General features: G+C 42.8%; 1 long non-coding RNA gene and 1 pseudogene across 1 annotated transcript; one reads left to right on the forward strand and one right to left on the reverse strand.

Moving 5' to 3' along the window:
* Window positions 1–5,522: 5,522 nt before the first annotated feature.
* LOC121489624 lies at window positions 5,523–5,994 on the forward strand (annotated as a pseudogene).
* Window positions 5,995–15,903: 9,909 nt separating this feature from the next.
* On the reverse strand, window positions 15,904–44,361 carry LOC121489625. The gene is made up of 3 exons (XR_005987373.1): window positions 44,105–44,361; window positions 34,101–34,264; window positions 15,904–16,213 (listed from the first exon to the last, which is right to left on the reverse strand). It is a non-coding gene; the product is annotated as an uncharacterized LOC121489625 (long non-coding RNA).
* Between the last annotated feature and the right edge of the window lie 27,728 nt (window positions 44,362–72,089).

Consider the following 72,089-nt stretch of genomic DNA (forward strand, 5'->3'; position numbering starts at 1 on the left):
CCGTCAAGGTTTTTGTGAGAATTGACATATATGTAAAACAGATTGCACAGTGCCAGATAAATAGAACTGCCCGGGAAATAAATGTTATCTTCCCCGAAAGGGCCCACTGGGACCTTCTCTGATCCCTGGGCTGGACCATGCCAGGTCTAGTACAGTCAATTCCTTCCGGCCTGTGTGCTTTGGCCAATTCTAAAGAGCAATGTCCTGACAACTCTCAGAACTGAGTACAGCTTGAGCCACTTGCCCCACAAGGGCGGACAGTTGATGTGTCTTCAAGAGAATGAGGGATAAGAGAGAGTCCACATGGGGGAGTCACAAAGGAGTTATGGGGATTCCATGTGAACTTCATTCATTCTCTTCTCTTGGATCTCGACAACTTCCCTCACTCCTAGTTTGATATGACTTGATCCCAATAATTTTAAGTACATACATAGTGAGAGGAGTTTTAGCCTTTCTCTACCAATTTAAGAGAGTGAGTGGGATTGGACATGGCTGAAATGTTCTTGGAACATTGTGGAAAATAAGCCACAAGGCTCAATCTACACTCAACCAAGTGGAGTATTCTCTCCTCGACTCCGTCAAGAATATCTGAATAGCTGAAAAAAGAAGGAAGGGATTGTGGACTTAAATTATAGGGGGCCAATTCTCTGCAACTTCCTTCAGTGCACTTGCAAAGGCATGATTCCATTTAATCCTTATCCCTCTCAGGGGTTTAGTCCCCAGGTCATAGATGAGGACATTGCTTGGAGCAACTGCAAGGACAGAGTCTTGCTCAGACCCCGGATCTCCTGACGCCAAGACCAGTTTTCTTCTCCCTCCTCTGTCCTGCCTCAGATATGGGTCTCAATTCCCCTCTTCTTGAGCAATGAGCACACATGACAATCATCTGATTAAATCCCCACATGTTATGCCCTGCTTGACCTTTTAAAAGGGTGACATACTACATTGTTTAAGTGCCCATTTTCCTATGATCTATGCAGAACTTGAAGCTTGACCCTGGAAGAATCTATTTGAGGCCTATGGCCTTCCTTTGCTTGAGTTATCTAATACGCAATCCCCAAATCTGGGTAAGACAACTGCTTTCCCCAAACTAGCAGGAGCAGATCTGAAGCTCATCTCTTTACCCTTTCTTTCATTTGTGGTTTCTAGGTACAAGGGTGAAAAGTCTCCAGCTCTGCAGAACTGCTAACAGATAAATATTTAATAGAAAAGAGCACTGGGCTCAAAGTCAGGGCAACATTCTGCTGGGTCAGCAGCCCTCACCTTTGTCCCTGTACCATCCTCATTGAACACCCCAAATCTGCAGGCTCAACCTCCATCTGGCCTCTGGGGCCAGTCCTGTCACAACCCAGTGAATTTAGCCCAACAATGACACTCTTTTCTGGCCCCTGCCTTGTATGTTCTTCCTTTATTCCCCAAAATGAACCCCATTGTTCACCTGATCGTTGGGTTTCTGCCCTATTTCTTAAGCTTAAATGTCCATGGTTGTCACTTGCCAACCACTTTAGTCCCTGTGGGACTGAGTTTCTGAGTTTCCCTGAGTTGCCACTAGCCCTCCCAGAGGCAAGACATCTATTCCTGAAAATGGCCCAGTGCCTGGGACCTGCTCCCTACCACCAGGGCACTGAACACCACCCGCTCCCAGCTTGTCCTTGGGTTCCAATAGCTGTTGGTTATACCACCTCTTTCTGTAGCCACAACCTTCAGAGACCTCATTGTTAGCAAGCCATACCCGCTCTTAGCGAAGATCTCCCGGTGTGTTCTTCAGGTGTCTGTCCCATTCTGCTAAGTATACTTAGTCCCCAGTTCTGATCCTTGTGGTCTGTCCCACTTGAGAAGTAACCAGGTCATGTGAGCCACATCCTAAGACAGAGGGGTGCAGAGAAATGGTTCTAGTCTTGGTTCTTCTACTAATTAGCTTGGTGGCCCCAGACAAGTCAAGTGCCCTCCCTGAGCCTCTTCTCTTAAACTCAGAATGGTGAAAACTAAAGGTGCTAAATGTGTGTAGTGGGGGGAGTGGTGTCTAGAACTTGAGGATTTTGTGACTGCCACACTTACACAATTAACTTATACAATGAATAAAGTGGAAGGCCATTGTTTTCAATACACAGACTCACACACCAGTGATGGTTAACTTTATATGTCAACTTGACTGAGCTTAGGAATGCCCAGATGGCAGGCTTCTGGGTGTTTCTATAAGTGTAACTCCAGAGGATATTAGCATTTGACTAAGTAGACTGAGTAAAGAAGATTGCCTTCAATAATGGGCATCATCTAATCTGCTGAGGGCTCTAATAGAAAAAGAAGGTGGACGAAGGAAAAATAGACTCTTTCTCTCATTGAGCTGGGACATCCATCTTTTGCCATCAGACACTGGTACTCCTGGTTCTTGGGCCTTTGGACTCAGACTAAGATTTACACAAATGACCCCCAATTCTCAGACCAACTTTTCAGTTTCCATAACCATATAGGTCAATTCCTATAACAAATTTCTCTTCTTTCTCTCTGAGAGTGCTCTATATATGCTTGCAGTTCTGGTGTGTCTAGAACAAAACAGAGAAGCTTGGTTGCCAGAGACTGCCAGCAAAGACAATCTCAAGGGAGCATGAGGCCCGAGAGAAGGGATGAAGCTATGTGGAGTGGGTATTCATTACTCTTTGCCCCCTCAGATCTTGCGTGAGACTCATTTTCAACATGACACTGCAGGCAGCCTGAAATCAGTTGATGACAAGATAAAACTTATTGCTCTCCTTCCCTGGAGCAAATCCCACTGCATATAACCATTACCCAAATATATAACTCATGAGGTTCCAAGCATGCTACAGTATTGTGGAAGAGGGGATTGGCACCAAGGGACAAGGTACCGTCGGGCAGTGACATGGGCAAAGGACAAAAGGTGCTATTGCCTTTTGTCCACTTCCTTCCCCAGGGCTTTGTGCTTGTAGGAGCTTTGAGCCTTTTCAGGCCTGACTGGCATGCCCTTCTGTTACTTGCACTTGTCTGGATGGCAAGGACAAGTCTACCCAAGTTTGTTTTAACAAAACTCTACCCTAGGCACATTTTAGGGCAAGGAGAGGCGATTTCTCATCAGTGCATCTAAATTACCTATTCTGGACATTTCTGAAATAAATTCTTTTGAATTGATTTCATTCCTTATACCTGGATAATTGTATAGATTTTATGGATTGGGAGGAGACATCATTTCCTACCTGTAAAAACTAATAAAGTATGTATTTCAGTTTCTTTAACCAGCTCTCATTTTTGTTATTTGTCCTCTAAATGCAAAAAGGTGAGTTTATTTTTTCAAAATTAACAACCAAATCCTTCCCACGCTCACCAGGGAGTGTGTGGATGGGGGCCGTGTTGGCATAGTGGGGGAGGCTTCTTGCTGGCCTGCTCACATCAAGTCCTTGAATCTGCCCTGCCTTAGGTGGCATGCACTAGAAAGAAAATATTCCTACCATTAACAACAATCTTGTAAGGTAGTTTAGACAAATGTTACTCTTATTCTGTAATATGTAAATGAGGTAATTAAGGCTCAGGGAGGTGAAAGGGCCTGTCCAAGATCTCATGGTTGGTTAGGATGAGAAACAGAGTGCTATCCCCTGACTTTCTCTGCCATTCTCGCTGGAACCCTTAGCTACAACAGTTCTGCTCTGATGTGGCTTGTGACCCCTCTCTCCTTACCATCTCCCCCGAGAGACGTTTCCATGCACTGAACACTTCAAGGCACACAAGGGAAACTTCTTGATCACTAACCAGCCCCAAATGAAACTGCTTTCTTAACTAAATAATTTTCTAAGAAAACAGATACAGGGCCACAGTCACAGATAATGTAGGAGGGACATAGGGACATAAGGATAGTGTTGGAGGAGGTCACAGAGAGGATGTGACCACTGGTTGACCTATAAACTGAACTCAGGCAATCAGAGTTCATGAACTCCTCACCCCCTCCTCTGGCATGTTCTGCTTCTAGCATGTTCCCCATGCTAGAAATTTCCCCAAGAACATATAGCCTTGATGTGGTGTTGAGACCATCTGGATGGTATTTTTGACTGAACCCAGTTAAGGCCTCTCTATAAACTTTAAAGATCCGGTAGCCAAGTATGGAGATCTATTCTTCCTGTAGCCACCCAAAATGGTCCTTGTAAATAAGTTCTCTTGCTTATATAAACAATCACCTACCAATCTGGGGTGTTTTGCCTCTTTCTCTGGTCCTTCCTCACTCTGTGAACTAACAGAGGTTTCCATCCTCCCTGTCTCTAGAACATGTCTATACACAGAAGGAGGAATCTGACCTAGCACTTCAGAGTTGAGGCAAATGTTGCAAGTCCATTTGGATGGTCATAGGTTCCCGGTTCCATGATCCAGCTGGAAGTTTTCTTAATGCCACTCCTTGCTGACTGACATGAGCAAATCAATGACTCTTTCTACACCTCTTGGGGGTCTATAAAATGGGGAAAATAAGAAAACTCACCTCACAAGGTCATCAGGAGGGTGAGTTGAGACAACTGTTTTGTAAACACCTTCTACAACAATGTGACCATTGTGATTGTTATTAGGTGGTTGGAGTGTGGAATATAGAAATAACAGATGGTTTCGGCTTCCTCTTCAAGAGATTGCAATCTAGGGGGAGTATACACTATATTCACAAGACAACTGGGTTCCTGAACTACATCATGTAAAACTAATTCAAGTATATCCTTCTTATAATCACAAATAGGCCAGGAGATGTGTTCTCAGAGTGTATAAATCCGTAATAATAGTGGCATAATTTTGTTTTAATGCTGCTTTTTTTTTTTAAGACCTAGCAATAGGGGCTCCTGGGTGACTCAGTGGTTGGGCAACTGCCTTCAGCTCTGGCCAAGAAATTGGAGTCCTGGGATCAAGCCCTAAGTCAGGCTCCCTACTCAGCAGGAAGTCTGCTTCTCCCTCTCTCTCTCTGCCTTTCCACTTGTGCGCGTGCGCTCTCTCTCTCTCTCTCTCAAATGGATAAAATCTTTACCCCGCCCTCCCCCCAAAAAAGTCCTAACAACATTCCTTTTGCTGTCTTTCCCGAAATTAACAGCACTGAGAATCATGGCCACTGCCAGGCCTTCTTTATCTACTGCACCTGGCTTCATTTCATAGTAACTTACGGCACATTTTTAGCACCCCTACTTTATAAAAGTTTAGATGGTATGATCATAGCACAGAAAAGATGCATGATAAAATAACAGCATTATTGTCACCAAAATCACTCACAAAAGTCTGTGCCCCAGATTCCCACCATGGTTCACCATGATGGTGACCAAGCCCTGTGGGGATTTCTGTTTACTGCTAATGTAAGTGGCAACCAGACAAGGGATTAAAAGTGGCTTAAATTTCACTACGTTGGTGCTCTGGCTCTGTTATGGCATTCTGGAGAAATCATATAAATTTGGAGGAATTTGCACTATATTTAATGCTCCCGGTGTGCTTGTTCAGTGCGGACCTGGTACCTCTTTTGTGAAGCAGCAGCTGAGGAGACTCTGGCACTTGCCATGGCCGGCCAAAAGCCCAAGGAAGGAGTGAAGACCGAGAACAACGATCATATTAATTTGAAGGTGGCGGGGCAGGATGGTTCTGTGGTGCAGTTTAAGATTAAGAGGCATACACCACTTAGTAAACTAATGAAAACCTATTGTGAACGACAGGGTTTGTCAATGAGGCAGATCAGATTCTGATTTGATGGGCAGCCGATCAATGAAACAGACATATCTGTACAGTTGGAAATGGAGGATGAAGATACAATTGATGTGTTCCAGCAGCAGACAGGAGGTGTCTACTAAAAAGGGAATCTGCTACTTTACTCCAGAACTCTGTTCCTCCAGACCAAGAAGACATCCTCAAATAGAAAGCCGTAATTTGGTTCCACCACATCCTGACTACTACAGTATAGTTTTCTCTATTCTTTCATTTTCCCCTTCCCCATTCCTTTATTGTACATAAAGTAACTGTGTATGTGCACAAGCAGGATTGCATTTTTTTAAACTAATGGCCAATGGTATGTTTTGATCAACATCAAATGGAGATGGGATGGGGGGAAATACTGCTTCTGTGAAAACACCCTGTCTCTCCATTAGTGGCATGCTCAGTCAGCTCTTATCTTTATATTCCAGTAAGTTCTTTTGCTCTCACTGTTTAACAAAAAAAGAACAACATAAAAATCCTTGCATACCTTGTTCGATTGGAGAATTTTAATGTTTTTCATTTATCATTGTAAAACCAAGGACAATTTTATACCTTTTTTGTATGTAGCTGTTACATGTAGGGCAATCTGTCTTTAAGTAGGGATAAATTACTCTAAAAGAAATGAATCCTAGATAGCTTTCCCTTCAAGTCAAGCGTCTTGTTGTTTAAATAAACTTCTTGTTTAAAATGAAAAAAAAAAAAAATAAATGCTCCCTATCCTGGGCAGCCCAGGTGGCTCAGCAGTTTAGCGCCCCCTTCGGCTCAGGGAGTGATCCTGGAGACCTGGGATCGAGTCCCACATCGGGCTCCCTGCGTGGAGCCTGCTTCTCCCTCTGCCTGAGTCTCTGCCTCTCTCTCTGCATCTCTCATGAATAAATAAAATCTTTAAAATAAATAAATAAACACTGCCTATTCAGTAAGATTTTATTACTCTTATACGTAATAGTATTTAAAATTTACATAATTCCGATATACATGAAATGTGAGTGCATGGTTCCAATGAGGACAACTTAGAGCAAATAACATTCAAGTGGCCTCTCAGCCCTGAGAATAAAGGTGGGAACAACTGAGTGGGAGGGGGGCTACTGGCTAATTGGGGAATACTTTTTGAAGAACGAACATTTTGAATACACTGAATAAAAATACATTTTGAATATGTTTGAATAGAAAATAATTTGTAATGTGTTGAATAAAAGACATAGGCTTATGACTATAATATGCCAATTCTTTGTACTACTGGAAATTGCTCAATTTCAGAATCAATAGTTCTTCTGATGGCTGCACTTATGAGGGAACCTGGGATCCTTTTTATTTTGCAAATCCTTTGGGTTTCACTTAGCAGCAGGACAAACACCCAGGGGTAGGGAAAGAAGCCACCTTCAAAGGAGAAGTTCTGCTTGAAATTCCTGGGGTGGGGAGTGGGGACAGAATTCAAACTTACTTTGTCAAACACAGGGCATGGATCACCTAATATTTCTCAATAACTAAAATAACTAAATAACCACTAATATTGCTTGAAAGAAGCTTAAGTGGAGTTTTATCTTTGGTTGCCAAAGGATACATTAAATCCTTTTGGGTGTTTGTTTGAATAATGGAATAGATAGTTTGGGTTGCTTAGGGAAACACAAGAAATATTTTTATCCCGAATGGGCAATTAAAAATCCTTACTTTAAAACAGTAACAAAATTCCTTCTTTGCTTGAATTAGCTCATTAATCAGTCAATCAACAAATATTTATTAAGTTCCTGCGATTGGAACTTCGACTTCCTTGTTTAATAACACTCGATGAATTCTTTCATATCCTGTCAAAGAAGATATGTCCTCTAGCCAGCCAACGTTTATTTTTCCCTTTCATCTTTGGACTAGCTAACGGTGTTTTGTGGTGGTTGTCATGCATTTTTGCTTTTTCCCCCCATACAGATCATTCAATCCTACGTCTCCTTCCAGTTCTAAATTTACCCTCTTAAGTCAAGAAAGGAAAGGTCACCTACCCACCTAATGTCCTAGTTCCCAAATCTGGTTGCACATAAAAAGCACATGGGGGACAGATAGATATGTAATCAAATAGTAGTCAATGTGCCTTAATCCATAGAATTTCAGTTGGGAACTACTGATGTCATTTTAAGGCAAGGACATGGAAGGCACACGCTTTGTGGCAGAGCTGGGCCACAACCGTCCACCGCACCCCGCCCCAGCTTCCTCCCAGCTCACAGCCATGTTTCAGATCCCCTTAAGCCCCCATTCATTCAATAACCTCCAGGATTAAAGAAATACGTATCTCTCAGTGAAATCCTAAATGCATTTTTGGACATACCAATTTTATTTCTTTCCCTTAGATCCCCACTCTCTAGGAATATGTGGGCTCACGTGTTCCTTAAGGGCAAGAACCTTTATTAAAAGTGACTAATAGCACATAATTGTATACTAGGCGCTATTGAAAACAAACCAAAATTCTCCAAGTCATCCTATTAGATCAAATCAATCATACAGCATTTATTAAAGGCTCACTAGGTACATGGTTCTATGCTAGGCTCTCTGGGGATAGAAAATATATTTTTAAAAAAAGAAAGAAAGAAAAGAAAGTATTCCAAAGAAACTTGCAGTCTAATTGAAGAGAAGGCACTCAAACATACAGAAAGGTAACCCAATTTGTGCAATCAGTTCTCCTCTAGGGTCTGTTAAGGTTAGCTGCTAGGACACATGAAAAGCCCCACATGTTTAATATAAATTTCTGGTACATGAGCAGCTTTCCTTCAGCACTGATTCAAGCACATAGTATGAACTATTGGTTTAAGTGCTTTAAAATGGTTAGAATCAGGGCACTTGGGTGGCTCAGTCAGTGAAGCATCTGTCTTTGGCTCAGGTCATGATCTCAGGGTCCTGGGATCGAGCCCCACATCATGGGTTCCTTGCTCAATGAGGGCCCTGCTTCTCCTCTCTCCTTCTGCCTCTTCCCCTGCTACTCTAGCTCTGTCTCTTGCTCACTCTCCCTTCTCAAATAAATAAATAAATAAAATATTTAAAATAAATAAATAAATAAATATAAAAATGGTTAGAATCATAAAGAAGACTGCCTCATGGTCCTCTTACTGAATCACTTATAAGGTGAGTCTCCTGCTTGGGATTCTCTTCAAGCATTGGGAACTCCAGGCTAAGTGTCCCGTCCAACCTTAATAACTGGGCAGGACCTCACCAAAGGTATCCTGGGTGAGGACAATGAACTTTTTCCTTGGTCTTCTCATCTTCTACTTTTACTTTCCCTTTTCTCTGATTTATCTCCTTCCTTCTTCTTTTTCTTTTTAAAAAATCTTACTAATGTATAAATTTTCAAAAGGCAAAACTTATAAATTTAATATGTGAAACCAAACCCCAAAAATATAAATGCCATTATGTCACTTCAAAGCCTTTTCTAATGAAGTACAAATGTGAAAGTAAAATGTACTGCCATTAGACAAGAAAAAGAAATAAAAGACATCCAAATTGGCGAGGAAGAAGTAAAACTTTCACATTTATAGATGACATGATACTTTATATAGAAAACCCTAATCACTCCACCAAACCTTAATAGAATCAATAAATGAATTCAGCAGTGTCACAGGATACAAAATCAATGTACAGAAATCTACTGCATTCTAATACACTAATAATGAAGCAGCAGTAAGTGAAATTAAGAAAAGAATCCCTGGGGCACATGGGTAGCTCAGTTGGTTAAGCATCAAACTCTTGATTTTGGCTCAGGTCATGATCTCAGGTTTGTGGGACTGAGTCCTGTTCAGGCTCCATGCTCAGCAGGAGCTCTCAGCCTACTTGAGATTCTCTCTCTCCCTCTCTCTCTGTCCCTCCCCTCTGCTCAGGCTCTCCCTTTCTAAAATAAACAAATAAATATTAAAAAAAAAATACCATTTATAATTGCGCCAAAAAGAATAAAATGTCAAGGAATAAACTTAACCAAAAAGGTGGAAGATTTATACTCTGAAAACTATAAAACATTGATGAAAGAAATTGAAAACGCACAAAGAAATGGAAAGATTTTTCTATGCTCATTGATTGGGAGAACAAATATTAAAATGTCCATACAACCCAAAGCAATCTACACATTTAATACAATCCCTATCAAAATACCAACAGCATTTTTCCAGAACTATGACAAATAATACTAAAATTTGTATGGAACTCCAAAAGACCCCAAATAGCCAAAGCAATCTTGAGAAATAATAAAACTGGAGGTATCACATTCCCAGATCTCAAGAAACGCTAAAAAGCTGTAGTAATCAAAACAGTAATCAAAAATAGACTCATAGGTCTATAGAACAGAATAGAAACCTCAGAAATAAAGCCACAATTATATGGTCTATTAATCTATGACAAAAAGGTCAAGAATATGCAATGGGGGGAAAGTCTCTTCAGCAAATGGTGTTGGGAAAACTGGACAACTACATGCAAAATAATGAAACTGGACCACTTTCTTACACCATACATAAAAATAAACTCAAAATGGATTAAAAGCCTAGATATGAGACCTGAAATCATAAAAATCCTAGGGAGTAACTTCTTTGACATCGGTCATAGCACCTTTTTTCTTGATATGTCTCCTGAGGCAAGGGAAACAAAAGCAAAAATAAACTATTGGGACCACATCAAAAATTAAAAGCTTCTGCACAGCAAAATAAAGAACCAACAAAATAAAAGGCAACTTACTGAATAGGAGGAAATATTTACAATTCACAGAGCCAATAAGGGTTAGTATCCAAAATATATGAAGAATTTATATGACTTAGCACCACCTCCACCCCCCAAAAAAATTTTTTTAAATGGGCAGAAGATATGAACAGACATTTCTCCAAAGAAGACATGCAGGTGGGCAACAGACACATGAGAAGATGCTCAACATCACTCATCATCAGGGAAATGCAAATCAAAACCACAATGAGATATCACCTCCTACCTGTCAAAACAGCTGAAACTAAAAACACAAGAAACAAGAGTTGTTGAGGTTGTAGAGAAAAAGGAACTTGGGGATCCCTGTGTTGCTCAGCGGTTTGGTGCCTGCCTTCAGCCCAGGGTGCAATCCTGGGGTCCCGGGATCGAGTCCCGTGTCGGGCTCCCTGCATGGAGCCTACTTCTCCCTCTGCCTGTATCTCTGCCCCTCTTTCTCTCTCTCTCTCTCTCTCTCATGAATAAATAAATAAAATCTTAAAAAAAAAAAAAAAGAAAAAGGAACTCTCTCACACTATTGGTGGAAATGCAAACTTGTGCAGTCACTATGGAAAACAGTATGGAGGTTCCTCAAAAACCTAAAAATAGAATTACCATATGATCCAGGAATTCCACTACTGGGTATTTGCCCAAAGAATATGAAAACACTAATTCAAAAAGATATATGCAGCACTATGTTTATTTCAGCATTACTTATAATAGCCAAATTATGGAAGCAGCCCAAGAGTCTATCAATAAATTAATGGATAAAGAAAATATGGGGGGGTGTGTGTTCGATGGAATATTACCTAGCCATAAAAAAGAACGAAATCTTGCCATTTGCAACATGGATGGAGCTAGAAGGTATAATGCTAAGCGACATAAATCAGAGAAAGACAAATACCATATGATTTCACCTATATACAGTGTTTAAGAAATGAGACAAATAAAAAAACCCAGACCCTTAACTATAGAGAACAAATTTGTTACTACCAGAGGGGACAGAGGTGGGCAGATGGGTGGAATAGGTGAAGGGGATGATTACAAGTGCACTTACTGTAACGAGCACTGAGTACTGTACAGAATTGCTGAACCACTGTACTGTACACCTGAAACTAATCTAACACTGTATGTTGACTATATTGGAATTAAAATTTCTTTTAAAAAGAAGCCAATTACTGCTATTGAATACAAAGAGAAGGACACAGGAGCTTTGCCAGCCTCATTGCTATGTGATGGCTTTTCATCCAACGATATCAGTAGCTCAACACAGAATGTGTGGGGATAGCCTCCTCCCCATTTCTGCAGCCCATAGAACCAGAGAGGACCGAGATCTTTGAAGGGCTCTCCTTTGTGGCCAGGTAGCAGGATCTTACCAATGGAATTGCTTCTAACACAAAGAACAGCAACAACACAAATCTTCCTTTTTGTGGGATGAGGAGGTACAGAAATGGGATAATTGAGAAAGTAGACGCATAGGAATGTTCTTTTTGGCTCTTCCATGAACCCCACAATCCTGACATGAACTACCACTCGAGGCCAGGTGTAAGAATGTGACCCTGGATACTCTCTCTGGCCAGGTGAGTTAGTGCTGGACAAATCATATGAGAAAACAGATGTATGTACTACGTACTTACGTGTGTGTATCTATATCAGCTTTCTTTTTTTTTTTATATATCAGCTTTCATACATACATGGGAGATGTTTTTTTCTGATTCTGCAGTATATGCTTACTCTAAACTAAAAAATTCATGAAAATTTTAGAAAAGAAGAAAAAAAACACCATTGCTCACCTCCACTGCCCAGAGGCAAACCACATTTTTATACATCTTTTTCATGTATGTGTATATGTGTGTGATACATATCTCACGTAATTGGGTGTACATTTTATATCCTGGTTTATAGTCAGCTTTTTGGATTCAAACTTATATGATGAGATTTCTGTCTATCCCACTGCAAAATCTTTAAGGACATTATCAGTAAAAGCTGATATGAATGGACCATGGTTTTCCCAATCATTTCCTATTATTGAGCATTTCAGTTGCTTCCAGTTTCAGGTATAGCACAAGGGAGAGTCCTGATTCTTATGTGTCAGTTGTTAGGTTTCTGCAGCATACCTTAAAGAAAGCATGTGCCTGGATGCCCTGCTCTAATCCCCTTAGGGGAACTGCTAGGGATGGATCTGCTTTCAAATTTTGCAAATCAGTGGCTGTGTGTTTGAACCTGTTTTAAAGAATGTTGTATCTCACCGCCTCTAGATAGGGATACGCTGTCTGGTTGGAGTAGAAGGCTCCCTTCTCCCACATGCCTTGTCTAGGAAGAGCATATATTCTGATTTACCTGAATGGTCCCAGTCTATGCCATTTAGCCCTGTGCAAAAGGTAATAGTGCCCCATTTCACGCCCTTAAAAGTGTTTGCATTTGGAAAATGAATGATTCAGCCACCATCTGACATCCTTCCTGCTTTGATTATCTAACTTCCTGCCATGGAGACATGTGAGGCAACTGTGTGCCCCTGTCCATTGTGAGGCAGTGGTTTCCAGGGCCTGCAGAGATCAGGAGGAGCAGCAGGGCATTCTGGGTCTCCCTAAAACTGCACACCAAGGACATGATGTCCATGAGGCACGTAAGAGTTTCCATCTTCCAAACACCATGTAGCATGTGATAGAAGCATTTTTATTAAAATTGATGGAAACTGATTTTTGGATCTTCTATTTTTTATATATTGCATGGAGTCAATCCATTTTTTTACTTCTATTAACTCAAGAGTATAAATATATAGCTATTTTACTTGTGGTTTCCTATACAGCATTGCATGCACAATGGCTATTAGATTAACGCTGTGGATTCACTGTCTTTAAGATTGACATAGAAAAACCTGATAAAATTTGTGACAGTTCTGAGGCCAAAAATGTTCCTGCTAGACAGAGCTAAAAGAAGGTAGTGTTGAACTGGATCGCTGACAATAGCTGCATTCTGAATGCAAGCATTAAAATAGATTACTTTGTTATTTTTTATCTGAGTAATCAACATGGCATTCATTCCCTTAAAAATAGAAATAATTCCATTTTTATCCAACATGAAAGTAAATATCACCAATAACTCCATCCTCCCAAATAAGCACTGTAAGCATTTTGGTTCATATTTTTCCAGACTATATACTATAAATGCAGTTATCAAACAGATGTGAGATAGACACCCCTTTCTCACCTTGGGAACAGCATTCTCTTATGTAGAGAAGTAGCTGGACATCTGACCACAGTTTCCCTCCTGCAAATGTCCCTGAAGGATGTTCCTTTGCAATCATGGGCTTCCACCTATGCCCATGTTGCTGTGTGGGAGTCTGAGCTGTGGTGTCCTCCAGCCAGAGCCTGGGAAAAGGTATTAGGACAAGCCTTCTTCACCCTGTGCCACATGACCTTTTCTACCTCCACCAGTGTAGCACACAAGATGTGGGAAATTGTAAAAAGGAACTACAATGACTTGCCCACCACTGTTCACAGCAGCATTATTTAGAATAGTCAAAAGGTGGAAATAGCCCAGGTGTCCAACAACAGATAAATGGACAAACAGAATGTGGTCTACCCATACAGTGGAATATTACTGAGCCTTAAAAAGGGAGGAAGCTCTGACACATGCTACACCAGGGGTGAACCTGAAAGACATTATGCTAAGTGAAAGAATCCAGACACAAGAGGACAAATACTATATGATTTCATTTATATGGGGTACCTAAAGTTGGCAAATTCATAAAGACAGACAATAGAATAGAGGTTCCTGGGGGTGGGGGAAGGGAGAATGGGGAGTTACTGTTTAATGAGTACAGAGTTTCTGCTTGGGATGCTGAAACAGTTCTGGAAGTGGATAGTGGTGTTGGTGGTACAACATTGTTAATGTACTTAATGCAACTAAATTCTACATTTAAAGAGTAAAATGGTACACCTTATGTTATATATATTTCCCTATAAAAACATCTAAAAAGGGGGATGCCTGGCTGGTTCAGTGGTGAGCCTCTGTCTTTAGCTCAGGACATGATCCCAGGGTCCTGAGGTCGTGTCCCACAACAGGCTCCCTGCATGGAGCCTGCTTCTCCCTCTGCCTGTGTCTCTGCCTCTCTCCATGTGTCTCTCATGAATAAATAAATAAAATATTTTTACCCCCCCCCCAAAAAAAGAAGAATTACAATGGAAGACAGTGAATGCTAAGGTTCTAACTAAAAATAGTCTTTCTCACGGCCCCTCCTAACCTAATCTACCCAGGGACACTGCCTACCCCTTCAAACGAGGCTCATGTCTACCATCACTGCACTTATCCTCAGATAAACTGTTCAAAGGATATTGCTTCTTGCAGTAACTAAACTTTGAGCCACACGATTTTGATAAAAATTAAACATTCTTCTGTTCTCTGCCCTTTATCCATCCAAACAAACAAAAACAGAAGATGCTAACAGCAGTAAGGCATATGACAGACTCACCTACAAGAAGGAAGGTCTCCATCAACCCTTGACCATTTCTATTCCCCAAATCACTGCCACCTGAACTCTGCCTTCATAGGCTCAGCCTGACACAATTTGTCCTTTACATTTTCATCACTGGGTTATCATGTCATTTCTTTGGGAAAATGAAGTGATGTTTCCCTTCCTCTGTGGGTTTGAACAAATAGCCCAAGGGGAGAAAGAGTATTCTTAAAGGGGGAAAACTGTACTTCTGCTCTCAAGCACCTCAAAGACAGACTGCCTTCTCTGGACAACCTATAAGAATTCCCAAGAAGTAGTGAGACACACAAGGAATGATCAAGTGGACAGATGCCTTCAAACATGCCATACATGTTCTGCTCCCCTCTAGTCTTATTCATATAGTGTCACAAAGCATGCCTTGTCCCTCCAACAGGTTAATTGTTAAGGAGTCCTCAGGGAAACAACAGTGCCCATCCTTGGCAAGAGGTAAGAGTGAAGAGAATTCTTCCAAGAATTTCATTACTCATTAGCTGAGCTGTGGCTTCTGTGGCGTGTATAACTGGCACAAGATGCTGCCCATAGCAGGCCTGGCTAACTGGTAGACAATTTCTAGGAATTCCAAGGTACAGTCATTCTGCTAATTTCTCAGAATTCCAGGCCAATGCCAAGATGAAGTCTCTCCTCTCTGGCTTATGAAATTAGACTGACAGCCAGGGCCAGGAGGCTGGCCAGAGGGGTCACAGGAATAAGCAATGAATGCAGGGAATAGAAGCCCATCCACACTGAGCCCATTTGGCAAGTACATCAGGGTCCATTCCATTCCACCACTAAAACCCCTGCCTTCAATTTGGGCTTAAAAGAGACATTTCAGCATCATATCTTTCATAATGACTGGCTTCCCAGACTTGTGTCCCAGCAAAGTTGCCCTAATGTCTTAAATAGGTTTTCTTCTCCATTCTGTAGAGAAGTTGAAGACTGTGGTTAGAGGAACAAGAAATGTATCCAATGGGAGAAGCACCAGGGGTATCCCTGAGAACAGAACAGTGGCATCTAATAGGCTGTGTCCATACTGGCTATAGAACTTATCCACTCATAATTTCATTTTTTAAAATTGTGTATATGTGTGTGCATACACGCACATGCATGTGTATAAGGCACAGCATGCAAGGATGACTTCTTTTTACCCTAGTATCTCAGTTTACCAGTCTTCTCGGGGTCATAAAACTTTAAGTGGTTGGAGAGGTGGCAGCTGGGCTAAGGGGCTGCTTGTCGTTTGAGCTGGAGACAGATTCAGTGTTTGGTGAACTCTCTTCCAGCAAGGTCTTGGGTAGTGGAGACATAGGAGTATACCTAGAATGGCAGAAGGAGAAATTGTAGAGAAAGAGACTGAGCACCACTGCCATGGAGACTGGAAAGGTGGGAGAAGAGAGTAGATTTAAGAAGACTTTTGAGGGGCTTTCATGATTTGTGGTACCATGGATGCCCAGAAACATCCATGGAAAGTCCATGTGTATTACACTGTAACAGGACAGGAACAAAGGGCTACAAACCATCTCTAACATGGGGTGTCAGAAAAGACCTTACTCAAGAAGCAGCATTCAAATTTTATCTTGAAGGATGGGTAGGAATTTTCTAGAAAGAAAGAGATGGGTAGGGAAGTGGGTCTCAAAAGCAAGCTCAGGACAAATGCTGGTGATTCATTTTTCACTGGTCTGAGGGGAAATGAGAAAAGTAAGGGCAAGGCAGTACATCTTTCAAAAAGCCAGATTTATTCAATTCAAAGGAACTTTGGTTTGAGATGATATCCTTTCTACTTTGGGAGTGCTGCCATTTTTCTTTCTCTTACAAAATCAAGGTGCTAATAGATGCTATTATTACAAATTGTAGTCTCTCCTATTTGGCTCAATACAAACAACACACACATTTCCATATTTTAAAAAAAAATGTACTGGTCTTTGAAATCCCAAGGCTCGAGGAGTGTGGGCAAGTACATTTTAGTCTGAGGGAGCAGAGGATACAAAGACTATCCCGCCAGGACAGGACAGGCAGTATGTGGAGAACATGGAGGATCCCCATGGGTGGTGAGGAAGGGGACAAAGTAGTGGTTTAGGGTTAGATGGGGAAGGATCTTTCATAAGGAGCTCAAAATTTATCCTTGAGAAAACAGGAACCAGCAGGGGTATATAAGTTGAGGAGAGAATGGAGTATATTTGGGTTTTTTAGAAGGTTAACTTGGTTTCCAGTAAAGCAGATAAACTAGAGAAAAGACAGATGAGACAAAAAGACCAATGAGTAATGTTCCATGGATAGGATGAGGAGATTATCAGCAGTAGCGGGAATGAGGAAACAGAGCAAGACCCCAGAGACTATTCTAAGACAGCATTGGACTCAAAGACATTCAGTGGGAGGCTCTAACGAATGCTCTAGAGTACTATCAACTAACAGAACAACCAGTGAGCTCAAGTATATTTGAGGATGTCTCAAAGCCAAGTTGTAAAACCTGCAAATAGCCTATCAATCCTTTAGGCTCATAAATCCCCATTCCCATATGAACCCAAACAGTGAAGAACACCGGGAATTACCACAAATCTATTTCTTTCCATTACCAAAGAAAGGATGCTTTTGAGTCTACTGACCAGGACTTTAATCTGGCATTTTTGAGAATAAGCGATGACAGATTAAAAAGACTTTGGGAGGGCAGGTGATTTAAGGGAGGAGAATAGACTTGCCAGTATGATGCTAAACTGCAATGGATACTTGGTCTCTGAGAGAGGGTGGCGATAGGCTGTGGTGTGGACTGTGGCAAATGAGAGTTTCTATGCCCCGTCTAAGGGGGCGGCTGTTGCTCTGCACCAGCCTAATGTCACAATGATAATGAAGCCAGAACTTCTAATTTTTTTGGACAAAACTGCAAATCTGCATTTTTATTGTCAGCTAATTCAAAATTTAAAAATAACTGCAATGCTCCCAGAATCCAATTCCATTTTGTTTGCAAGCTGAATGTGTTCCACTGACCTCCAATCTGAGGCTTAACTACCAAGCCCATCTATATCCACAGCTAGACCTCATACAGGAAAGAAAAATGTGAAGCCATTTAGAGTGATACAGGTAAGATGTGAATCATCTGTGAAAGAGAAGGGTATGGAATTTTTTTTTTTAAATTCAGAATCAACAAACAGTAATCCTGATTTTCCACTCTGTTTCCAGAGGGCGTAATGTTGTGTTTTGGAAACTACATGTAACCTCCAAGCAATGCTATTGCTCTTATCACATTTGTTTTTCACAATTGCTTTATGTGCAGAAAGAACAAATACTACCCTCATTTGACCGATAAGACAAGTGAGGCAGGGTGAGGCCTGTTATTTCCCTAAAAACCCTCGTCTACTGTCACTACACAGTCTACACATCCACCTCTGATGGGTGTCCCTGCTTGTTGGGAATAACCTGGTTCATCCCTCCCTAGGACAGAAAGTCTCTACATCTGATGGTCTCTGCAAGTGGCAGGCTTGGTGGGAGAGAGGGTTCATGGGGTCCTGGGACTAGCCTGGGAATGCTCACAGTCCATACTTGACCATTGCCCCAACAGAGGTAGAAACCACAGAGGATCATCTGCGTGTTCAAAGGGCAACCTCTTTTGTTTGCATAATCCCACAGGGCTAGCGTTGGAGGATTTACTTTTCTCAGTCCTCTTAACCAGCATAATGTAAAACAGGATTCCTTTTTCTTCATTGCTACCTTCATAAGAATTTGGGAAGGGCTGGATTTAGGATTGCCAGATTATATCTTAGTTTCCTAAATTTTGAAAGTCATTTTATTTGGATCTACTTCAAAGTTCACATTCATCTCTGTAGACTAACATGAAAACAAATGAGATACTTGGAAAACACACGTGCACTTAAGCAATGATTTTTAAATGTACACTTGAATAAGACTTGAATGAACTCTGAAAAATGAATGAGAAATCAAGGGGTGGAGGGATATAGTAGCTTAGAACAGGAAGGCCAGAGCTGGGGTGCTGGGTTTAAGTCCTGGCTCTATCATTTTCTAATAGGGTGCTTATGGAAACTTACTTCCAGAAGCTTCTTAATAATTATATCTACCTCATCATGTCAGTGGGAGAGCTCAAAGAATGATGAGCTGTTACCTGGGACATGGACTCTGAATGAGATGGGGAGGGGGGTCAGCATGCAGGACTTCTACTGGGGTTGCTCTCACAATCAGCTCTGGTGAGAGAAGACAAAGTAGCATGTTTGTATGTTTTAGAAGGAGGGAGAAATTGGATTATAATTGAGTCTCATCAAAAGTCTCAGCCAACCCATGGGGAGCTCTGAAGCTGATAGAACCTTTCAGAGTCATCCAGAGTTTGGGGTAGAGGGCCCAGGTCTTTAGGCCCGTAGGTGGATCATTGCTGGATATGGGCTGCCTCTGGGAAGGCGGTATGCCTCAGGCAAAGTGGCTTTCTTGGGCCAACAGCAACTCCCTGAGAGGGCTGACAACGGCAGCAGTCTGCAGGCAAACACCCAGCAGTGGGAGGAGTAAGTCCTTCACTCTGGAATGGAGAACTGGACAGGACAACAGAGCATCTACCACCATCCACCCACCAAGGCTAATTTTACATAAGCATAGAAAACATAATAGAAGTGATCAATGAGTGATAATTTCAAGTATTTGGGTCACTTCCTTACTTCCAAAGCACAGACAAAAATAAACACAGAATCAGAGAATATAGAATCACAGAAACTGGGAGGCATTTTAGGGTTTATCTCCTCCAATCGCGCTATCTATAGAGGAAGCAAATTGAAGAACAGAGAAGCTTAATGACCGCCCTAGGTCATGGCATGAGCCTAGATTTAAATTCAGGTCACTGGACTTCAGGTCCAGTGCCTCTGGCACCATATCACAATAAAGCGCATTGTAACAGCCGTGGCAAATAGATTCCATCTTTCATGCCAACTCTAACAAACTGGTCATAACTGCCAAAATGATTATGTTGTGCAGGAAGTTTTAGAGCCTCAGTAAAATAATCTTCCTGGAGATCTATTCTGGGTTCTATAGCATCTTTGACCTAGAAGCAAACTCAAAAATGACAAGCAAATTAAAGATGAGATTTATAGAGAAGAGTAGATTATTATCCTAGAAGAGAAAACGCCACACTTGGTTTATTTAGAGCTTTAAGGTATCTAGCTGGATTTCTTTATTTCCCCAGAAGACACTTCCTTGAGTTGTTTTTCCTCTTTCCTTATTTGCAAAGGGAGGGTGTTAGACCACAAAATCCTGAAGGCTCCTTTCAGGTATCCCTCAAGGGCATCCAGAAATATCTCTGCTGATGAGATGACTGCTTTCTCTTGGGACCCCTGAGAAGGCTGAAGGCACTCTCCGTGACCCCGTGACGGTGAGCTAGAAAATACATCCTCATTCCTCAGAGTATTAAGAGGCTAGGGCTCCAGAGTCAAAGCTTTTTGGCAATTCAACTTAAAATATATATCTATATATTAATATATATAGAATTATATATAGAATTAATATATATATAATATTATATAATTACAATATATAATATATTATATAATATTATAATATTAATATATATAATATAGAATTAATATATAATATATTAATATATTAATATATATTTTAATCATGGTACAAAATGCCTAGCATATAAGTTAGCGTTTTAACCATTTTTAAGTGTGCCATCCAGTGAAAGAAGCACATTCACAGTGTTGCTCAACCTTCACTACGGTCTATGTCCAGAACAGTTTCATCAGTCCGTAGTGGAACTCTGCACCCATTAAACATTGACCTCCCCTGCCCTCCTAGCCCCAGCCCTCGGTTAACCTCTGTTCTACTTCCTGTCTCCACAAATTTGCCTGTTTTAGGGACTTGCTCTAAGTGGAATCGAAATATTTGTACTTTGGTGCCTGGCTCATTTCATTTAGGATATTGTTTTCAAGGTCCACCCAATTTGCTGCCTGTGTAAGTAGTTCCTTCCTTTGGGAGCTGAATACCATCCCATTGTATGTTTATAGCAACATTTTGTTTATTTTGTTTGGTGTAAATGTTGCTGCTGTGGGAATAATACTTTTTGTACCCAGTTCATGCCCAAAACCTTAGAATCGTGACATCATTGGAGATCATGGTAGAGATGAAGAAACAACGGCCCAGAAAGACCAACCTCTCACTCATGGCAGCCTCAACAAAGGAGGTGCAAATACCACGAAACCGAAAACTTGAGTTCCTTCCTTGGCAGAGTCATGGTAAAATGAGTACACCACTTCCTACAGTCTTTGTTCAGTTTATTTGTGGAAGGTAAGGGGAGTACAATTTTTTTTTAAAGATTTTATTTATTTATTCATGAGAGACACACAAAGAAAGGCAGAGATATAGGCAGAGGGAGAAGCAGGCTCCATAGAGTCAGCCTGATGTGGGACTGGATCCTGGAACCCAAGATCACTCCCTGAGCCAAAGGCAGACAGACGCTCAACCGCTGAGCCACCCAGGCGGTCCCAGGGGAGTACAATTTTAAAATATGACTTACTTTGCTAGACATCCAGTACTTGTTAAACCAAGTGGTCCAGTTATCTATTGTTTCATAAGAAACTACCCTAAATTTAGCAGCACACTGTTTTGTTAGGCTCGCAAATTCTCTGGGAGTGGGGATTGCCTGTCTCTGCTCCATGATGACTTGCCCCTCAGCTGGAGAGATTCAGCTCGCTGGGAGCAGCTTGCACAGCTGGCCACTGGGATCATCCGGAGATGTCTACTCATATGCCTGATGCCTGGGCTGGATTGCCTCAAAGGCCAGCTCAGTTTAGACGATTGATTAAGCGCATCTATACCCGACCTATCCATGGGTATTGCGCCATGGAGGAAGCTGGGCATGGTTCCTGGTTTCCGCATGGTGGAACCAGGACTATCGTACTTCTTACATGGTGGTTCAAGGCTCTACAAATGAGTAAACCAGTCAACAAGGCCGAAACAGCATGACTTCTTATGAGCCAGCCTTGGCAGTCCCATATCACTTTCACTGTATTTTGTTGGTCAAAGAAGTAAAGCCCGCTCACTTTCAAGGAAGAGGCACAAATCCCACTTTACATGGGGAGAGTGTCAAGGAATGTGTGGCTGTGATTTAAAACCACGGCACCCAGTGAATATTGCCCCCTTCAAAGTGGACACTGACTCAATGCTATCTCCTTCAAAGTGGGTCCCATTGGGATATCTTGTACCTATCTCAATCCTACCATCCCTGCTTACGGCTTTCTAGGATGCCTTTTTGGAAAGCCATCTAGACTCTATTGAATATCCCTGTGACTTCCTGGTGGTAGTGAATCTTTAAAGGTAGATTCAGTTTGGGAGAAATCCAGGGGTAGAGGTAGATGGATAACTGAACATTTATCAAACTTTTTAGTGGACTGGTAAGGATGCGCTGGGCGTTAGGGAGAGACATATCAATATAGAGTTTAATTTTTAGTTAAAAGCAAACTTGAAGTGTGACCAAAAAGCCCTAATCAGATTGACTCTCTTTTATGTCTAGCTATTCCCTGTGAAGGTCCAAAAGGAACATATTAGGCACTATTTATATTTAGGGCAACAGCTCCCCCCATTCCCTACATCCTCAAAGGAAAGCCATTATATGGATAGGTAAATTCCGGCATGTTTGTTAAAAATACCATCATCTCCCACGATTTTTAAAATCATTTTTCAAGGAGGTAGCAAGTTAGTTGGACAGGAACCATGACTCCGTGTGTTTTCTTCTAAATCCACCCAAGTGGTGGAGCTGTGTCAGGGAAGGAAGGAATACATGCTCTACTCAGGCAAATCGCACCAGATCAGTTTTAGTCTTATGTGGACTGTTACATGGGCTTACTGAACATGGCCTTGGGTTTTCTTTTTTTCTTTTCTTTTCTTTTCTTTTCTTTTCTTTTCTTTTCTTTTCTTTTCTTTTCTTTTCTTTCTTTCTTTTCCTTTTCTTTCTTTCTTTCTTTCTTTCTTTCTTTCTTTCTTTCTTTCTTTCTTTCTTTCTTTCTTTCTTTCTTTCTTTCTTTCTTTCTTTCTTTCTTTCTTTCTTTCTTTCTTTCTTTTTTAAGATTTTATTTATTCTTGAGAGACACAGAGAGGCAGAGACACAGGCAGAGGGAGAAGCAGGCTCCCCGCAGGCAGCCCAGTGTGGGGTGGAACTCAATCCTCAGAACCGGAATCACACCCCAAGCCAAAGGCAGAGGCTCAACCACTGAGCCACCCAGGTGTCCCTGGGCTTTCATGTTTAAATATGAATGTTGTCAGTGAAGGCTTAAGCACAGAAAGCAGGATATCTACAGACCTTGGCTGTGCTGGCCTTGCCTCCTGTCTGGAGCCTTGTCCTGCAGGGATGTTGGGTTGCTAAGGCAACCAGCAGTCCTCTGTGAAATGTTCCCAGCCTTTCCCATGAATACATAGACAATTTGTGTCTGTAGCTTCTGATCTGACTTTTCACATAAGCCTCGAGTAGTAATTTAGTGGTGCTCAGGTTGAACAAGGTAATTTCTCCCTCACAAACTAAGTGATTGCTCAGAGGCCAGCTCAATAGGCTGAGCACAGAGGGATGGTAAATCCCACACTTCCCCTACAACAGTGATTGCAATATTCGTGTTTTTTCCAAGATCCCAAACTCTGTCATATTTTGTATCTGACTTGCCCAAAGACCCACCTCTGAAAGAACTTTTTAATTTGGGTGTCTCTTCAACTACACCCACTAGGACCCCTATCTCTTTCTCTCTCTTAAAGGTTATAGAGTGGCCCTACTAGTGTTCTGGGTATCAGTCCTAAATAAAATAGGGGTCACAAAATAAGTGGAAATGGGTGGAAGAGTCAGATGCGTGCTAAGATAGTGATCTGGCCAGCATGTTAGCCTGAGCTTTTGACCTGTCATGATTCTTCTAGAAAAAGGTGTATCTCTGTGATAAGAGCACTGGGCTAAGAATTAGAGTACTGGCCTTCCCTTACGGCATGGCATTCTCATCTGAACCTTAAGGCACACCATCAATAAGATGGGGGTCATAGGGATCCCTGGGTGGCGCAGCGGTTTGGCGCCTGCCTTTGGCCCAGGGCGCGATCCTGGAGACCCGGGATCGAATCCCACGTCGGGCTCCCGGTGCATGGAGCCTGCTTCTCCCTCCGCCTGTGTCTCTGCCTCTCTCTCTCTCTCTCTCTCTCTGTGACTATCATGAATAAATTAAAAAAAAAAAAGATGGGGGTCATAAAACAAAGATGGGGGTCATAACACCGACTGCACAAGATTGCTTTAAAAGTCTTTTATAGGGGTTCTGGGTGCTCAGTTGGTTAAGCATCTGCCTTCTGTTCAGGTCATGATCCCAGGGTCCTGGGATCAAGCCCCAAGTGGGGCTCTCCACTCAGTAGGAAGTATTCTTCTCCTTCTCTCTCTGCCCCTCTCCTGCTCTTGTGCCCTCTACCTCAAATAAATAAATGAAAAAAAGTCTATTATAATATTTGATGCATTCTACAGGTATTTTTTAAAACTTTTAAGGGTGAGGGATGGCTGAAATACAGGATGGGAATTAAGCAATGCACCTGCTATGATGAGCACCTGGTGTTGTATGGAAGTGTTGAATCACTATATTTTATACCTATAACTTATGTTAACTTATGTTATGTTATACCTTATACTTATGTTAACTATACTGGACTTAAAATAAAATAAAATCTTTTAAGATGATTCATTTTAAGGACAGTATTAACCAAATGTTTCAAGTAAAAAACAAAAATTATATTTACCATATAAGCCTATAAAAGAACTATAAATGAAAAAATAAATATAAATAGTTTTGACTGTTGTAGATCTTGAACAACCTACTGTCCTCTAAATATGAGAATCAGAAAATTAAATACACAGACTGATTCATATGAATGAATTGTATCTGAGGTTTATTTATTATATGAACAACCCATGAATTAGCTTAGACTTTATCCTACAATAAGTAAACCCGGTTACATACAACTTTAGATATTGGACACAGGGCATAAACAGAGGCAAGGCATTTGTGCAAAGCAGACTGGTTAGTCTGTTTGAGTCAGGTGAATCTATAACTTGGTCTAAAAGATCTCAAGCAAATTAGTTTCTTTATTTTAAAAAAAAAAAAAAAGCCCTATGTAACAAGACAAATCTAGCCTACTTAAATCCACCTGAAAATTGCAAATACTTACTTAAGTCAAAAGAATCGTATCTGTTCCATGACTAGAGAATAAAAAATTAAATCAAAAACATTTTATGGGGCACCTGGGTGGCTCAGTTGGGTAGGAATTTGCCTTCGGCTTGGGTCATGATCCCAGGGTCCCAGGATTGAGCCCCCGAGCTGGGTTCCCTGCTCAGCGGGGAATCTTTCTTGTCCTGTTCCCTCCCCCAACTTGTGCGCTCTCTCTCTCTCAAATAAATAAATAAAATCTTTAAAATAAATAAATAAAACTTTAATTGGGGGGTGCTAGGTGGCTCAGTTAGTTGTGTCCTACTCTTTTTTTTTTAAGATTTTATTTATTCATGAGAGACACAGAGAGAGAGAGAGAGAGTGGTGGGGGGGGGGGTTGGGGGCAGAGACACAGGCAGAGGGAGAAGCAGGCTCCATGCAGGGAGCCCAATGCGGGACTCGATCCCAGGTCTCCAGGATCAGGCCCTGGGCTGAAGGCAACGCTAAACCACTGAGCCACACTGAGCCCTAGTTGTGTCCTACTCTTGATTTCAGCCCAGTTCTCGATCTCAGGGTTGTGAGTTCAAGGTCCACATTGAGCTCCATGCTGAGGATGGAGCCTACTTCAAAAAAATTTTTTTTGTTTAATTAAGTTTACTTATTATGCAAGGTTCTCATGTACATTTTTCCTGACAGGGAAGGTAAGGTGAAGCAAATCGGTCATTTAACCTGAGTTCAAGTGTTGGCTCCCAGAAGAATCAGTTACGTGTACTTAAGCAAATTACTTAACTCTTCAGAGCTTTAGATCTTCTTATTCCTATAAAATAACTTTAATTGTTGTTACCTGAGGCTGTAATTTTAAGGACTCTAGACATCACTTTAGTGCTATAACACCTTTCAGGATCTTTAGGTCAGCAGCTTAACCTTTTGATATTTTAGTTTCTCAATCTGTAAAATGGGATAATAGCACCTATACTATCCATATTGTACAAGGATGTCAGTTAATACAATTAAGTAGGAGACCAGGTAGTAGACATGTTCTGACGCTCCCAGGAGCCCTAACACTGCCAGGCTAGTGTACAACGGGGGACCCCTTGCTCTCCCACAGTCTCAGAGGCTCAGGCCACACTTGCCCTCCTCCTCTTCCTTAGCACCTCTATCCCATCCTCACTCCCAGCTGCCCCACCTTGCCTCCTAGTTCACTGAGAATACTGAGGTGGTCAGAAAGTAACTTCTGCCCCAGAGCTGCCCCTGTAGCATCTGCACCACGTGCCCTGTTCTGGCTTCATTGATTCCCCCGCCCCCCAACTCTTCGTCCATTTTCTATTTTGATTTCTGCTCTGATTTGAAATATTGCTTCTTTCTACTTAGTGTGGGTTTATCTGGCTCCATAAGGTAAAAGCTTACATCGCTTTTAGACCTTTCTTCTTTTCTAATATAAGCACGAAACTATACATTTCCTTCTAAATGCTACTTTATCTATATCTCACAAATTTAAATACCTAATGCTTTTATTATCACTCAGCTCAAAATATTAAAAAAAATTTTCCTTGTGATTCTTTTTTATTTTTATTTTTTGGCCCTTAGGTTATTTAGGAAGGAGTTGTTAGATTTCCAAATATTTAGGGATGCCCCATATATCTTTTCATTGCAAATTTCTAATTTAAATCCAGAGATTTGGTCAGAGAATACATTCTGTACAATTTCAATCCTTTTAAATTTTTTGAGACTTGTTTTATGGCCCAGAATATGGTCTACCTAGCAAATATTCCATATACACTTGAAGATAATATATTTTCTGCTGTTACTGGGAATATTAGTCTATAAATGTTAACTAAGATAAATTTGTTGATAGCATTTTTCAAATCTATGTCCTCACTGGTTTTATGTCTAATTGTAATAAGGTTATCAAGAAAGATGTGTTGACCAAAGAAACAAACAATCCAATCATGAAATGGGCAAAAGACATGAAGAGAAATCTCACAGAGGAAGACATGGACATGGCCAACAAGCACATGAGAAAATGCTCTGCATCACTTGCCATCAGGGAAATACAAATCAAAACCACAATGAGATACCACCTCACACCAGTGAGAATGGGGAAAATTAACAAGGCAGGAAACAACAAATGTTGGAGAGGATGCGGAGAAAAGGGAACCCTCTTACACTGTTGGTGGGAATGTGAACTGGTGCAGCCACTCTGGAAAACTGTGTGGAGGTTCCTCAAAGAGTTAAAAATAGACCTGCCCTACGACCCAGCAATTGCACTGTTGGGGATTTACCCCAAAGATTCAGATGCAATGAAACGTCGGGACACCTGCACCCCGATGTTTCTATCAGCAATGGCCACAATAGCCAAACTGTGGAAGGAGCCTCGGTGTCCATCGAAAGATGAATGGATAAAGAAGATGTGGTTTATGTATACAATGGAATATTACTCAGCAATTAGAAACGACAAATACCCACCATTTGCTTCAACGTGGATGGAACTGGAGGGTATTATGCTGAGTGAAGTAAGTCAATCGGAGAAGGACAAACAGTGTATGTTCTCATTCATTTGGGGAATATGAATAATAGTGAAAGGGAATATAAAGGAAAGGAAAAGAAATGTTGGGAAATATCAGGAAGGGAGACAGAACATAAAGACTCCTAACTCGGGGAAACGAACTAGGGGTGGAGGAAGGGGAGGAGGGCGGGTGTTGGAGGGGAATGGGTGACGGGCACTGAGGTGGACACTTGACGGGATGAGCACTGGGTGTTTTTCTGTATGTTGGTAAATTGAACACCAATAAAAATTAATTAAAAAAAACCAAACAAACAATAGGGGGAAAATCTTGCACTTCATGTAAGAATTGCTGGACAACTGAATTTGTAAATAAAGTATAGAAAATATTAAAAAAAAAAAAAAAAGAAAGATGTGTTGAAGTCTCTGACTGTAACCTAGGATTTGTTTATTTATCTTTTCAGTTACATCATGTTTGGTTCATGTATTTTGAAACTCTGTTATTAGATGTCTAGGCATTTAAGATTATGCATTGTGTTCTTGATAAATGGCTTATCTATCATTAGGAGATATTTCTCTTATTTTTGGCAATATTCTTTATCTTGGAGATATCGATCCTAAGGTCATCGAGAGAGGAGTGTTGAAGTTTCTGGGCATCAGTGAGGATTTGTTTCTTTATCTTTTCAATTCCATCAGGGTTTGCTACATGTGTTTTGAAACTCTGTTATTAGATGTCTTCGCATTTAGTTAAGATTAAGTATTGTTTTCTTGATATACTGGCTTTACTTATCATTAGGAGATATTTCTCTTATCCTTGGCAATATTCCTTTTCCTGAAGATTACTTTATAGGATATTTATATAGCCACTTGAGTTCTTCTCTAATTAGCACTTTCTTACTATATCCTTTTGTACCCTTTTACTTTTAATCTGTTTGTATCTGTATATTTAAAATGCATTTCTTAAAAAAAATAAAATTCATTTCTTATAGATAGCAGATAGCTGGACCTTGCTCTTAGCTCTTTTTATTGGAGTGCTCAGGCCATTTACATTTAATGTAATTAGCAGTATGATTGAGTTTGAATCTATAATCTTGATATTTGTTTTCTATTTGTTTTATCTGATCTTTGTTTTCCTTCTTCCAGATTAGTGTATTTTTTAGTACTTTATCTTCTTTATTGGCAATTACTTATACTTACTTGGGTTCTTTTAGTGTTTGTTCTAGAGTTTACAATAGTATTATACCATTGCATATGTAATGAAAAAATATATAGGGGCACCTGGGTTTTAAAATTTATTTAAAAAAATTAAACAATTGTCTTTTAATAAAAATTTTAAAACTAGAAGAAAGTCTTCAAATAACTTCTTACATGTTTATCATTTCTGGCACTCTTTTCCTTTCTTTCTTTCTTTTTCTTTTTCTTTTTTTTTTTTTACCCTTTTCCTTTCTATAGCACCAAATTTCCACCTGTTACTCCTTCCCTTTAGCCCAAAAGACATCTTTTTTTTTAAAGATTTTTAAAAATTTATTCATGAGAGACACAGAGAAAGAAAGAAAGAAAGAAAGAAAGAAAGAAAGAAAGAAAGAAAGAAAGAAAGAAAGAGGCAGAGACACAGGCAGAGGGAGAAGCAGGCTCCATGAAGGGAGCTGGACGTGGGACTCCATCCCGGGTCCCCAGGATCAGTCCCTGGGCTGAAGGCAGGCGCTAAACCGCTGAGCCACCTGGGCTGTCCCAAAGGGCATCTTTTAATATTGATTGCAGTATAAGCATTCTGTTAACAAATCCTCTTAGCGTTTCCTTGTCTGTATGTGTTTTATTTTTGCCTTGTCTTTGAATGATATTTTCTCTGGATATAGAATTCAAGATCAACAAGTTTTTTTTTTCTTTCAGCATCTTAAAGATGTCATTCCATTGTCCTCTGACAAAGATTCACCAGAATCCCTATGAAGATTTGTAAAGCCCTTTACCTTCATAGTGTCCTCCTCTCTGGTACTCCATCTTGCAAATTGTTCTAAATGCCTTGGCCTCTTCAAACTCTGATCTCTATCTGACTTAAGTTGTTCCTGATAAGAAATCTGTTGAGTTCTTATGTCTGTTCTTCTGTGTGCAACATGTCTTTTTCTCTATTTTTATACTTTTCTTTTCATCAGATATTTTCAATATTTAATTATGATGTGATTTGGCCTGATTTTCTTTTTTATTTATCCTTCTTGGGGTTAAGAGAGCTCTTTAAGTCTGTGGGCTTATAGTTTTTATTAAATTCAGAAATATTTGAGTCACTATTCCTTCAAATATTTTTGCACACCTCTTTTTTCTGGGACTCCTGTTACAAATATGTTAGACTGCTTGATATTGTCATACAGTCATCGAGGCTCTGTTCATTTCTTTTTTTTTCTGGTATCTATCTATCTATCTATCATCTCTGCTCCTGTTTGCATAGTTTCTATTGCTATATCTTCTAGTTCATTAATCTTTCCTTTTTCATAGCCTAATTTGCTATGAAGCCCATCCAGTGAATTTTTCATTCAAAATATTGTATTTTTTACCTCTAGAAGCTATAGTTATTTCTTTTTAAAAATATATCTTCTATTTCTCTCCCCATCTTCATATTTTTCTTTAATTCTTGGTCTGTTATAGTAGCTATTTAATATTCTTGACTGCTAATTCCATCATTTCTGTCATTTCTCACTCCTGGTTATATCAATTTATTTTTCTCATAGTTATGGGACACAATATTCCACTTCTTCACATGTCTAGTAATTTTTTATTGGATTTTGTTTGCATTGAGTGTATGTATAGATTTTGTCATCTTTTAAAAAATAGTATTAGAGTTTATTTTGACAGTTAAGTTACTTGTTTAATTCTTTTATGTCACGCATTTAAGAAATGCTAGAGTAAGTCTAGAGTTACTTTCATCTAGGCCAGTTAGTGACTGAGGCTTGATAGTTGACCCTAACTATTAAGGTATGACTCTTCTGAGGCCTCTGTTGAATGCTCTGAGTGTTCAGCCAGGGCTTTCCACTCTAACTGGTCAGGATTCAAACATCTCCCAGCCCTGTATGAACTCTGAGAATTCTTCTATTCATTGTTCCCTCATAGTTATTCTTTGTCCAATATATTGGAGGTTCACACTGGGCATCCACAGTCCAGTATTCAGCCAAAGATTCACCAGAATCCCTATGCAGATTTATAAAGCCCTTTACCTTCATGGTGTCCTCCTCTCTGGTACTCCATCCTGCAAATTGCTCTAGATGTCTTGAATTCTTCCAACTCTGAACTCTATCTCCTCAACTGAGCATGACTGTCTTACCCTGCCTGAGTTCTTCCCTTTGTCCTGCATACCAGAAAGTGCCAGCAGGCAGTCTAGGTAATTACAGGGTTCACTCATTTACTTCCCTTCTCTCAAACATTATATTCCTTCCTAGTGTTCTAGTTCTTTATGGAAATTCCAGTACCAATTCCTCCTTCATGACCAGAAATTGAAGCCTTCTATATAACTATCTAAAGCTAAAAACCTCCTTTTGTGTATCAGATCCCATATTTTTCACCTATTGGAAGATGTCTTTTTGGCAGTTCTTCCCTGTATCTGCCAAGTTATCAAATTTTTGTTCTCCTGGATCATTCCCACATATAAATGTTTATGTAGTAACTTTCTGCATATAAGCAATAACAAAAACGAACAAAAGCCTTCTTTACCCCAACTTCCCCCGACAGCTATCACTCATTAAGCTGCTTCTCTTTGTAGAAAAACTCCCTGGACCTGCACTCTCTTGTTTTTTTTTTTTTTTTCCCACCTCACTCATCACTCCTTTTTAATATCCTTTGCAGGATCCTCCTTCTCTCTCCAATTTTCTTAATACTAGAGTATCCAAGAATCTTGGCTCTCTTTTTCCTCTACATACTCTCATTTCCTTGGTGATCTCATGTAATCCCATGGTCTTAAATATCATGTATTTATCCCATGCTGACAACAAACACATTTATATCTCCAGTTCAGACCTCTCTCCTAAATGCCAAGTATGAATATATCCACTCAGATATCTAAGAGAAATGTCCAAAGTTAACATATTTAATACTGCTTCTACCTTTGGTATTCCTCGTCTCAGTTGGTGGCAATTCCATATGCCAACAGCTAGGCCCAAAACATTCCTGATTCCTTTATCTCACACACATTACACACCCATTAGGAATTCATATCGATTCTACCCTCAATTTATACCCAGAATCTAAACACTTCTCATAATCTTTCTTGTTGCTACTCTAGTTCATGCCACCACCATCTGTCTCCTGGATTACTGCTATATCCTCCTAACAGGGTCTCTGCATCTACTCTTTAATCCACTACAAATCCAATTTATATTTATTTTCAACCTAGGTTAGATCATGTCACTTCTTTGTTCACAATTCTCCAGTGGCTCCCCATCTCATGCAAAGAAGAAGCTAAAGACCTTAAATGATAGCCTATAAGTCCTTAAATGATAGCCTGATCACCCTATGTGATCAGTTTCCATTAACTCCCTGACTTTGTCCCCTCCCATCAATATGCTCCTCACACCCTTCTGTCCAGTCACACTGGTCTTACTGTCCCTAGAACATGCCCCTCCTTACTACAATGTTAAGTTCTAAAGATCTCTGTATGCTTTGTTCTCTGTTGTATCCCAAATACATAACAAAGCCTGGCACAATAGTAGATTCTGTGATAAATAACTGTTGAATGAATGACCACAGAATTACCAGGCATCCCCTGAAAAGAGTGAAGGAAAGTCAACTATCTCATATCTTTGACTCCAGAATAGGGGTGGGTAAACTATGCCCTGTTGGCCAGATCAAACTCACTACTTGTTTTTGCAAATAAAGTTTCATTTTAACCATGGCCAAAGACATTTTTTGCATGCAGTCTGTGGCTGCTTTCCCATACATGTGATACCAGAGGAGTTGAGTAGTTGCTTTAGAAAATGTATGGTGCACGAATCCTAAAATAGTTACTATCTTGTTCTTTGTGGGGAAATTTTGTTGATCCTTGATCTAGAATTCAGAAAGAAAGAACTCAGCTAGTCCCTGTTGCTCTGCAAAACTCCAGCCACTGAACCCAAAGGATGAAACACACTCAGATCTGGGCAGATGAGCCAGTCCCTTGGTACCAGGCAAAGATGCGACAACCTACTCTGGAGGAAGAGTTAGTCTAGAAATGCTCTAATCCCACGCACAGGATTCTGTCCATAGAGGCAGCAAAAAATTGCCATGTCTGCTCATACACATCACCATTGAGAAGATGAAGGAAGTTAGCTCTATTTTTTACATCTACATCAATTAATCTCTCAAGAGTTGAAAAATTTCCCCTAACTGCCTATTCTTTATCATGTTACCACAGAAGGGTCATTTATATAATATTCTGTGACCAAATGACTCATTCCAGTTCCTTAAAATAGAATCAGCTGTCATCTATCTTGTAGACAGGGCTTCTCAGAACACTGACTGGCACCATGGGTGAGCTCAGGGGGAGGGAGGATGTTCAGCAGGTGCTTCTGCAGGATGCTAAAAACCCAAGCTTGAAAGAAGTGAGGGATGGACTGTGGGACCGCTTCCTTGTCTGTAGTGGGCAAGCAGGCCCTGGCTGGAGGGCTTCCTGAGAATGTTGTCATGGCACACAGGCTGACTTAGGGCTGGGATTTGCCTTGGACCCGTCTCCAATCCCAGCCTCCCTAGGGATTTCTTGGAATTGGAAGGACTCTGTATAATGGAGCCAACTGAGAGCCATGCAGTCTAGATTTATGCCTCTGGTACTGGCTGGAATAAGATCAACCTCTTGAGTACCTGGTGACCCTGAACCCATGAAATGTGGAACTCTGCCATCTTTGCTCTAGTTACTGGGGGGAAAATATTCCTACTTCTCCAGTTCTCAGGCCGAACTCTCCCTCTGGTTACATCCCCCATGGGCTCCTCCCTCAAGGAGAAGGAAATAAAATTCTCTAATGTGATGAAGAGAAGCCTACAAAGCATTCACCAGTCAAATGGTCCCCAACAGATGGTACCCAACCATCACTTTGTAAAACAAAACAAACCCATATAGACTTCAGTGCAAGGCAAGGACCTTAATTTAGAGATAAATTCCACTGGCAGCCACTGAAGAAGCCAGAATAAAAACTGATTTGAGGAACATTCAAAAGTGTCTGCATACCAGAGAAGAAAGATAAACCTTGAATCACAACCACAGCAACTTATTTCTCAGTTCAGGTCTCTCTGGTTGGCTATGGAATCCTTAATTTTTTGGAGAATGTTAAGCCCAGGAGGGTTCTGCTAGAACTTTGGTTTATAATCTTACTCCAGTCCAGACAGCTGGGTTGTAGAAATCTCTGAACTTCCCTCTGACTCCATGTTTCCAGGAATGACTAAAGGAAAAGGAAAATCAAGGAGGAAAAAGAAGCAGAGGGCTAGGGTAGATCTCTAGTCCCAGGTACCCCATGTGTTGCCCTGGAATTTATCCCTTGCCAGGGTACAAATCAAGATGGGGCTTCTCGAGGTGGATGTTGCTATTGTTATTAATAGCAGTACTTACCAGGAGACTGTGCATCTGCTAACAGGAATGTAGAGAACAAGAGAAGTTCCAGCAGAACATTTCAGAGGCACCTTTGCTAAGTGGATGTCTCTTTTCCTTAGCTTGGATGAAAGGAGAGGAGTAGGGGAAACAACTCAATGGATGACCTTTCTTTGATGTATTATCTGAAAGTCAAGAAGAGAATAATCATGGAGGCTCTGATCTAACCCCCTTTCAAGTCTCCTCCGTGAGATAGTAAGAATTCACAATAATCTATTGACTGATACACAGCAAAATTAACTGTTGAAAGCTTGGATTTAACATGTGTTAAGTAATGGAGTTAATAACCTTTACAGAGTAGGCCACTGAGCCCTTCCAGGGAGAAACTAGAAGACACCAAAAGGGAATGTTCTCAGGGACGCACAGATACTCTATTTTTAAAGAAGGTGTTGAAATGCCAGTTACCTTGACCTCAGGAAAAATACTCATGTATAAAGTTACGTTGAATTTGGACAGGAAAACTAGGGTCATGACTACTTGAATGTAACCCATCACCTTCTATGCCACAGGCAGGACTGATGACATAGCCTGTGCCCTCTGTGGGGAAGCCTCCCTCCTCCTGGGAAGGTCACCCCCCCCACCCCGCCCAGAGGAGACCACCATAGTAGTGCTCAATAGGAATATGTTTTCAGGAACTCTGATCTCTCCTGAAAGTACCTCTACCTGCAGCAGGACCCTGCTCCTGTGTCCCCACAGGGACATCTCATCCAGGCCTGGTGCCAGAACCTTCTCTGGAAGAATGCAGCAGCCCCTTTCCTATGGGAGAAGATGAATCGTGTCCTGGTAAGTACTGCCATTAAAAACAATAGCAATATCCAGCCCCTTCCTTCCTTCCCATGGGAATCCCAGTCTCCTATGCCTATGGGATCTGGTAAATTCTACAGTGTGGGGCTGCGGCCACCTGTTGGTCTGGCTTCTGCTGGCTGTGAGTGGGCAGGGAATCCAGTCACATTCTGGGAGAGGAGAAGGAAGAGGGTGGAGCCTGTGGAGTGCTCATTTCCAAACCAACAACCAGCAAGCAAGCAGCTGGCATCCTCATTACCAAAAGCGCTACCTTCTTCTGAGAGCCAAACTGTGAGGACTGTCCATTCCTCTAATCAATGTGATTTGTACCTACTATGTCCATTTGAATTTTAAAACACTCCCTTCCTTCCAATTACTAGAGAGTTCCTCTGTCCCCTGAGAGTGAGCTGAGGGTGAGCGCATGTGGCCTCGGCTTCTCCCACCACGCAGGACTTTCCGTTTGTGTCTGGTGCTTCCTGACAGCTCCCCGGCTTCCCGCGTCCCGGGCTGACCCATAGGACGTGTAGCTGCCTGGCTTCTGATGAGGTCAGACTGCCCTCCTGGGTCTGGCTCCATCCCGAGGTTTCTCCCGCATAACGCTGCCAGTCTCTTTCAGAACAAGCCTCCAGAACAAGCCAGCAATGTGCCTGCCATTCCTTGACATAGACAAAGTTGAGAGAAGGCCACAACCACCTTGGATTAGAGAGGAGAGGAGGTCCCCTCTCATCTGCCCATCCTGGAAGGAATGTGGTTATGCCCCTCCCACACGCAGGAGAAGGGACTAGAATCTTGGTACCTTTGAGCTAGAAGAGACCTCCGACTTTCACAGAATGAGGAGACCAAAGCCCACGGCTCAGGTCAAAGGCCTCAACTTGGCCTCTTGACTCTTCATCCATACTCTTTCCACTGCATTAGACTGTCTCCAGCTTTTCATTGATACTCAGTTCATCTCTTCATTCTAAACTCTTCTGGCTCACGGGGTACCCCAAAACTGTAAGAGGGAGCGAAGTGTCCAAGTGGTGCTCCAAAATGGGAGGGACCAGGAAAGAGGCAAGACGGATTTCTTCCTGACCAGGGCGGACAATCAATAGCTTGTCTTGCAGAGCCACCATCCCCGAGCCTGGCTTCAGCCCATGCAGCACCTCACACCCAACACCCTGACCAGCAGAGATGGGAACCTGTTCTACTGTCCCGGCGGGAGGTGGGCTTCATAGCTGGGTGAAAAAATGACCTCAGTGGAAAGAATTCTTTGGTGATGTCTCATGTCTTTGGGTTTCTACAAAGTTTTTAGTTCCTTATTCCTTGTCTGACATGTGACGATGACCTTTCATTTACCTGGCCATGTATTTTCCAGAGTCCTGATGGCCCAGCAGATAGCACCTTTGACCTGCTGACCCCTCTGATTTGCTGTATGTCTCTGGCCCACTCCGGAAACTCATACTGCCGGCTTCTGGGTCCTTCTCCAGGCTGGCTCCTCACCTGTGCCTCCATCTATCACAGCAACGCCTGCCCTGCCAAGTTCCTGACACCTTGTTGATCTCTATGCGGGTTTGAACCAGCCTGACCTCAGACACACAAGAACAAGCCTGCTGTTATTTTGGCTACAATCATGTCATTTTACAGTACTGTGGAGACACTTTACGCAAAGCCTGACATGTGCACTGCAGACTTTCCAAACAAGGTCGCTAGGGAGCGTTTGAGGTCTGTTGGGTTTTTTTGTTTTGTTTTGTTTTACCAAAAAGACTGGAAAATATTAAAAAGTTAGATTTGGAAGCGACATTAAAAATGCTTCAGTTCAGCACTTCCCAAAGTGAGTTCTAAGGGAAAATAAAGGGGGACATATATTTGCATCTATTCCAGGTATTATTCAAAGAAACAGATTTCCGTGGTCAAATGAATCTGGAAAACACTACATATGATAGCCCGTTCATGGGGATTAAAAATATATGTTAGCAAATTCAAGGTTTTGGCAAGTCCTCCTTCTGAGAAACCTCTTGAGCTTTGTTCAACTCAACATTTCCCAAGAATGCTTCTCTTCTTCAATGTGTATTACTCCGGTACAGGTAGTGTTCTGCAGAATCCATGCCAGGAAATGTGGCTCAAATAAGTTCAAACCCTCCTTTTGCAGAGGAAAAGATAGAGAATGAGGTTCCAGAGGCTTGCTCAAGGTCACACGGTTAGTACGAGCTAGAGCTGTTTCCAGAATAAGATTTCCAAATTCCCATTCCAGTGGTCTTTCCACTAAACCCTGTCATTTCTTTCTTTTTTTAAATAAATGGATTCCTCTGGGAATTCCTTAAAACAATGAGTATTCTCAGTGCTCTTGAAATGCAAGGAACACAGCTGTGTTCACATTGTGCTTCTGGAATATACATTTTGCAGGGAAGTGAGAAGAAAACTGACTTTTTTTATTTAAGGTAATTAATGGGGACTGGATCAACTTTTTAAAATCCAGCATAGGAACTAGTTGACAACGGGTATCCATCACTTAAAACAGTAGGTAATGGTCTCCGTAATTTCTGCACACGAAACTTCTCAAGGGCATTATGCTGAGTGAAAACAATCTCAGAGGGTCACATACTTAATGATTCAATTTTGATAGCATTCTCAAAATGACAAAATTATAGTGACAGAGAACAGATTGGTGGTTGCCATGGGCAAGGGATAGGGGAAGGGAGCAGGAGTAGGGGTGGCCATAAAGAAGCACAAGGGACATCTTCGTGGGGGTGAGCTAGTTCTATATACTGGCTGTGGTGGGGGTTACAGGAATCTGTGTATGTGATAAACTGGCCACCGTGGCATCAGTGTCAGTCTCCGGCTTCTGATCTTGTGCTATCATTATGTAAGCCGTAACTATTGGAGGAAACTGGTTTGGGAACCAGTACAAAGAACTACTTGGTCCACTATCTTTGCAAATCCCTGTGACTATCATTCTTTTCTTTCTTTCTTTCTTTCTTTCTTTCTTTCTTTCTTTCTTTCTTTCTTTCTTCCTTCCTTCCTTCCTTCCTTCCTTCCTTCCTTCCTTCCTTCCTTTCTTCTTTTTTTTGGACTATCATTATTTCAAAATGCAAAGTCTATTCACACACGTATTTATACACACACATGCATGCACACCCATATGTGATCCACATGATAACATGGATGAGTCTCAAATACGTCATGCTAAGTGAAAGAAGATAGGCACAAAAGGCTGCATTCTGGATTTCATTTACATGGCGTTCCAGAAAAAATGAAACTGAGGGATGGAGAATAGACTTGGTGGTTTCTGGGGATTATACGGTGAGGCCTCACGAGGGAGCTTGGGATGTTAGACCTGGTCCATGTCCTGTGTGTTGTGGGGGCGCGTGTGTTAAAACTCATGGCATGGTACAATCAAAAAAGAGTGAATTTTACCATACGTACGTTTAAAAAGAAACCTTAGAAAATGGGTTGCCTGTCAACTAGAAAATTTCACGTCTTTTTAAAAAAATATTTTATTTATTTATCTGAGAGGGAGGGAAGAGAAAGAGACAGACAGAGAGAGAGAGAGAGAGAGAGAGAAAGGAGGAAGGAGCAGACGAAGAGGGATAAGCAGACTTAGTGCTCTGAGTGCAGAGGCTGATGCAGGGCTTGATCCCACGACCCCGAGATCAGAATGCCGAGATCACTACTGGAGCTGAAGTCAAGAGTCAGACACTCCACCAACAGAGCCACCCAGACCCCAATCTCACTTACATTCAAAAAACTATTGTGATTACGTTTGCACAAATTACACATTTGGTTTTCATAACTGAAACGCTGATTGCAACACTATTCAAAGGGGGGAAACATCCCCCGAGATCATGTGACTGAGTACAGGATTAATTTTACACTTAATCTCTTCAGGGTTTTAGATTATGGCAGGACAAATGAGAAGCTTGGACGGCATTTGGTTTATTGACCAGCCAGCTCAAAATGCAGCTGGGCGGTTACCAAAGCTGGAAAGATTAATTATAACATGAAATTAAAGTCTGAACAGATTATGGGAAAGCCTACATGAAACCAAAATAGGGCTTTGGCAAATACAGAAAGAAAGAGAAAGAAAAAGCTCAGGAATCAATTCATTCCCTGTTCTCTTGAAAATGTTCGCAATCAGCTCTCACAGCAGCTCAGGTGTATGCTCCATATCTAGCTGTGAATTCTTGGACTTGTTTGGAGTTTGGGAATGTGATATGTTTGTCCTCCACCCCACTCCACCCACCCCTTCCCTGAAAGCCTCTTTTAACAGGTTTACTTATTAACTCTTCAGCTTCTTTTATTTTTATTTTTATTTTTTATTTTTTTTAACTCTTCAGCTTCTGTTCAATGCTTTCACACCTGGGAATATATATTAACAATAGGAGAAGATCAGAATTAAAGCAACCATAAACTAAAATCCATGGGGGTAGGTAACTGCCAGATAAACCACTTTGAAGTTCTCAAGTTATGCTCTCTTACTCAATATTTGCTTTACGTTATTTTGGGCTTGGTTCCACATCTGAAAGTTTCAACTCTGAAGTTGTAAACATATGGGTTTCAAAATCAGCTCATCTTTTCATGTCTGCTTAATCGTTCAATCAACTTTTCGCAGTTCTCAAAATTTCTCTCTCAGCATCCCTGCATATAAACATTAAAAAACTGAAATTCCAGGTGCCAGCTGGTGTTTAATCATCGATAAAGATGGAATCTGGGATCCGGAGGCATGTGCCGTCTCCCACCTCTGCGGGGTGGGGGTGCTGCTCCCCCTCCGTCTGGGTCTAGCACAGAGCTAGTGCTGAGACTCCTTTCTCACTTAAAGGTGGAACTTTCTAGCTCTGAGTTCAAAGTGCCTCGAACAGTGTCGACTGGAATCACGCTATAAAGTATTTATCACTTGGTTTTTTTGACCAGTTCAGAGAGGCCTATCCCGTGGGCCTTTGATTTTCATTTTTCTTTTTCTTTTCTTTTCGTCTTTTTTGTTTATTTGTTTGTATTTTTCGCCTTACTTTTTATTAAAGTAATACAACGTGAATTTTAAAAAGCCAAACAGTTCTCTAACATTTGTTAGGATAATAGTTCCTCCACTACCTCTTCTCTAGAAGAACCACTTTTAAGCTTCTGAGCTGATACTTTTTATACTGACCTCTCCACCTCTAAATAACATGCTTAGGTGGCTTTTGAAGGGTAGCAGGATATGTCACTGCAGATAGGACTATAGGAGCCTGGGACACGCCACCCCAAGGCTGATGCTTTGGTATAATGGTGATTTTGAGCTGTAGGCAAATGCAGAGAGAGGCTTTCTCTGAACTCCCCTCATCTGCCTAAAGACAGATCCTCTAGAAGAAACTCAATTGTCATGAATCCCCTCATAGGAGTGTCGTTAACCAGAGAGAACTGACTTTTGTCACAGGAGAGGAGCCTAGAAGTCAACCCCACACCCTGACAAACTTTGTCATGAACTATCACACCTCCTATCTATTCTTCCAAGGGCCCATTCATCTTTCCTAAAAATAATTTCCTCTCCCCTTTCCTAAGAGGTCTACGTTCTCCTCCCCTTTCCCGATGAAAATGGCATTTAAGTTGGAATTCTTTTAAGATTTTATTTATTTATTTATTTATTTATTTATTTATTTATTTATTTTGGGGGGGGTGGGGGACAGAGGGAGAGGGAGAAGCAGACTCCTCGCTGAGCAGGGAGCCTGATATGGGGCTCAATCCCAGGACCCTGAGATCATGACCTGAGCTGAAGGCAGACACTTAACCGACTGAGCCACCTGGGTACCCCTTAAGTTGGAATTCTTAAGCCACTGTGGGAGTTACTCATTTGTCTTTGGGTGTCTCCCATGTGTCCATGTGGTGTGCATATGAATCAACTTCTGTTTTTCTCCTGCTTATCTTTTATCTCACTCTTCCTATCCCCTTATCCTTCCAATACTGTTATGTCATCACTTTTTGTTAGATCTTTTCAGTAACTATAATTCATATCATTATGACATGTAAATGCTGCTCTGAACTAAGTGTAGTAAACTACAATGACTTTGACTAACCTGAACAATTTTTTTTTTTTATTTCCCTGGAGATTTAGTATAGTAGTAGTCATAGCATTTACCACGAATTGAAACACAAACTCTCACTCAATTATGTAAACATCCTCTGGAGACATTTAGAGCATCCCATATTTTATCAATCTGATCTTCAAGAAATGCTTCCCAGATTCTCTGCCATGATTCCGTCTGGATTGTTTGTTCTCAACAACTGGGGTGGAACTGTCATCCAGGGATTGCCTTTCACTATTTTCCTAAGGATTCCTTTCACTTCTCTTGTTTGGATCTCCTGATTCCTGATCTTGGGAAATAGACTGGTTTCTTGGTTTTTCTCCCTTGTTTTGGTGCTTGGTTTTGGTGCTTGGTTTTCTCCCTTGTTTTGGTGAAGCATACCCTTTGGTAGATTCCTGGTAAAGGCACAAGGGAAATACAATTTTTGAAACACTGCCTTTCTAAAATGTCTTTAGTCAATTCTCATGTAATTGCTGTTCTGTGATTCTAAGGCAGGAGTGGTTTTTCCTCCCAAGTGTCGATGACAGCGCTTTCTCACCTTCCAGCCCCTCGTACTACTGTTGAGAAAACTGATGACATTTTAATTTGAACCTTTGTGGGCTTTTTTGCACTCCATTTTTTCTTTTCTCTCTTTCCAAAACTCCTGTTATTTAGATACTAAACCTTGTGGATTCATCCTCTAACTTTTCACTTTTTTTCTCTTTTACGTCATTCACTCTATTAACAGGGAGAGTTCTTCAATTTTATCCTCCAATTTATTAAGTTTTTCAAAATTTCTCTTTTGTTTCTGAATGCTTAAAACTCCATTCTCTTAAAGTTCCGTTTATCTACCATTCTGTCGCTGTTTCAAGGTTGAATTATTTCTTCTTGTCTCACCAAAGATACTACTGATAGGTTTTTCTTTCTTTTCGAGCTTCTTTTCTTTGACTGTCTCTGGTTTTCTCATGTTGCTTTTTTAATGTCGATTTGTCTTAGTCTGGATCTTTCACGTTAGGGTTTCCTCATGTGTGAATCTTGGTCATATGCTCATAAGAATAAGTTTGTGGCTGGGGCTTTTCAAGAGCGAACCTCACTCAAAGGTCACCTCGCTGAGCTGTTTCACTGGGGAAATCATAAACAATATATGTAAGATTTTCTTCTTGGGCTCATCAGATTCTCCAGAGGACTTTCCAGTCTCCTACTTGAAAGACAATGGCCTGGCTGCCAGTATTCTGGGAGCCAAGGAGATGGGGAGGACTTGGGTATCAGAAGCCAATAAGACTATAGTCTGTCTCCCACCTCCATTCCTGCCTACTCTCTTCCAACCCAGAGATCTTCTGTTTTCGACTGCAGAGAATAATCCTCTAATTTGAGTGTGGGGGAGGCCAAGTGTCTGCATAAATTGGAGAAGTTGGTCTGGGGATCAAATTGCTCCTTAAAAAGCTTTCAACAAATCCTCCTTCTTTAGACCTCTCCCATGACTCCCATTTCCAGAGATGCTCAGTGTTACTGGGTCACAGCCTTTTTAGAGAATTTCTGTGTCAATCCACTTTCTTCACTGCTGATTCAGGATTCAGCTTCCTTATACCTGCTAAATCAGCACTTGTTTATTTGCTTTCCAGATTCCAAACATTTGCTTTGATTTTTTCCTTTCCCATTTTCCCCTTGCCAGGAAAAGTCTCTTCTATTGTGGTTTCAGGGAGCTATCAGGAGAAAGGGATGCAAGAGGTGCATTCAACCTGCTACCCTTCCATGGAAGTCACCATGTAACTAATGTTAGTTGCTTAAAAAAATCAAAACACAGAAACAACAAGAATATAGAGCCCTGATGTAGGAAAAAATGTTCTGTTGATGTTGGAATATAAACTGAATCATATTAAAAACTTTAAAAGCAGTAAAGATAAACCTTCTGATATTGAACTAGTGAAACTTTCTCAGCACCTAGGGAGTAAATCCAGCAATTAAAATAAATGTTTAAGGCATCCTGGCATGTAGTGTAGTTTATTACCCTTAAGGTATTTGTTCGGCAGTTCCCAAATGTTGAGGCTCTTCCTTATAATTAACTCTCCCTGATGCTATCTGTCACTTTCGCTTCCTGGTTGCTCCCTAAAAACTATATCTGTGTGTCACTCTAAATATCTTGAGGTAGGCAATGTAGGATGTTCAAGGATACCTTCCCTTAAACTTAGTCCAGAACCAGTCCTTAATTGCCACTCCTTAGTTCCCTCTTCTCTGGGCCCAGTTACATTCTAGAACCAAGGATCTTGCAAACATAAGGAATACCAAGTCTTACAAGTATCATGGAATTATCAGAGGCCTCCCTCACCACCCACTCAACCTGGATGGCTCAGCATTTGCAGTGAAATTAATCCCAGGAAGGAGGCAAGCACTCCTTTGGCAACATAATGTCAGGAATTTTATTTCTGCAAGAAGTAGAGTCAAAGCTATATTCATAGGAAGAACATGAAATGTTTCATGTAAGACTAGTATGTTGATGTTTGGAGGAAAATTACATATGTTGGTAAAATGTGTTTTCCACTAGGTAAATTAAAAAGGAAATCAGCCTCAGCAATTGTAGATGGAAAGAAGACAAATTAGAGACAAATTTTCTATTTTCCCCACGTATGGGACTGGGGCACCCATATGCTTTCCCTGCCAGCAGAAACAGTACAGTGGAAAATTCTCACTAAGATCTAGCCAAAGCCTGTACTGGCAGAGAGTGCAAGTCACAAGGTAATAGTGGGTAGTATGCTCCTTTAATTTGTGCAGAGGGGTGGAACTTTCCAGGGAGGGAGAGGTATGCATGCTGGTTTGAGGAAGGCCTAAAGAAGACAACCTGGAGGAGAAAGATGGAGTTTAGGGGAGAAAGAGTTAAGGAAAGGAGGAGTGCGCACAAGGACACCCCCTGTGAACATGGAATCCTGAGAGTAGAATGAGGAAATGAAATAGCTTGCACCTCCTGTTTCCTTCAAGCACTTAGCTCATCAAGGTGCAGCTTGGGATCGATCACAGCATGTGAGTTCCCATGAAGAAGGATCTCCTCCTGGTCACCTGTCAAAGCATCAGCCACAGTTTCTCAAGCCTGACAGCTACAAAAGCAATTCACGTAATCCCCTGCCCACATATATGCACCCAGGAGAAGAGCAGGATCAGGGTAGAGGAGGAAAATACCTTGGAAGTGGAGGAGGAGAACTTTGTTCCTTTTCTTCCTTCTTCACTAAAGATTCCATCCATTCCATAGTACAGAAGTTCTACTGGATATCCTGACGACTCTGTTTAGTCCTGAATTCACAATGGAAGGCCTGCTTTCTGAGGTTTGGGGTTAGGCTAGAGGCATCCTGGCTACCACAGCAGAGTCTTGCATTTGCATTTATGCTCCTACCTGAAATATCTAGAGTCCTTTTCCATATGTCCTTTCATCTGATTACCATCACAACAAGAAGTGGTTAAACATTCTAACAAGAAATCCACAGCTCATTGCAGAGAGCAAAGTCTCATGTGTTGGTCACTCCGTGGGGTCAGAATTATTAGTCACTAGTCAATTAATCAGAAATACACCCTCCTGTCAGTGGCTACCATCCAGGAGATGCTCTAAAGGGCTCAGGCAGGAAGTTATCCAAGAGCTCTTGCTCTTTCAGGTAAAAGGAGTATAAATCAACACCCCCTCTAGAGCAACTCAGTAGAGAGTAAAGAACACAGATGCTGGAGAGACCTTACATTAGAAAAAGAAGACATACCTTGGATATGTCACCTACTTTATCAAAAGGGTCAGCCTTGGGGTGCCTGGGTGGCTCAGTTGGTTAGGCGTCTGCCTTCGGCTCAGGTCATAAACCCAGGGTCATGGGATGGAGCCCCACATTGGGCTCCCTGCCCTAGGGAATCGGCTTCTCCCTCTCCCTCTGCTGCTCCCCCTGCTTGTGCTCTCTGTCAAACAAATAAATAAAATCTTAAAAAAAGAAAAGGTCAACCTTCCATAGAAATAAATACCCTATAATAGCTACCTTTTCTTGAAACACATTCTGAGAACTTTCCACATTCTCCAAGTTGCAAACACTAGCACAGAACACAATTACCTTTAAGAAATGTACAAGGAGGAGTCTACACACAGTGGTGCTGGAATATGAGAGCTCACCCATCTGTCACATGACTCACTCCCTGTACATTGGTCTCATTATGACCCCAATAAAAATTTATCAGCTAATTACTACATTCATAAACCTTTGGTGTTGTTCTTAAACAGTGAGAAACACAAACATTAAATCCTCAGAGGCCAAGATTGGACGGTAATTAAGATCTGTATTTATAGCAATAATCAACCTCCTGTGGAACAAAGAGCAGCACAGTCTGCCAATATTCTTATGAACCACAGCATAGAATGACATGAGGCAGAAGGCATCATGCAGCCCCAAGACCAGTCCCTGGGGAAAACCTGAACACAGGACACAATCTGCGATTTCATGGACAGTATGAATTTCACCCACAGTATATACATACACATATAGCAATGGGGCTGCAGGAAAGGCTTTGGGTTTGACGGTGAGGAGATTACTGGTAACTGTAAACTGATTCAGTGAGAGGTTAAAGATCTGAGAGCATTGGCAGGAGATAGAGAATATTCTGTTGAGAAGCTCCAGGTAAAGAGGAGAATGAAATGAAGAGGCTTTTGTGTGGGGTTGGCAGGACTGAAAGACAGCTTTGGGGGAGCCAGGGAGTGGAGAGGGTAGATGGAGGGAAGCTGGGTGACAGAGCCACTCTCTACCACAGCCCTGCACACAGTAGGACAAAGCGTCCCAACAGTCATGACCCTCCAGATTATTGTCATGTGGGTCAGGACAAGCATTTTTAAAAACAGCATTGAGATAGAATTATCATGCCATCAACCATACATATTTAAACTGTATAACCTTATAACTTTGGGACATATGCATATTCCTATGAAACCATCACCAAAATCAAGATAATAAACATATCCATCATCCTCAAGAGTTTCCTCCTCCATCTTTGTGGTCCTTTCTCTCCCAAGTCACTCTCATCCCCAGGCAACTGCTCATCTGTTTTCTATCACTCTACATTAGTTTTCACCTCCTAGAATTTTATATAAATGGAACCACACAGTACGTATACTTTTCTGACTGATTTCTTTCACCCAGAATAATTATTCCGAGATTCACCCATGTTGTTGCAAGTATCAATAGCTCATTTCTTTTCAGAGCTGAGTATTATTTCACTGTACGGATGTAGCTCAGTTTATCCATTCACATGTTGATGGGTGTTTGGGTTTCCAGTTTGGGGCTATTCCAAATAACGCTACTGGGAACACTGGAGCCCTGGTCCATATAAGACTTTGGGTGGACATATGCTTTTATTTCTCTTGGGTATATACCTAGAGATAGAATGACTGAATGAGATAGTAGGTTATGCCTAGCTTTTTAAGAAACTGCTGGACTATCTAACAAAGTGGCTGTAATATTATGTATTCCCACCGGCAGCACGTGCGAGTCCCCACTGCTCCACATCCTTGCCAACACCTAATGTGATCAGTCTTTTTAATTTTAGCCATTGTGACATGTGCAGTGCTATCTCATTGTGACTTTAATTGGCATTCCTGCTGGTGACTATTGACAGTGAGCATTTTTTCATCATGGGCCTGTCTGCCATCCATGTATCTTCAAGTATCTTTTTAGCTCCTTTGCCGATTTTTTTTAACTGGGTTCTTTCTTTTATTATTGAGTTTTGAGGGTTTAAAAATATATATTTGAGATATAATCCCTCTGTTAGATAAATGATTGACAAATATTTTTCCCAGTGTGTAGCTGACCTATTCACTCTTTTAACAGTGTCTTTGGAAGACCAGAAGTTTTAAATTTTGATGAATTTCAATTTATCAACTAGTTTTATGGATTGTGCTTTTGCTATAATATCTCAAAAATCTTTACGTAGCCCAAAGTCACAAATGTTTTATCTCATATTCACTTCTAGAAGTTTTATAGTTCTTAGGTTTTAAATTTACAGCTATCATCCCTTTTGAGTTAATTTTTGTATATGGTATGAGGTAAGGAAGGGGCCAAATTTATTCTTTCACATGAAGATATCCAGTTGTCTGAGCATGATTTACTGAAAAAATTATCAATTCTTCACTGAATTGCCTTTGAACCTCTGTCAAAAAAATCCGTTTTTGTGTGGGTCTGTTTCTTGTCTTTCTACTCTGTTCCACTGATCTTTCATCTCTCTTTACGCCAATATGACTATGTAGCTTTATAATAAGTCTTGAAATCAGGTAGTGTTAGTACTTCAACTCTTGTTCTTTTTCAAGGTTATTCTTGCTATATTAACCCTTTGCATTTCTCTATGAAATTTAGAACCCCTTTTTAAATTTGTACCAAAAGTCTGCTATAATTTTATTAGAATTATGTTGAACCTACAGATCAATTTGGAGAACTGACATCCTAAAAGGGTCTCTGGACCCAGGAACATAGTATATCATTTTATTTATTTAAATCTTCTCTAATTCTACTCAGCATTGTTTTGTAGATTTCAGTTTACAGGTCTCCCACATCTCTTCAGATTTATTCCTAAGTATTTCATATTTTTGATGCTATCACTACTATATTTTTATTTAAATTTCCAGTTGTTCATTGCTGCTATGTAAAAATTTAGATGACTTCTGTATATTGATCCCACATCCTGCAAAACTCATCTGTTCATTCCAGTGGCTTTTTGTGGATTCCATCAGGTTATCTACATGGATGACCATGCTGTCTGAGAATAAAGGCATATTTACTTCTTCCATTCTAATCTGCCTCCTTTTTCTTTTTTTTTTTCTTGCTTTATTGCACTAATTAGGAAGCTCAAGTACAATGATATTAGAATAGAAGTGGTGAAAACAGACTTCCATGACTTATTCATGGTCTCAGAAGGAAAGCATTCAATCTTCTGACATTATGATGTTAGCTGTAGGGTTTTCATAGATTCCATTTATCAGGTTAAGGAAGATCCCTTCTATTTCTAGTGTGCTGAGAGTTTCTATCAGGATAATGGATTTTGTCAAATCTTTTCTCTATATCTATTAAGATGATCATGTGATTTTTCTTTTGTAGCTTATTAACATGAGAATTATATTCATTAATTTTCTTTTTTTCTAATTCATTAATTTTCAAACATTAAACTGAATTCCTGGGATAAACTCCACTTGCTCATAATGTATTATGTTTTTTATATATATATTGTTAGATTTGACTGGCTTGTAGTTTTCATGTATCATCTTTGGCTGACCTTGGTATCAAGGCATTGCTAACTAGACTCAAGGAAAGAGTTGAGAAGTTTTCCATCTTTCCAATTTTCTGGAAGAGTTTAGATAGAATTGAAGTAATTCCTTCCATAAATGTATCATAAAATTAATCAGTGAAGCCATTTGGCTTGGACTTTCGTCTGTGGAAAGATTTCACTTATTTGAGAGAGGGAGAACATGCACAAGTAGGGAGGAGGGCAGAGGGAGAGGAAGAAGGACACTCCCCACTGAGCAGGGAGCCCAACACAGGGCTCCATCCCAGGACCCTACAATCATGACCTGAGCCAAAGGCAGACACTTAACCAACTGAGCCACCCAGGTGCTCCTCTTTGTGGGAAGATTTTCAACTACAAGTGCAATTGTTTAGTAAATATCAGGCTATCCAGGTTATTGATCTCTCATTGAGTGAGCTCTTGTGGTTTGTGTCTTTCAAATAATTTGTCCATTGCAACTAGTTGTTGAATTTATAAACAATACTCCATTATCTTTTTAGTGTAGGGCTTCTCACTAAGAAAGTATTGATATTTTGGAGTGGATAAGTCAGTGCATGTTCTATGCACCGTGGGATGTTTAGCAGCATCCCTGGTCTCTACCCACTGGATGCCAAGTGGGTCTCTACCCACTTGAATCCCAAGCTCTGCAATTGTGATGGACATTACCGAATATCCTCAGGGTTGGGGGACTAACCCCCAGTAGAGAACCATTGTTTTCAATATCTGTAGAATCTGTAATGATGGATTATCAATCCTGATATTGGTGATTTGTGTCTCTTTTTTACCCTGATCAATCTGTGTAGAGATTCTTAAATGTTATTGATCTTCTCAAAGAAGGAAGAAGGGAGCAAGGGAGGCTGTTTCAGTCGCCAAGTTGGCAGAGCCCTTGCTTCAATTCAATTTCATCCCAACTGGCATCAGTTTTTCACGTATGCACAACCTCCACCAGGATTACCCCAAGTATCACTCAGAAGGTAGTAACAGATAGATGAGCCCCAGATGTATTTGAAAAATGGTTTGCCTGTGGCCTGTCAGCAGCTCTACAATGATTTACATCTCCCTGGAAGCACTCCTCCAGCCATTGAAAGGCAATTTGTTAGTTAAAGCTTGTTTTGCTACTGTGGGTGTTGCTGGTCTTGATTATTTCCTTCGTGTCTTCCTACCCATCTGTGCTTCCTACCACAGAAATGAAGATGAGCCAGTGCGTGGAAAGGGAAGAGGCCACAGATCTCCAGAGGAGCTCTGTTAGAATAGCCCTTCACACCTGGCCCTGGTTCTAAGCAATTCCTTTATCTCCTCCCAGGATCCTGAGCCTTCTAACTCCCCCTCCACTCCTCTGCCACACTTCTCTTTCTTCCACCATGGCTTTCCACAGGCCCCACAGGGTAGGACCCAGGCTCAATTATCGTATTACAACCATACTGAACAGTGCATGATTTTAGGCTGTCCCCAACCACTAACTTGCCTACTGTGTCTCTTACCCCCAGTTCATACTCTTGGGTGAGCATCTGCTAGAAAGGGCCTGATGAACACATTTGTACTTGAATGACAGCATTTTCACGTGCTACCCACCCCCCAGGGGTGTCTGCAGTTAGTGGAGATCACTGAAATGCGTGCTCTTTTCATTTCTTGTGATGTTAGAACAGAGATGGAAGATCTCGGCTATTAGAAGCAGTTTTCACACATTTGGTGGACTTCTGAATTAGATTGGGATTCCCAAATCAAATTGTACTACACAACAGAAAATTATTTTCTCTATTCGAAGACCCAAGTGTAAAGAAACGGGCCATGGAACGAAGAGGAGAGAGCATTTGAGGGGAGATCCCTGCCTTAAAGAGGAGGTAGAAAAGGAGAGGGAGTGAAGTTTTATGGGGCCAAAACTCTAAGATGCCCCCAAAGTGTTGTGCTTTGTGCTTCTACATCCTTAAGTCAAAGAAATAAAATCTTAATAGCAAAAGCAGGCATGTGTGACAGGCTGGTGGAGAAATATTTTGTATGGACCCCCACACCCCCAAGGGCCCTTGTACTGGGACATGGTGAGTAACTGCCTGGTCCACCCACATGTTAGTCTGTTCCTGGGCAGAGCATCAGATTGGGCAGGTTCATGGACCATGGACCCCTTTAGGGGATGAAGGCTCATGGCCAGGATGTTTAGGACTACGAGGCAAGCTGCCCATCTAAGCACAGAACATGTACCAAAATTCCCAGAGCTCCAGTGTGGCAAAGAATTCAGGACTCTGTGGGCTAGATTTTCAGCCTCCCTTATGATCTATCCCTTGAATGAGAAGCATGAGGACATATCATCACAAATATAAAGTGCTTAGCAAAGTAGCACACTGTGTTGACTGCTAATATTTTTTTGTTTACTAATTCAGTATCATTTGGGATTGAAATTTCAGGTTGAGGTGGTTTGCTTGATCTTTGTTCACCTTTCATGTGCATTCCTCAACAGTAGGCATTTTATTGGGTTAATTCATTAACTTTCCATTTGAAATATAGAACTGGTCCAAATGACCTGGGATACAGCCAGGCTCTGTGGGGCACCCCCTCATCATGTGGTTACCTACCTGGACTGAGAGAATTTGAGTGTCTGAGGTACGGGAGAAGCTGGGGATGAGAGAAGCAGTATTTGGCCGGTAAAAGGGCAAGCACGGGAAGTGGAGGTTATCCCAGAAAGTGAGAATAGCAGCAACATAATCAAATCCTTAACACAAATGCATGGTGTATGTGTCCTTTCAAGTTCTTTAGGAAGAAGTTAAGAAAAAATTCAGGAGGGCTGGAGTGGCTGAGAAGAGCCGTCTGGAAGGGAGAAGATTTGAGCTAGTCTTAAAACACTGAGGGGAGATGTTTTTGGAGGAGCAGCTTAAGGTTAAGACCAAAATGCTACATCAGGAGTGTCTACCACACTGTGTATAGGAGCAGAACCAAGCCCACCCACTAGGATGGATGTAATAAAAAAGATGTACAGGACACCTGGGTGGCTCAGTTGGTTAATCTGACTCTTAATTTTTCCTCAGGTCGTGACATCTGGGTCCTGGGATTGAGCCCTGCATCAGGCTCTGCACTCACCATGAAGTCTATTTGAGAGTCTCACCCTTTCCCTCTACCCCTTCCCCCAACTCATGTATGCACTCTCTCTCTCAAATAAATAAATAAATCTTTTTTTTTAAAAAAGAGGTACAATAACAAGTGTTGGAGAGGAGCTGGAGAAATCGAAAGCCTCACACATTGGTGGAAGGAATGTAAAATGGTGCAACTACTTTGGAAAACTGATGGTGATTCATCAAGAAGTTGAACACAGAGTAACCATGTGACCCAGCCCCTCCCTTCCTAGTATACACCTAAGAACACTGAAGACATATGTCCACATAAAAACGTGTACACAAATGTTCTTGGAAGCATGATTCATAATAACTAAAAACGACCCGAATGTTCATGGATAAACAAAATGTAGTATATCAATGGAATATTATTTGCCATAAAGAGGAATGAAGTGTTGATTCATGCTACCACACAGATGGACCTTAAAAACATGCTGAGTGAAAGAAACCAGACCCAAAAGGCCAAGTATCATATGACCCCCTTATATGAGTCATCCAGATCCATCCAGTCATCCAACTGTGTAGAGACAGATGGGAGATGGTGGCTGCCAGGGGCCGGTGGAGGAGGGAGTGGGGAGTGGGGAGTGACCATTTAATGGGTGTGGAGTTTCATTCTTAGGTAAAGAAAATGTTTTGGAATTGGACACTGGTGATGGTGCACAACTCTGTGAAGATACAGGCCTGGTCCTCCACAGCTGAGCTTGAGATATACTTAGCTAGACATGGAGTTGCCCACCTGGGTCACTACTATATCCCCAGGGCCCACTGCTGGGGCTTAGGGAGTTCAACAGATGACACCTGCTCCCACCTTTAGAAGCAATTAAGAGAGACAAACATACTGCACAGGCAGCTAGTGATCAAAATGACGCTTCTCTCATGGCACGTTGACTCTGTAGAACATGATTCATATTGATAAGTGAGCGGCCTTCATAGTAGGGAATCCCAGGGTTTGGCTGACTCATCCACTAGGTCAGAGGCCGTGCCTACCCCCATTGGCGGCATGTGCCTGCCTGGGGAGAAGAGGATGAGCTGCTGGAGAGGTCAGGAACGGCACCTTGATAGAGTACCTTCTGCGTGGGGTTTCTGCCGAGTGGGGAATCTGTGCTCCCCGACACCTGGCACATCCTAGGCTCCTGAAACAGGAGCTTCCTTGGTTTGGCCCAGGCTAGATTTTTTCCCTCCATGACCCTCAGGAAAAGTACCAGTCAGCTGTCCTGCTGGTGCCAAAGTGCCCAGGAGGTAAAGACAGACCCAGGGCACAGGTTTAGGGCATGCTCTCTAGCTCCCTCTTTAAGCATTCTTAGAAAAAGGCTTTACAAAGATGCTCAGACACACAAATGATGTGTGTGTGGAGGGAAGAGGGCAGAGAGCATTTGTGTGAGTTCACCAACAGGTCCCAGGCCATTCCCACAGATTGCCAGAGACCTTACAGCCGCCGCTTGGCGTCACCTAGCTCTTCTTCGCTCAAAGCTTGACTAACGCATATTTCCTGGTACCATGAAGGGACCCTATCCTTTCTGCCCTCATCTTTTTTTTTCCCCCCAAATGAAGGGGATTCCCTTGGAATAACTGGCAGGTAACTGGAGAAAAATATCCTACAATCTTTTTAACTACATACATTTTTTTTTCTTACATAGTTACATACATTTAAGATGCACCCAACTGAAAACATTTATTTCTTTGCTCACCCAAAGTCTAAACATTATACAACTTACTTACCTAAGCTATTTTTTATATTATCTTTCATCTTTAGAAACTAGATGTGACATCACTGAAAGGCAGGGCAGTTGCCATGGCAAGAGCAGGCATTTCTCTCTGCAAGAGCTGAGCCAAAGTCCCACTCCATCGAGTGACGTGGATACTATGGGATACAAGTCCTGGGTCAGAGCGATCGTATTTACACTAGCAGCCTCCTTTGCTTGTTCCAAACTCTCTCTGTTCCTTGCTGCATTTCATTTTCTGCATAGTACTTATTGCTACTACTGTAGTATGCTATTTATTTGTTTCTCTTCATGTTTATGGTGGCCTCCCCCTCTAGAGCGTAAACTCTGGGAGAGTAATGATCTTCCTTCTCCAGCTCCTTCAACATATAGTAGGTGCTCAGTAAATGCTTGCTGAATTAATGAACGAAAGTCTGAACCAACACTCCCTATGGTGTGGGCACCAGCCCACACGCATCACGATCATTTAGGATGTCTGTTAAAAGAGCAGACTCTTGGCCTCATCCAAACCACCAAACCAGAATCTCTGGACGTGGGACCTGAGACATAGCATCACCCATCCCAGCCTGACCTCCTTCGAGGGAACTCCAAAGGAGTGTGGGGTGTAACTGGGTGTCCATTCCTCAGCAGACTCACCCTATAACTGGCAAGCAAGTGGCCAGTGATTCCAGAAAAAGTATAATTACGTGCTCAGTGGTGTGGTATCCATTCTGGGTGCAGCCTGGGTTCATGTGGTTAAAGAAGCTTCTTGGAAGACGTGGTTCTGAGACACTATTCAAAACATGTGTTGATTTGTGAGATGGAAACAGGCCCATTTGCAGACCAGCAGGCTTTACAAAGATTTTGAGGTTGTTTATGAGGTTGGCAAAGTTGTACAAACCTAGAAAGGTTTGGTACCAACAGCTATCCAGGTGAGAAGCATGACCTTGGAGGAAAAGCAGGTGCATGAGCTCTCACCTTGCCTTAGTCACAGACTAATTTTAGAGTCTGGGCAGATCATCTCATCTCTCTGGGCTTTAATTTCTTCACTCATAAAAGACGGGTAATAATTTATGCCAACCTCTCCTGCAGGCCTAGGGTAAGGAGAAAAGGGAGCTAATAGCTGGGATAATAGTTTGGATAATAAGGAATCATGGGAAGAGGCTCTCATTAATATTACCTTTATGATTTTGCAGCACACAATTAGCAATCTCTCTGCCTCCCTGCGCCATGAAGTGTCTTGAAGCTACGAATTCTCTGTGGACACTTGACCCTCAAACCCGTCAGGTTTTGTAGACGCTAAAATCCAGTTTCCACGGTTTTATTGTCCACTCTATAGCTTGCATATTCACTACATGCTTAAATCCCCGTATCTCCTTCCAAGCTGCTGACTTATGCTCAGGCTCGCTCAGGCCTGCAGGAGTCTAGGGCCCCTAGAACGTGTGTTCTGACTTCAGCCACACAAAAATGGAACAGACGACACACTGTACAATCAAGCTTTCTCATATTTTGGGCACAAGATTTCATCTGAATGTCACTCTGTAATTAGCCCAGGGCCCTGCATTTCCTCAAGCACAAGGGCTGGGGGTGATGGAGATGCTTACACGGCACATCTTCCTTGGGCACCAGCTTGAGTTCCCGGAAATGAATGTTACATTTTCTCATCATATTGAGTCAAACATGCTTCATTGGGTGTCTCTGATCTCACAAGCCTGTGTCTAAAGAGAAAATTCTAATTCTCCTCTCACACCAAAATTTGGATGTTATGAGCTCACAGCAGGCTGATTGCTGGAATTTCTAAGAATTCCCAAGAGCGCTGCCTCACCATCTTCTAGAACACATCACTTTGCTTCTGCTGCCCTTTTTTTCTTTTCCTGAGGTGCTGCCATGATGATCTTTGATCTCTACGGTCTCAAGAGATACCTGCTCCACTGGGCCCCACTGCCCCTGGCTGGTGGCCACCAAAGCCACCCGCAGTCAGCCTCAGGGGAGGGACAGCCAGGCCTCTTTCGTTCCCCACAGCTCAACTAAGATGGTGCGCTGCCTGTCAATTGAGTGTCACTGGAGATTGGGGACAACTGAAGCATTACCCAGAGGGTGACATTGTGCACTGCTGGGCTCCATAGCCGGGTTCAGCCACCCTCGCGGTCACCCACACAGCTGTCAGTGGGCTTCCAGGGAGCACCCACACCCCAGCAGTGAGACTCCCCAGGTGGCTCTGCATGTACCCTGTCATTAAGGCCACATAAGCCCCAGAGAGAAAAGTCCTACTTCTCTTCATTCCTGTCGCCCTCTTTCCTACTCTGGGATTAAACTCTTTTCAGGAAGACAAACATCCATTTTTCTCAGAGGAAAAACATCCACTCCCACCCATAGGGGCTGGTCACCGTCAGCCAGTACCAGCCAGTAGGACAACTGAGGATGCCTTCTGCAAAGTCCAGCCCACTCGGACTCAGGGGCCAGCCAGTAATCAGCCCAGGAGGACAAATCCTGGGTAATTCCCCTCGTGTGAGGTACCCAGAGTAGTCAGATTCACAGAGACAGGGAGTAGAATGGGGTTGCCCCAGGCAGAGGTGATGGGGTGGGGGGTGGAGGGGTGTGGGGGTGGGGGGAGGTGAAGAGGTAAGATTTAATGAGGACAAAATTGCAGTTGGAGAGCTTGAGAAATGTTTGGAGATGGATGGTGCTGACGGATGGACAACAGTGGGAACACATTTCAGTGTCAGGCTTAAAAGGTTACAGTGTTGAATTTTATGTTAGGCATGTTTTACAATAAAAAAAAAGAGAGAGAAAGAGGGGAAGGAAGGAAGGGAGGAAGGGAGGGAGGGAGGGAGGGAGGAAGAAAGGGAGGAAGGATCAAGGAAGGGTGAGCCTGGGTCACACTGTGCCAGTCCGGGCTGATCCTGTTGCAGCTCGCTGCACCCCTGTGAGCACATGTGCACCAAAGGGCATGCAAACACCAGAGCAACACATTTTTCTGCTGAGGCTAAATCCACATTGGGGAGAAAAAAAAAAATATATATATATATATGTTTCTTCTAACTCTGCAGGGGTGCACTCCGCGGGTACACATAACTGCCCTCAGGGGATCAGAATGGAGCAGAGCTGGCCTCTCTGAGCTCACCTCTCTGACCTCAAGCCCCTTCCTGACCACTCTGTTCCAAACAAGAGGTCTCTCCGGGGCATTCAGAACCTCCACCTCACCCATGCCGGAAAGTACTGGCAACTTCTCAGTGGCAACGGCTGTGTGAGCAACAGGTTGTGCGCAGGTAGGTCACGGGCACCTTGCCATCGGCATGGACGTGAAAGGTCAAACTAGAGTCCAAGGAACGTTTAGTCTTTCCTGGGGCGACACCTCCTCCCATCCCCATCCCCGTCCCCGGGGATTGCTCTCTCACTCTCAGCCTTAGGGAGCATTTCAGTGCAAAGGTTTGGAAGCCTGGTCCAGTGTCAACGGCTGCTAAAATCCCATGTTGGGAAAGACTAGGGTTCTGTCCCTCCTGCCTAGGGCCCCGCTCTGGCCCTGGGAAATGCTCACGGTTGACCAGATCACACTTCTCCACTCGTGCACACTTTGAACACAGTGACTGGAAAGGGGGTTTGAGTAGGAGAAGGAAACAGAACCACATGACGGGCAGCAGGGAAACCCCAGAAAGAGGAACCCCCACTATGGTTCACCAACCCTGGGCAGCCCCTCCACACATGCCTGCAGGGCCTGGGAGTGCCAGACCCCCTTCTCCCCGCCTGCCCCTCTCCCTTCTGCCCCCCAAACCCCCTATTTTCCCTGCCTCTCCCCCTACCTCTCCACCCCCAGCAGGCCCCTGTGGGGCTCTGGGCTTCAACACACTCCCTGAAGAAAAAAGAATTCCAAGAAGTCACTATGGATTGTCCTAAGATGGTCATTTCACAACGATAAACTCAAAATTGATGAAACATCTAAATGGGAGACAAGATTCCATCAAAATCCTAGAGGAGAACACAGGCAACACCCTTTTTGAACTTGGCCACAGCAACTTCTTGCAACACATATCTATGAAGGCGACGGAAACAAAAGCAAAAATGAATTATTGGGACTTAATCAAGATAAAAAGCTTCTGCACAGCAAAAGAAACAGTCAACAAAACTAAAAGACAACCTACAGAATGGGAGAGGATATTTGCAAATGACGTATCAGATAAAGGGCTAGTATCCAAGATCTATAAAGAACTTATTAACTCAATAACAAAGAAACAAACAATCCAATCATGAAATGGGCAAAAGACATGAACAGAAATTTCACCAAAGAAGACATAGACATGGCCAACAAGCACATGAGAAAATGCTCCACAGCACTGGCCATCAGGGAAATGCAAATCCAAATCACAATGAGATACCACCTCACACCAGTGGGAATGGGGAAAATGAACAAGACGGGAAACAAATGTTGGAGAGGATGTGGAGAAAGGGGAACCCTCTTGCACTGTTGGTGGGAATGGGAACTGGTGCAGCCACTCTGGAAAACTGTGTGGAGGTTCCTCAAAGAGTTAAAAATAGACCTGCCCTAAGACCCAGCAATTGCACTGCTGGGGATTTCCCCAAAGATACAGATGCAGTGAAACGCCGGGACACCTGCACCCCGATGTTTCTAGCAGCAGTGTCCACAATAGCCACACTGTGGAAGGAGCCTCGGTGCCCATCGGGAGATGAATGGATAAAGAAGATGTGGTCTATATACACCATGGGATATTCCTCAGCCATTAGAAATGACAAATACCCACCATTCGCTTCGATGTGGATGGACCAGAGTGAAGTAAATCAATCAGAGAAGGACAATCATCATATGGTCTCATTTATTTGGGGAATATAAAAAATAGTGAAAGGGAATAAAGGGGAAAGGAGTGAAAATATCAGTGAGGGAGACAGAACATGAGAGACTCCTAACTCTGGGAAACCAACAAGGGGTAGTGGAAGGGGAGGTGGGCGGAGGGTTGGGGGACTAAGTGATGGGCACTGAGGGGGGCACTTGACCGGATGAGCCCTGGGTGATATGCTATATGTTGGCAAATTGAACTCCAATTAAAAAAAAAAAGAAAAAGACAGTCATGAACAGCATCTGAGCATCTGTTAGGATGGGATTTTTCTAAGAAAATATCAAACCTGGACCCAAATCAATCGATTTCGTTTACTGCTATTAAACATGTTTTCTGCTTCCCCAACTTCCTGAGAAGTTAATCTGAGCAGAAATTATTCTTTTTGTTATTCTTTTTGGCTGCCCCACATCTAAATGCGTACATTTCAGGAACACCCTCACCTTTTGAGACAAAGCTTGCCTTACCCTGCAATGGAAGAAAATGCCAGAGGCTCACTTTTTCAGACTCTCTTGCAGCTCAGGCAGGGATGCAGCCTCTGCCCATTGGGGTCCCAGCCCACTGGACGTTACCAACGTGGGGGTGCAGGGACAAGGCAAGATCCATTTCGGTGCTAGGTGGTGGCAGCCGTACAAGCTCCAGAAACACCTCCAGCCGGCACTCGGTAGCCTCCGGTGCCTGTCGGGACACGAGACGTTGTAGACAATGCTTTTGGCAGCTGTTCCTGGCCATACAGTTCCCAAGCCTAATTGTTTAGTCCTTCTGGCAGTTCCGTCAACTGGCCAGTATCCTTTCTCCTATAGCCTCTTTCTCTTTACATAAACCAGAGTTGGTTTCTGTTGCTCAAAACTAAAATTTCCCAATGAAGTCTTCTACTTGCATTATACCAGCACCACGGATTAGAGAATTTTTATCTATTTTAGAATCGACCTTAACATTGCCAAAAAAAAAAAATATATATATATATATATATATATATATATATATATATAGAGAGAGAGAGAGAGAGAGAGAGAGAGAATACCAGGGTGCTTCAAAGTAAGTTTCAATTCTCTAAAAACATCAGCAGTAAGTTTATGCTTCCTGGAGCCCCATCTTCATGGAGAGGAATGGACACTGGAAAGAATTTGCAGGAAACCAAACGTTTCCCAATGGGCTGATCCGCATACCCAGCTACCAGTTACGTGAAATTCCGGGAGTGCCAGATTTGAGGAAGAGTCCAGACCAGGGCACACGGGACCCCGAGGACAGGCTGGAGCCCTACCTGCCTCCTTCATCCATCCCTCCCTCCCGGTTCCTCCTGGAGGCAGGCCCAGGCTGGGTCCCAGGACCCAGAGGGGTTGCACAGGAACAGCAAGAGGGTCCTTGGCTTGAAGGACAAAGGATGGGAATCGGATGTGAGCCAGCAGGAGGCAAAAGCAGAGTTTTCTGAAGATGTATGTATAGAGATGGATGGAGCATCCAGGAGACTGAAAGGAAAGGAGCACGAGTCTCGTCTTTGCTTGGGGCCTGGGGTTTTTACTGGCGATTGTGGTCTGTTGGACGAGTCCCCTTAGGCATTCAGGAACTGGGTAGAACAAGGACAGGGGTCAGGTGTCCTTCCTAAGTCACTCATTCCCTGAGCTCAGGGGTCTGGGCATCAAGGTGTTTGGAGTCAGTGGTCTTGGGGCACATCATGACCATCCCACCCGGTCATTCCTTAGTTGTTACCTATTGTGCTGGAAGACTCCAAAGATACCAGGATCTTTGTCCCTTACGAGGAGGACATATGCCAGCTGCCTTCCAAGGCCCATGTAGAGTGGGCCGGGGTACACGCCCTAGCAGAGATAAGATACCGGGAAAAGGAGCGAAGGAAAAAAAGTCAACTTTGTAATGCAATCCATTCAGTTTCCTTGTGTCATTCCCAGGACTACAGTAACCATCAGTGGAAGGACAGACATGGGGCAGACAGCACGCACAGTGGACTTGGCTCTCCTTGCACAGGGTGCTTCCCCAACGGGGAGCTGGCGCCTGAGATCGGGCCATGCTTAGGGTCTCTTGGATCCCATTTCCCCTACTGGTAAAATAGGTTAGAGGTGTCAATTAAATCAGTGGTTCTGAAATCCTAGTGCAACAGCTGGTGCTGGACTGGAAGAAGGAAGTTTTTGTTTTTCACAGGTCCACGTAGAAATGAGCAAACCCCCTCCCCCAAATGAAACGAGTTTTTCATAAAGAGAATTTATTTCTGTTAAAATGCTGTTATATTTTGCTATAATTCACTTTAGATATAATGTCGTGGGGGGGGTGATAGTAACAGGTGCTTTAATTACTTTACTTTGTTATTTGAGTGAATAACAAGTTGGCAATTCTATGTTGGTCTTCTGTATCATTTTGTGAAATTTTATCAGTCTGTGAAATCCAAAAATCTGGAAACTGTTGGATTAATTAAACTCCAAGTTCCCTAGGTGTATACTAAACCTCTTTGTGTCTATAGACTGGACCCACTAGAAGTACCTGGAGAGTATTTAAACAGTTGAGGGTCAGATTTTGATTTAACATTAAAAACTGTGCATAATACTTAGGCAGTAATATATTCTCATAGCATTGGTTGAATTTTTTTTCTCATCTGTTTTTATTGAAGTTCAATTTGCCAACATACAACACTCAGTGCTCATCCCATCAAGTGCCCTCCTCAGTGCCTGTCAACCAGTCTCTCCCACCCACCTCCCCTTCTGCAACCCTTTGTTCATTTCCCAGAGTTGGGAGTCTCTCATGGTTTGTCTCCCTCTCTAATTTTTCCCACTAGGTTCCCCTCCTTTCCCTTATAATCCCTTCTACTATTTCTTATATTCCCCGTATGAGTGAGACCATATGATGATTGTCCTTCTCCGATTGCCTTAATTTCACTCAGTATTATACCCTCCAGTTCCATCCATGTTGAAGCAAATGGTGGGTATTTGTCCTTTCTGATGGCTGAGCACTATTCCATTGTATATATATAAAACACATCTTCTTTATCCATTCATTTGTCTGAATTTATTTTTTTAAAGATTTTATTTATTTATTTGAGAGAGAGAGAGCAACAGCAGGGGCAGGGTAGAGGTAAAGGGAGAGAGAGAGGGAGAAGCAGACTCACCCCTGACCAGGGAGCCCCACTCAGGGCTTGATCCCAGAACCCTGGGATCATGATCTGCACTGAAGGCAGATGCTCAACCAGGCAGATACTTAACCATCTGAGCCACCCAGGTGCCCCCCATTGGTTGAATTTAACTGCTATCCTGGTTTCACTCCCTACTGTGTCTGATAAATGGGTTATGGCGAAGACCGTACACCCGCCTTTCGCCATTGGTGAAGAGTTAATGCAGACTTCAGCTAGCTACCTACGTTCTTTCAGAAAGCCTTAAACAAAGGACATTACCCTAACCTTTTACCCAGATAGCAGTCAGCACTTGCACTAAGTCTTGCGAGCCTTCCTGGCCTGCCGCACTGCCAGAACTGGGTGTCACCTGACTTCATTTCTGAGATAGTTGGGGGGGTGACTTCAACTGGCAGGGCTCTAAGCAGATGAGTTCGTGCCTGGAGAACAGCAGGTTATTTCAAAGTCTCCATTCGTGCATTTCTTATTGTGCTTATTTCCATTTACCATGTAAGGGCCTACTGGGGATGGAGAAGTGACGGGCATCTTAATTTATGCTAATATTTAAATATCACTATATTTAAAATATGAAGCCCTACTTATTTTTTTAAAGCCCTGTTATTTAGTTTCTTGTTTTTGCCTAAGTATCCCAGTTTCCAAATTCAACATATAAGAAGATCCAAACTCTTCCTGAGTTGTACACTAGACTAGCTTTGTTTTTTATAAAACTGTCCCTTTTATTCAGAGTACTTATCTCAATCTGCAGTGGGATGTAATTACATATAATTATTTGTGTGATTATTTGAATAATAGCTATCACTCTTCTGGGTGGAAAATACTAAGAGATCCAGGATCAGGTTTATTATTGTACACCCTGCACCATATGCTCGGCACAGAGCAGGCTCTCACATCAAAGTTTACTGGTTGAATATGCAAGATGAAGTGCCAGGGCACTGGTCTCTGCTTAAGGACAAGTGTCAAAAAATAAATACTCCCTCCTTCTCAACAACCAGCTTTCTGCTGTTCCGTGCCTTCACGTCTATGGCTTGAAATTCATACAAAAACCAAATCAAGGTGTTGACAGTAACCATTTGGAACTTGCACAGTGGGTACAATCAACCCACAACCCTTTCTAGCTTTTTCTGAAACCCCTTTACCGGATTGTTAAACTGTTAAAATAATTCTACAACTGGCCTAGTTTACAGCGAGAGGTGATGAAATTTTGGGGTTGGGCCTTTTGTCTCTTCTGTAATGACAGAGGTTGCCAGAAGCAAAGACCACAGGGACTTACCCAGGTTGGCTCCTTCTAGAACCATAGGCTGGAGGAGGTGACTCCCTTGTTCCGCAAGCAGGGAGCAGCCCTGCCCCAGGGGACAGAGCAAGTCCTGGAAACAGGGTAAAGGTTACCTCAGGGCAGTGAGGAGGCCAGTGCTAAACAAGTCCTGGCACCAGCCAGGTCCTAGCAGGAGGGTATGTGCAAGCTGAAGGAGATGATTTCTAGAGCCAAGAACCTTGGCCTCCAGGTCATGAGCACCTCACGGCTGCCATGACTCAGGCTGCGACTTGACTTTCTATTCAAGTGCTAAGGCAAGAAGCTCATTCCGGAATCCAAAGCAGAGAAGCTGCAGGGGGTGGGGGGGATCACCTTGCTAAGAACCCCCTCCTTAGCTACCTGTCCTGTTCCCCTGCATCTGCACCAGGACAGTAGGAAGCCAGACCCACCCTCCCGGGCTTGAAACCTTTGAAGGCACCTGGGGTCACCTTATGGGACTTGGGAAAACATTCCTTGTCCCTGTGAATGTTTTCCAAGACCACCAAGCGCTCCCACCTGCTCTTTCTCCACTAGTGGTGGGGTTCACCCTACCAGCTAAACCTTGGGGTAGTGTGATTCCGTTTGAGGGAGAGGTGAGCCGCCACTGGGTCCTCTCACTGCCTCTTTCCTCACCTCCCCACCAAAAAGGGGCTCTTCTCAATGCTCTATCCTTTCCCCTCCTTGTCACATAGAAAGCTCATATGCTTGGGGCTCCTTCCGTGCCCCCCAATCTGCAGCAGACCCTGCCAGGGCTCCATCCCACATTCCACATCAGCATCTGTCTTCCAACCAGCTTCCCCTGCGGAGGTCTGGATTTCTGCCACTGAGGCTAATGTTTCCTCCGCCGTCCTGGGCAAGTGCCACCTGCCCCTCCCCTGTGCCTGCACTTGCCAGTGACCAAGCCCTCCTCTGTGGTGCCCCTCTCAGCTGGCCTCTCCCTGTCCTGACAGTAATCCCTGCCCAACTCTTACACTCGGTCCCTCTTTCTCTCCTTCTGGATTTGTGTTTTGTCAATGAATGTCATTGAATCACTGAATCCACCTGCCCCCAACCAAAATGCAAACAACTCAAGGGCACTCCTCTGTGCCCACCCACCCCCCAGCACTTATCGTGTTCCTCCCACTCTCCAGATCACTTTTGTCCACTTAAGAGAGGCTTCGCAAATGGTTTTTAAATTGTGGTAAAATATACACAATGTGAAATTTACCATTTTAACCATTTTTAAGTGCACAGTTCTGTGGCATTAAGCCCATTCACACTGTTGTGCGACCATCACCACCATCCATCTCCAGAATTTGTCATCTTCCCAAACTGAAACTCTGTTCCATTAACCATGAAATCCCCATCCCCACCACTGCCCCCCACCCCGTCCCGCCCAGCCCCTGGCAACCACCATTCTGCTTTCTGTTTCTATTATTTGACTGCTCTAGGGACCTCATGTAAGTGCAATCATCCTCTTGTAAGTGCAATCATACAATATTTGTCTTTTGTGACTAGCTTTTTTCCCTTGGCATGTCTTTGAGATTTATTCATGGTGTGGCACGTGTCAGAATGTCTTTCCTTTTTAAGGTTGCACAGTCTTGTGTTGTGTGTATATACCACCAAAGAAAACCTGTTTTTTTAAACTTCCTAGGAAGACCACAGGTGTCACTGGAAAACTCTAAGGAGATCATGGGTGGAAATATGCCAGACCTAGTTCTTGGATTCATCAACCACTCCCTGCTCAAGACCACTTGGTTCAGAGTTAACCATTATGTACAGAATGTTTATGTTCTTTTAACCCAACCCCCAAGGTGATGGTCTCAGGAGGCAGGGCCTCTTGGAGGTGATAGGGTTATGAGGCAGGGCCCTTATGAAAGGTATTAGTACCCTTATAAAAGGGACACCAGGGAACTGTCTTGCCCTCTCTGCTATGTGAAGATACAATGAGAGACCCATCATTTGCAACCCAGAAGAGGGCCCTCCCCAGAACCTGACCGTGCTGGCACCCTGGTCTCAGACTTCTAGCCTTCAGGACCATGCACAACAAATTCCTATTGTATATGCGCTCCACAGTCTATGGAGGTTTGTTATAGCAGCTCACACAAAGTAAGATGTCACCAAGATCAGCCTCCAGCCCACTCTCCTGCCTCGGTCAGTATGGAGCAGGTGGGTGCCTTTGTTTTGTGTTTGCTAACATCCATTCACAGACATAAATGACATCAGCATGGGACACCTGGGTGGTTCAGTTGGTTAAGCATCTGACTCTTGATCTCAGCGCAGGTCTTGATCTCAGGGTCATGAGTTCAAGTCCTACATTGTGCTCTATGCCAGGCATGGAGCCTACCTAAAAAAATAAATAAATACAAAAATGCCAGCATCAAAAACTAGATCACATATCAGGCCTTCCATGGATTCATACAGAAAGATAACCACTGCGTCAACATCTTGTCCATCTTCTTCATGTAATCATAAGCTTGTTCTTTGCCCCAAAGAGAGGATTTAAAACATCAAGCTTTCTACATGTGACAATAGAAACAATTGGATGGTCTGTTCTTCCCACTGGCCCCAAATCACATCAATTTCCAGCTAGCTGACTGAAATCCAATCATCAGTTTGCACCATTCCCTCACTCGGAATACCTCGTTGACTAGTAATAGCGTTGCTGCTGTCATGTGTTAATGGAAGATAACATTTGGTCATATTGGTCAGAGTAAGCAAAGGTAACTGCCTTAAGGATAAATCCTGAAATCTCAGTGACTTGATACAATTAAGGTTTGTCTTTTGCCCTAGTAGGTGGGGTAGTTCTCCTGCATGGTGTGCCTCCACAAAGTGACTCAGAGTCAGTCACCTTCCTTCTTGTGATTTCACTACACCAGGTGCCTCTCCTCCTGAGGGGGAGGGATAGAGAAAGCAAAGAAGCCACCCCTATGTGAACAATCTCAGACTGAAAGTGACATTTCAATTCTGCTTAGAGTCGCGTGACACCACCGAGGTGTAAAGGGCAAATACACACTTCCTGAGCGTCCAGGAGGAGGAGAAAATTCACACAGCATTGCCTCTGCCACAGTATCATCACACATACCTTAAGCTCAGTGACACTCTTTGAGATCAGAAAGGTCTTTGGCTAATTCTCTGCAGAGTCTACAGGAGATATTTGCCCCAAAAATTCTGTTGCTGGGCTTCATGGTAATAACAGCCATCAGTTACTGCATGTTTACTGAACATCAGACGTCAGTCCAAATGTTTTACATGTGTCATTTCATCTCATCCTCTTAACCACTTTATAAACAAACAGAACTATTCTTATTTACAGCTCAGAAAAGTATTTTTGGTTCCCTGTACTAGTTAGCTAGAGTTGCCATAACAAAGCACCGCAGACCAGGAGGCTTAAACCACTGAAATTAAAAAACAAAACAAAACAAAAACAACAACAACAACAACAACAACACTGAAATTTATTTCTCACAGCTCTGGAGGCTGAAGTCTGAAATCAAGGTGTTAGCAGGATTCATTTCTTCTGAGGCCTATCTCCTTCGCTAGGAGATAGTTGTCTTTTCCTGTATCTTCACATGTTCTTTCCTCTGTGTGTACATACCTTGGTTCCAATTTCTTCCTCTTATAAGGACACCAGGGTGCCTGGGTGGCTCAGTCGGTTAAGCATCTGCCTTCAGCTCAGGTCATGACCTTGGGGTCCTGAGATCAAGCCCACATCAGGCTCCCTGCCCAGTGGGGAGTCTGCTTCTCCCAATGCTTCTGCTCCTCCCCCTGCTTGTACTGGCTCTCAAATAAATAAATAAAATTAAAAAAAAAAAAAAGATCACCAGTCATATTAGTAAAGGGTTCACCCTAAACACCTTGTTTTAACTTCGTTTCCTCTTGAAAGAATTTATCTCCAATCACGTTTACATTTGAGGTACTAGAGATTAATACTTCAACATTTAAATGGGGGCCAGGGGGTGCATAGCTCAGCCCATAACATGTCCCAACTTTGCTTATGTGAACTTATCCTATAAAAGCAGTTAAGAATGTGTGCAAAGATTTCGCCATTAGTTGTTTATTGTTTAGAACTTTGCTTCTGAAAAAAAAAAAGGAACTTTACTTCTAATAACAAAAATATCCTTTAGGAATGAGTTCAACACCAATGAACAGAAAACCTAACTTCAAGTCACTTAATGCTAGCCAGGAGTTTGGGTGTAGGTGATTACTAATTGGGTCATTGGCTCTCTGGAAATTTCTTGCTGTTCTCTCATGCCCATCCCCTCATGATCACATAATAGCTACTGCAGGTCCAGACATCATCTCTTTATTTAGGTAGGAAGGAGACAGAAAGAAGGATTGCATTTTCTGCCTCTTTTTATTTATTTTTTTATTTATTTTTATTTATTTATTTATTTTATAAATTAATTTTTATTGGTGTTCAATTTACCAATATACAGAAAAACACCCAGTGCTCATCCCGTCAAGTGTCCGCCTCAGTGCCCATCTGCCTCTCTTTATAAGGAAAGAGTTTTCCAGAAATCTCCACAGAACACTTTCTCTAATGTCTCATGGATTGGAACTGGATCCCTAACCCAGCTCCAGGTGAACAACTGGGAAGTTGAGAACTTCAGGGTGAGTTTGAGGGTGTATAAAGCTCTAGGGTACCAGGTGGGAGAGAAGGAAAATCTGTATAGGGCTCACTGAGGCTCTATTTTAAAGATTAACATTATTAGAACATTCTGGATGGATTAGGACTGCTCCAATTCACCTGGGAAGGAGTCAGGACTAGTTATGTGGGCTCAGCAAGTGAATCCAATAGTTCTATGGGGAATGGCTGACACCCGTGGTGTGGCTCAGGCAGTTCCCCTTCCAGACTTAGCACACTTTTTTGGAAGCAAGGCTAAGTTTAAGAGTATAAGCTTAAATTGGAAACAAAAACAAAAAAATAGTAGCCTTGGAAGTTTCGATTGTAGTCATCACTGTTACTTGTTTGGGAATCTGGTGCTCTAAGATTCAAACCATTTTTCTACGATGATGCTACAGCGAACAAGAAAACAAGGACATAGGCAACTGAGGATAAAGGTCACCCAATTGCTGTGTGCAAGGACTCAGACAATTAGCTGGAAAGATAAAAAGTGAGCCTGTAGGTAGGTCGTAAACATGCCAAGTAGCTTATACTTTCTAAAACTTCTACAATGAACATGTTTTAGCTTTCATAGGAAACAACATTTTTTTTTTTTTAGGAATAAACAGAGTTGCTATTGACAAAAAGAGAACAAGCCCAAATTTTCAATTATTTCCAGTTATACTTCTCATAGTAGCAAAAAATTTTAAACCATCCAAAGGCCCAACCTTTAGGGTATTGATGTACATTCATTCAAAGGACTTTAGAGTCGGGAAAATAATAAACATGTGGACTGTGTCAACACATGGAAAGTGTCTATGAATAGAAAGAATAAAGACACACACATTCATTGATTGCTGCCATGGAAAATCACGTTTAGACAATGATAAGAGGGAAAAATAATAGAGTTAGGCAAACAGTTGGCATTTTCGAGTGAAAGGGTTCTTTGTGCGTATGGGTGGTGTGAGCTATAAGTCTCCACCGAAAATGGCTTTTAAAAATAGCAAATCTGGTTGCTGTGGCCTCTCTTCAGGACCGTGTGGCCCTATTTTCCCTTCTAAGTTCAAATCTTCAGGGCTGTCTTGTGCCAAAAAACATAAGAAGTAAGTTCCCTCTACAACCTTCCTGCCTAGCTCTGCCCTTCCTAGAATCTCAGGGCTCCAGGTCAGCCGGTCCGTCAGTCAGTCTCTCTCTTATCTTTCCACACAACGAGTCCAGCAGACCCATTCTCTATGAACTTGTCCTCTGCTCCCTGGTGGTTAGCCAATGGGGATGAATTAACTTCTGCTTATAGAAGCATCTGGGACCTACCAGTGTTTGTTATCCTTCTTGGCACTTCTTTTTCTTTCTTATATTGTTTTCTGGGATGGCTGGGTGGCTCAGCAGTTGAGCATCTACTTTCGGCTCAGGCCCTGACCCCGGGGTCCAGGATCGAGTCCCACATCGGGCTCCCTGCAGGGAGCCTGCTTCTCCCTCTGCCTGTGTCTGTGCACCCCTCTCTCTCTCTGTGTCTCTCATGAATAAATAAATAAAATCTTTAAAAATAAAATAATTATTTTCTGCTCCTCGGTCCTCCAATCTTAAAAGTAACGGGTGCCTGTCATAAAGAATTTCTCAATTTTGGAAATTACAGTGCACAGCAATCTGTTAGGTCATGTGGGGCCTGCCACAATCACAGCCATTCCTGGGGTGATTCTCACCTGCAGTGTGCATGGTGCCTGCCAAGGCTGGCTGGACCAAGGTGTCCACCTGCCACAGGGGCAGCCAACCGTGAGCTGGCCATCATCTTTGAGGTGGTCTCTTGAGAAAGTCAGGGTAACCTGATGCGTCTATAACTCACTGAGCCAACAAGCAGATCCTCTCTCTGGAGGCACGTAAATGAGGCACGCAGGGGTGAAAAGTGGAGAAGGAGGGCTATCAACCTAAGGACATACAGTACAAAGGAAAGAAGCAAAAGCTGTATGATGCAGGAATCGCTCACAAATAGGAGACACAGAGGAGAATCAGGGGGGTGGAGACAGGGTTCAGCTGGTGGTAGGAGAAGGGGGAAGGGACCATGTTTACATCCAACCTGGAGATAAACAGTGCCTGGCACACGGAAGCCACCCGATGGGAGCCAGGAGGCAGCACATGCAAGTATTTCACAGAAGTCGGGGGAGCAGTACCGTTGCTGCCTTTTATGCCCCCCCCACACACACACACATACACACAGCTCAGGTAACCACAGAACCACTCCACTGCTCTTCATCTAAAGTGTCAGGAGAATCCTGGCTCACCAACTTCCATCCCTGAGGCCAGAACACAGCACTCACCCCAGCATCGTCACGTTGGACTCCCTGTGATCGTGGGAACTGTGCTGTATCTGAGGGTCCCCTCCACCAGCCACGCTGAGCTGAGTTCTTGAAATGTGGCTTTAGTGCAAGTGGGGGACCAAATTTCAAACTTTTCGGTAAATGTTCAGTCTAGTTACTTACAAATTAAATTTATTTTTTAAAAAGATTTTATTTATTTGAGAGAGAGAGAGAGAGAGAGAGAGAGAGAAACACCATACAGTGGGAGGGGGAGAGGGAGAAGCAGACCCTCCGCTGAGCAGGGAGCCTGACATGAACTCGATCCAGGACCCTAAGATCATGACCTGAGCCGAAGGCAGATGCCTAACTGACTGAGTCACCCAGGTGCCCCCCAAAAATAAATTAAATATCCACCCAAGGCCAGTGTCTAGCATACAGGACAGCACAGCTCTAGAACAAATCTGGTCCCTGAATACAGGAGAAACAGAAAGGTCGGTAATTTGTCAACCAGTGTCCACTCAGCTCAACTGTGGGGCGCACTCTGACTCTGCAGGCCAGGCTCTGGACTCCAGTATCAGGACACGGGCTCCTATTTTGCCCTTCCTGCAGCAGTACCTGCCCAAGTTCCCCACCTGGTTCTCTGTCCTTGCTCCCATGCACTCATCTTGCCCCACATAGCCCTCTGGGGACCAATCCTGTCCTTGGCCCCCTCACAGGTTGGGCACCAGTGCCCCAGACACCACATTCCACCCACCTGGCATCAGCCCACCCCTCCCATCCACCCTCTCTCCCCTTGAATCTTTTATTCCAAGCCTCAACCCTTATCTGTGAGAACTGACCTCACCCCCTGGGACTCCTCCTCAATACCACCTACACCAGGTGTGTTGAGGGCTGAGTGCACAGAGAAGACGCATGTGAAGAAAGAGCAGCTATAGATACAACCTTCTCCATCCCAACTGAAGCCAGGCTTTGCTGGGTGCTAGGACTGAGCAAAGGGAAATAACGGCAGATGCTCCCAGATGGTCTGGTTTAAAAGGTAGACCTGACTCTCGTCCAGCTTAAAGTCCCCGCAAGCACCTGCACGCCCACCTCCCAGCCTGCCTGCCCACAGCAGAGCCATCGTTCCCCAACTCCTGGGGACACAACCATCATCCTAAGGAGAGATTGGCAGAGGTTCCCTTCTTGCCTATCCAAAGTCAATACCACAGCTTCCCCGTAGGGGATCTGAGTCTTCTCGGAAAACAAGGACACACGTGGCATTCCCTGGGGGTGGGTGTGAGCAGGGACGGCTCGCTCACGCTGCCTCGAGTCTCCTGTCCTGTCCCTCTAGACTGTGGCATCTCTGTTTTGGCTTTTGGATCATCACCTGAGCCGGGAGCCGGCAAGCACTGAGGCAGGAGGCCTCTTGTTCCTCTGTATCTGGGGCACGTAAGTCCTCCAAAGGGAAGGAAAGGAGATGAGGCATTTGTTCCACATGAGCACAGGCTCCAAAAATGCCAATGAGCACAGGGTTAATGTATTTCACTGCTAATATGGTGAAGAGGGCAAACAGTTGTTAGAGGAAGCAACATGTCTGAAGTATGTATTTGGAACACAAGTGGCCAGGGGACACACAGCAAAGTCAGCTGGAGGGACGCTTCCGCACACATTCGCCACCGCGCCAACCAGCGTGCAGCCCCTGTCCTCAGGACGCCCCCTCCCCCGGCCCCAGCTGGGCCTCTCCTGCTGTGGAGAGAATACTTGGCGGTGGGGGGACCATGGTCTGGCAAATCTAGTGCTCCCTTAAAATGGGTTTCTAAATTACAGCCACGAAAGTATGCTGTGCGTCTGTCATCTACTACAACCTTGTCCCTTAGCAACGCAGCATTTAGTATCAGAGCTCCGGAGGTAGAATGATGAGCTGAGATGTGTTTAAATATATATGATATTCAATTACATACTCTCCGGAGTCCCGTTGCCATCTGAAGATGTTTAATAAGCAAACCATATTTCTTTTGCCAGTGAAATGCGGCGTCTTCTATTTAGGTACGTAATAGGTCCAAACCCCGGCCGGAGAACAGAGGGCACCCACCGAGTCGAGGACCCACGGTGGTCATCACACGCAGGCTGTGATCTGGGAAAACCGAAGCCTGGGAGGATTCTCAGAAAAGGTTATGACTCTGCCACAAGCTGGAAGGCAAGAGATGATGGCTAACGTCAACCTTTCCTGGGTGTCGTTCGGCCTTCCTCTGCTGAGTCAGGCCTGTGACTTCCCAGGGGAACCGTGGGGACCCCCGAAGGGTGCCAACCCCAGGCTGCAGAAGACCCGGGCAATGGCACAGACTCCTTGAGGACGGACTCTAGAAACCACACACATTGATCTCTATTCCGTACAAGAGGAGCATGTTTGGTGCCCAATATTTGGTTCAACGAGCTAAAAAGTTTGGATTTTAGTTGAAATTTTAGAGACGCGTTGCATGGGATGTCATCAGCCCCATGAAGCAAATGGCTCAACACTGAGCTTGCGATCGTTCAATTGCACTTTGTCACACCTTGCACGGAGGTGTCTCTGATGAGCAGTTCACACTTGAAATAGCTCACATATCTTTCCAAAGGTCTGAGAGATTGAACTGATTCAGTGCATCACGAGAGCTTTGGCTAGTTTCCTGCAGAGCCTGGCTGAGCTCCGCCCGCCCCGAGGTGTCCCCGTGCATCTTCAGCTCTATACCTGCCCGCGGGCCTCTGATCTCCATCAGAGGCCTCTGTACCATCCCTCGAGCTGGGAAGCTCAGAGTCACTCCTATTTGTTCTCCTTCATCCCTAGCCCACTAATCCTCAGAGCCCCATGGGCCCCTGGATCAGAAACACCAGTCAGGTGCTACCCCTGACTATTCCAGGCTTCCTCCTACTCACCCAGTTTCCTGCAACAACCTACCAGCTGGGCC

Source organism: Vulpes lagopus, chromosome 4, assembly GCF_018345385.1.
Source record: "Vulpes lagopus strain Blue_001 chromosome 4, ASM1834538v1, whole genome shotgun sequence".
NCBI classification, from domain to species: Eukaryota; Metazoa; Chordata; class Mammalia; order Carnivora; family Canidae; genus Vulpes; species Vulpes lagopus.